The following is a 72,089-nucleotide window of genomic DNA, read 5'->3' on the forward strand; positions in this document are numbered from 1 at the left end:
GACTTATAACCCTTCCCAGATTGATGGGCAGCAACAATTGCTTCTCCAAGATCATTGCTGATGTCTTTCCTCCTTGACATTGTGTTAAGACACACCTGAATGCTCCAGACAAGCAAACTGCTAAAACTTCAGCTTTTATAGAGGTGGTTACACTTGCCGATGATCAATTAATCAAGGGCATTTGATTAGCAGCACCTGTTTGCTACTTAATTGCTATGGAAGCAGTAAGGGTGTACTTAGTTTTTCACACATGCTTCTCCATTTTGGCTTTATTTTTGTTAAATAAATCATGACACAGTGTAATATGTCATGTGTTGTTGTTCATCTGAGGTTGTATTTACCTAATTTTAAGACCTGCTAAGGAACAGATGATTGTTATTATGTCCTGATATGTAAAACCATAGAATTCAAAGAGGGTGTACTTTCTTTTTCACACAACTTTATATATATATATATATGTGTGTGTGTGTGTGTGTGTGTGTGTGTGTGTGTGTGTGTGTGTGTGTGTGTGTGTGTGTGTGTGTGTGTGTGTGTGTGTATATATATACACATATATATACATATATATATATATATACTGTTCTAAATAAATAAATAAATTATATATATATATATATATATATATATATATATATATATATATTGTATATTTTATTTTTAACTACCAAAGGTAATGTGATTGCAATGAACTCTTGTGAGAGGATGGTCACTTGTTCAAATTTCTTACACTTTTAGAGATGCTGTATCGGATACAAATGATGTTAAGCAATAATGACCTTTGTATTTTTCTTTGAATTAGCTGTAGTCCTTGTCCCTATAAGGTGGTGATGCAGGCCTTGTGCCTATAAGGTGGATGTTGGGTAACATTAGCCATTCTTGACTTCTCAATATAGATCTAATTTCCTAATTACTATTAGTACAGTATCTTGTCGTACCAAGATTTAAGTCAATCCCATTATTCCACAGTAGTCAAAGCTTGCCAGATTCATCAGTCTTTTGTTGAAGATCAAAAGGTCCTTGCAAGACATGTTACTGAAAAAGGTTGTTGTAGCTGGTTTTGATAATAAAGCATGTAAATAACTAGCCCATGCAGTGCTGGAAATGCCTGCAATGTATTGTGCTCTGGTCCCTTCCGATGGGTAAAACTTATAAATATAACAGGGAAGCAGACAATGAGAGAATGTCAAACTTGAATGGAGAGGCTTCCGTCTCCTGCAGCTGTACTCCGTTTGCCAAGACGTTTCCTTACCGTAGCTACAGATTACAATTCATCTGTTACAAACACATGAAAATATAGTCAGAAATCAAAAATGAAAATATTCCAAAAGCCTCCAGTCTCCCCAGGAAGTCAGAAAGAGAGAAAAGAGCGAGAGAGAGATAGAGAGAGATAGAGAGAGAGAGAGAGAGATAGAGATAGAGAGAGAGAGAGAGAGAGAGAGAGAGAGAGAGACAGAGAGACAGAGAGAGAGAGAGAGAGAGAGAGAGAGAGAGTACATTCAGTCTCTGCACTGCTTGTGTTGTTCTTGCCTTCCCTCTCCAACTTACATGTTTTATGTCTGCCTTGGTGCAGAGGCCTTGTCTGCTTTCGATGCTTGATTGACATTCCCTCTGCCAAGAGGAAGGAGCTGGCAGCTATTGGCAGCACTGTCACGTTCATTTGCACACTTTATGAAGCAGCAGTGTGGCTACTGATACAAAAAAGGAATCTTCTAAGCAGCATGACATCTCTTGGAATGGAATATTTGTCTTTACAAATGATTGCACTGCTGCCAGTACTTGACATGGTGCTCGCAAACATGTGTAATTGGTGGAAGTATAATGATAATTATTTGCATATTTAATGCTCAAACATTACTGGAGAAGGATGTTAAATGAAACATTTTTGTATGTAAAGATTTAAAGATGTTCAACATTATTCCAACAAGTTGCAGAATCTTATTATCATTTGATTGGGATCTATTGCTAAGCAGCCTGTGTAAAACAAGCACAGCGTCTCTTTTTACGCAATGTCTGTTGAAAGAATGAGTTAATAGCCAAGATTATTACACTGGCTATTTGTATGTGTGGCTCATTTCCAGGAGATTTGTAGGCTTCTTAATTTTATGCAAAGCCCAAATAAAAGCGAACCTCAGTCTGCCCCCCACATTATCTGCTTAAAAATGATGTGAACTTCATAAGAAGTTCACTTTTAAAATGTGTTAAAGAGATACGCAAACCATGTTCTTCAACAAGACTGGAGCTTTTCCTAAGTAAAATATTATGCCATTGTACTGTATGTGTTACTGATAAGAAGAGCCTGCTAATAACTATATATTGCTGCGAAGCGATCAGGGAATGTTGTACATCTGCTGCACAGAAAGGTTAGGAAATGTCTGCCTGTAATTTCCTAAACATCTCTATCTCTTACCCTGTTGTATCATCATAACCTTCCTGGCTCCATGTGATTGACAACCCTGCTAATAAGCATTGACTTACCTGCAATAAACTAGGTTTACCAAGACAACCCCTGCATACCTATTTATAAAAATATAAAATATTAATTATACATAGGAATAAACTCACTCACATATGACACAGAGTCATTTGTAATAATAGTTACTGTATGTTGAAAAAGAGAATGAAACCAATAATATGTTGTCTTGCAGTGCCCTTTGTAATGTAGTGGGGGAGGGGGCGGGGGGGGGGTAGTGTTTGGGACAGGTTTTTTAAGTTTGAGGGGGGAAAAAAGTGCTTGGAGTTAAAAAGTAAAACATTTTTTTACATTTAGAATTGACTTGATGTAGGGTGTATCCGAAAGCAAGACCCTGATATTCCTCTCAATTAAGGAGATATTCATCTCTGAAACTTTCAAAAATGAAGTGACCAAAGGAAAACTAATACAGCGAGCCAAAGATTAAGGCAATGTTACCAGGACACGTCTCATTTCCCTCATTTATTAGCTGTGGTGGCTGATGCCCAATTTGTGTTTGCTGGGACTTTGCAGTTAAACATCAGCTGAAAAGGACATATCCTACTGGCAAGAACAGTGTGGTCGTGGTCCGGTGAACCCTCTAATAAACGGGTAAATAATTAATTTGGGAGGATTGCCGCTTTAAAGATGTTGCATATCGGAAACCTGCCTTTGTTATGCTATTATATATATATAGAGACAGATTGCTCTTAGTTTGTTATTTACCATCCTTGTTCTGTTTTCTGTGTGCTTATTTTAGGTCAGTATATTTACCTGTGTGATTATACCCTCACTCTAGGTCTCTCTAGTTGGTACATTTTTTCCAGCTATTTGATTGCTACATTATTTATCCTCCTAGTGGTTTTTTTGTGGGGACCGGCAGGTCATGATTCTATGTGGGATCTTCTGATTCCCACTGAGAATGTTAGGATCCTCCTCCCCTAACCCTTTTTACATCTAGGTTTTCCACTCCTGTGAGGTTTTGTGCACACAGTATGATTGGGATCTGAGCGTTTGACTGTGTTTCTCCTGTCTGTTATTGTTTTTATACTTCATCAGGGAATGATTCAGCAAAGGTCGACGGCGACATTAAGTACACCCTCCACCTCCCGTATTGGTCGGTCAATGAAGCATAATCAGGTTAGCAGCGGCGGCAACCAGTGTGGGCTGAAAACCTTTGCTGATAATAACATAAACAATGTTTTATTAATACAATGCACATAGATAAAATTTAGGGAAAAAACAAGCCTAAAACAAAAAAGAAAACAGTATTAATGTTAGACCACTAGTAACATTTATATCAATCTAAAAATGTATATATAAAATACTATAGAATTATAAAATTAATTACTTAATTGATTAAACAGAGAGAACTGAGAAAGATATTTTAGTGTCAAATCAATATAAAGCCCAGACATCTATGTCCTCATTTAACCCCTTAGGGGACATAGTGTCTAACTTATGAATCCAAAAGGTTTCTTGAGCTGAGAGGGTTTTAATTCGATCTCCTCCCCTCCTATCACAGGGTACATGTTGAATACCCTTAAAGGTTAACAAAGAAGGGTCTTTATTATGGTGTAATAAAAAGTGCCGTGATACACTATGTTTTTCGAATCCACTCCTGATGTTTCTGATATGTTCCTGAATACGTGTCTTAAGGCAACGCTTGGTCCTGCCAACGTACTGTAAACCACAAGTACATTCAAGTATATAAACTATGAAAGTGGAAGTACATAATATATAAAATCTTTTACAGTAAACACTTCCTTAGAGCTTCTAGAAATTACCTGTTTCCTGTCTGGGTGAATAAATTTACAAATAGAACATTTGCCACAGGCAAAGTTGCCAATAGGTTTACCACCTAACCAACTATTTGAACTTTCATTACATACACCTTTTCCAATATCGCTTGGTACCAGTACATTTTTAAGATTCTTGGCTCTCCTGTAGATAAATCTGGGTAATTTCCCAAGACGTGTACCCAAGATAGCATCATTACACAGGATGCCCCAGTACTTATTGATAATACTCTCAATGTTTTTATGTGCCGAATTAAAGTTCGTAATAAAGGCAACATTAATATCCTCATTGTTTGTATTGTCCTTCTTTTTCTTAGGTATAAACATAGAGTCACGATTCATAAATCTAACTCATTTTTGAGGTTATCAGCTGAATAGCCTCTCTCAACAAACCTTGAAAGAAGTTTATCGGCCTGTTGGTCAAAAACTTCAATATCACTGCAATTTCTCCTCAATCTTGTAAACTGTCCCCCTGGAATATTGCGAATCCAGGAGGTTTTATTGTTACTTGTAGCCATTAGGAGGCTATTCATATTTACCTCTTTAAAGTGTGTTTCAGTATTGACACTGCCATTCGCAGAAACAGTGAGTTTTAAATCTAAAAACTCCACCGACGACATATCTGTTGTGTGTGTGAAGATCAGATTGTATTCATTCTGATTAATATGTGACATAAGTAATTCAGCAGACTCAAGGTCACCACCCCAGATGCAAGAATGTCATCAATGTAGCGACGCCATACTATACTATACTATATATGTTACAAAACATGAAAAAATTAGGATTGCGCCTAGGTCAGATCAATCTTAAAAAGCAATATGTTAATTGAATGTATTAATTATAGATGGTAACTAAATAGAAAATCTATTAACCATGTGAGAGATATACTAAGCTGGAAATAGAACTATGGGTAGCTATAATAATAAAAACTGTGCATAAACCATAATAAATCTACTGCTATATATATAATGATCATATTCAATCCTTGTCGATCCACTTACAAATACAAAAAATGTCCCCGGCGCAAAGTGTGGTGATGATAATTACAGTACCATATCGAAAGACAGTCCTGTTTGAAAAGTCAGTCCTGGTAGTAGAATGATTCATCAACAATGTGAGGTAGATTTTCCTCTAGGCGTGTTCCCTTATGTTGTCTGCAATGACAGATAAAGAAAACACACCATTGCGCAGTATACAGACTCAATTGCCCCAACCTGAAGAGGAAAATCCCTACTTACAGGATATTTTCTTGTTCATTCGGGGGAGAGAATCTGTTCTTTAGCTCTCTTCCTCCACCTTGATCTCCACGGGCCCCTCGTGGTTCCTAAGGTTGCTCTCTTCAACTCGGTCTGCGTCGTCCCAGTAGCAGCATACACCGCAACAACCGTGGTTGGAGAAAATTGAAAGACAGCCTAGTGTACTCCGCAAATTTTATTTAACAATGTTAAAAAGCAGCGATGTTACACTCACATTTTGCGAGGGCAAACATGCCGCTCAAGAATGCCGTCCCCAGCCTATGTCCACTCGATGGTGTGTTGTTCACGACGTCGCGCGCCAACCGATGACGTCAGCGGCGCAGCGCCCGAAGTTCTCCCCACACCACGAGATGCAACGCAGGTGACAGCTTACAACGTGCACTGTACTAGACTCCTCCTCTTGTCGATCCACTGCTGGATGAAAGCCTCCTCAATGATCTTCCAGTTGCTACGGTTGCTATTTTTGATCGGACAGACGCCACAGGGGGGTAAGGGGATAAGGTTCACCTGTCTGGGAGCATCACGTTGTTGTTGAGGAGAGGGGAACAGTGATCATTCATGAGTAAAAGAGGTACTGTACTCCACACCGGATATTTAAAAGGATATTGTTTTATTCATTGCAGCCTTATTAGGCTGGCCGTGGGAGATATAATTCCCCTTGGCGTTATAGGTCTAATTCACACAGATTGGTTTATTTCTCCACCCTTCCATTACCTCCTACACGAGCAGTGGGTCTTTCCATTTAACCCCAACTGGACCCTGTCTTTATTACCTACATATTTTGGCTTGATATAGCTATTGGGGCTGTTCCTGGAGCTTATAGACATTTTTTCTATCTATAGATACGGTTGCAAGGCTCCCTTGCTTCAACAAATGTTGGGAGCCAAAACGTTGAGAAATAAATGTCACCTTTGGATCTTGGGAGTGCCTGTCCTGATTTCCTTTATTAGATGTGCTGCCGTGCTTACACCTAGACGTTTGCACACTACTACTACCTGTATCTACGCAAATGTGAGTGTCTGGTTTTCTGGACTGTTTTATATCTATAGATATATATAGACAGGGTATTTGTCACAATAACACACACACACACACACACACAAACACACACACACACACACACACACACACACACACACACACACACACACACACACACACACACACACACACACACACATATATATATTAAGCAGATATTACCAGATGATGGATCCGGAAAGAAGAGACAGCCCACAGCCAAGTAGTAGAAACAACTGTATATATATATATATATATATATATATATATATATATATATATATATATATATATATATATATATATATATACACAGGGTAACCAGGGAAATCCAGGTAACAAAGAGACAGCATACCGCAATATAATGAAGTAAATAAAGTGTATTAACAACACAGGGCAGCCAACGTTTCGGTCCTCAGAGTGGGACCAGAGCCCTGAGGAAGGTCCCACTCTGAGGAAACGAAACGTTGGCTGCCCTGTGTTGTTAGCAAACAACAGTAGATGGCGCTCTAATACTTAAACTTAATGCGTAGGTGAATATAAATGTATAAATATACAAAAATATGTGCAAAGTCAATATTTAAGTAAAATTAAACAAGTGCAATATAGGTACAAACAAAATCACTCAAACCCTTAGATGGACTGTTTCAAGGTCCAGGAAATCAGTAAACACAGGAGAACCAGGGGAGCGGTGGTACCTTAAAAGTAAAACAAAATCTACATAGTGCAAATTTTTAAAACACAGTGAAGTGGTTTCCAAGTAGTACTTAGAAAGCTAAAGCAAGGCTATAGCAGGTATAACCAGCAAATAGGTATGGTACAAAACCAAAGGAGGAGCTTCGATCTCAAGCGGAGACAGACATAGACAGAGCCAAGGATAAAAACAAACAGTTTATCCACACACGAGTAAAATGGAGGCTTACAAGATCCAAATGGATAAACAGCATATGGAGTAGGTGATCTTACGATCACTTCACGTCGCTGCTGCTGCTGCACGCCACCCGACTGTGTCTCGATCAGCAGCCGTCACGTCACTTCCGGGATTCCGGCCGGTTGGAGATGACGTCACGGACTCAGTATTCTCTCTCCCTCTCAGTCGTAGGGTCACGCTCTAACGCGTTTCGACGTTCTAAATGACGTCTTCATCAGGAGTCTCTGTCTATGTCTGTCTCCGCTTGAGATCGCGACGAAACACGTAGGGAAGGAGCTAGCATTGGACATTATTATTATCTATATCCATTTCTGAACTTTATATCTATCTGCCCAGTTTGGAGCCAGTCCGGTTCTATTTTGTATGTAGCATCGGTGCAGGGAGCTTGACTGCCCTGTCAGCATCCTGTTGTGCCGGTGGTTACTAACTCTCGCAGGATCTCACTGCCAGGGGGAGACTGGGTGCGCGCACATCTTCCTGGTTTCTACGGCAGGAGTGTGTTAGATCTCGCCGACGACATCCATCTACGGAGGCTCCATCGGGTGATTGAAAAGACTTGATAACACTGTCTTATTTTATCTTGCTAAATGTAAGTGTCCGTGATCCATCTGCACGCACGTTCCCATAGTATAATACTGCATAAAATAGTTTAATAATAGTATACTGCTAGATTAAGGACACTTACAATAGATTTGAAAGGCCCAAACAACACATCTATATTATCGTGTGGTTATTTTATGTTTATTTCAGTTTTACAGCATACATGTATCATTTATTATATACATGCATATTGTATCATTTTTATTGTATGTTTTTAGCATTATCATTATTTCACCTGTTTTATGTGCACATGTTCTTTATTACTATATAGTTTTCTACAATTATATAGTATGTTTTAATATATATCCTCTATTAATTTCATGATTATCATTATGTAGAGGTTTTTTCCTTCATTATTCAATTATGTTTATGTATTTCCATGTTTTCTTTCTTTCAACCTTATGTTTTCTCCATGTTTTTTCTCCCACCCAGCCCCAAGAAGTTAATTAACTCATTATTCAATTATTACTCATGTGCTTTAAACATTTCATTAAGCATTTGGCTATATATGTGTAAAAGGGGATGATAGACAGCACTCTGATAGTGTTAAATTTATGTAATTGCAGGATGCACGGAACAAAAGGGGACCCTTATTCCCCTTTATAGTACTAACAAATCTACGTAAGTACCAGCACTCACTGTCTAATAGCTAAATGATGAAAACAGTTGTAATGCAGAATAAACATTTAATAATAAAATGAACCAGAAATAAATCAAATGTGTTTGCAGAAACCAGTATCACAAATGGGCATGTCACAAAGTGAGGGGTGGGGGGGGGGAGGAAAAGGGGAAAAACATGAAACACAAGGAATATACACAAAAAACGGAGAACGGAACGTATGCTATGGGGGCGACGTTTCGAGGGACTACCTCTTCATCTGGCCCATTCCCCCTGGTCCAAAAGTTCCCAGAGGTACTTCCCTAAGCCTCCCTTCCCCTATAACTGGTCAAATCAGACACCCCTGAAAATAGATAGCAAACATACAGTGTAGGCTAAATACAGCTAAACAGCTAATAGCAGGGCAGCAAGAATCCACTAAGGTCAATGCCAGTAGTTCAAGTACCACAAGAAACTGTGGGCAATTGTACAGTAAAGGCTGAACACAGCTTGCAAGAAAGCAGCTTGCAAAGAAGCACCAGGAGTCCACAACAGTCAATGAAAGGTAAATGGGAATATCAAATGAAGACAGTAATCAAACCCTCCGTGGCTCTGCTGCTTGTGCTCGTGTGGAGTGCTATCCCCTGAGGAAGTCGCATGTAGCGACGAAACGCATAGGGAAAGAGTCATCACTGGACTTTAAACATCAGTTTTATTCAAAGTACTTTTGCTATTAATTTGCCATCACTCTGGCACCCATCCATTCCATTTTTCAATTGGAGTAGTGCACGGAGCCTATTCTACTGTGACTGGATCTTGTGTACTACCCGGTCACCAATCATCGCGAGATTTGAATACCAGGAAGAGATTGAGTGCGCGCGCACTTTCTTGGCGTCCGCAATGGGAGTCTGATAGACATACTGCACGTGGATCGGCAAATGGATGGTCTTACGGGTGATGTGTCAAGAACCTTTTTAACCACTGCTATCTATTATTATATCTATTGTAAGTGTCCGTAATCTAGAAGCATACTATTATTAAACTATTTTATGCAGTATTATTCTATGGGAGCCGCACTGTCTTCTTTTTGTTTTATAGATTAAAGGGAAAGTGATTGATCCTGAAGACCGGCAGCGACACCCAGCAGCTGATTACAGACATCTATTTTTTTCATTTTTTCTTTTTGGGGCTTTTTTCCCTTTTTCCCTTTTTCCCTCCTTCCACTTTCCCCTTTCATTGTCTCCCCTGTTGTGTTTTTGTTGTCTTGTTTGTTCCATTGTGGCATACTGATAACCCACATTGAACTCACTGTTTTACTTGGTTCATTATCATTTGTTTATGTGCACTCACTTATTTAACCAGCCTTCCTAGCTAGGGGCGCAGTTTTCTTTTTCTTTATATAAATAGATGATACCGTCTTTTTAAATAAATAGACGATACCGTTCTGTGGCTAACTAAATGCTTTTATTTGTGCGAGCTTTCGAGATACACTGATCTCTTCTTCTGGCGATGTTACAATGAATGAAGCAAGCAAAGGGTATACTTAAAAACAGCGTCTCTTGGAATGTTATCTGTGCTTGTCCCTCCCCCGTGTGTGGATGTGATTTATGGCAAGAGATGTTAAATGGTTCCTGAAAGTTAATGATGTAAGAGTGTGTGTGTATCTGTGTGAATATAAATGAATGGAGAGCCCACAGTGTATACAGTGCTTTACAAAAGGTGTGTGTGGAGTGGGAGTTAATATAAATGATGTTGATAGGTGTGGAAATGTGAGAGATTGTAGCATAACTAAAAGTGTGTGTAGATTCTATGTGGTCCCTACTGGTGTATAGGGATGGAAAAACAAGGAGTATTAGTATGAGTAAGAGACAGCTATGTGTGCATACATATAGCACAGTATGTACAGACATGGACTTTAGAGCTCATGGGAAGAGAGTTCACTTGTGTCAGTATGACTCATAAAATTTCGATCTCTGTTTAGGCCACCGCTAAGTGTCCCGAACAGTTGCATACATTTTTATTCATGCAACCGTCTCTCTTTCGGTGTTTTAAGATTACCTTTGAGTATGGCAACCTTCAGATCGTTCATCTTATGGCCAGAGTCAGAAAAATGTTCGCCGACAGGACTGTCTCTTGTTCCGCGTGTGATGCTGTGGCGATGCAGGTTCATTCTCTTGTTTAGCCCCTGCCCCGTCTCACCTATGTAGTAGCAGCCCCCTGGGCATTTCATGCACATGATGAGGTACACGACATTGCTGGAGGAACAGGTGAACCTTCCTCTGATTTTGTATTCCCGATTCCTGTGTGGTATTTGTATAGTGTCCGCTGTGTAAGCATTGCGCAGGTTTTGCATCTTGCATCCTGGCATGGTTTCATCCCGCATTCAGTTGTGCTGCTGAATACTTTACTCCTCACCATAATATTCTTGAGATTATGAGGTTGTCTGTATAATAATAAGGGTGCTTCAGGGAAGACCTGTTGCAGTCTTGTATCTTCCTGGAGGATGGGTTGTAGTTCCCTGGCGATCTTGCGTAGGGCTCCTAGGTGTGGGTTATATATTACCACCAAAGGTACCCCGTCGCTTGTCTCTTTCTGTTTGTATTCAAGGAGATCACTTCTTGGTATTCTGGTGGCTTTGTGACTTTGCTGGTCTACAATTCTGTGGTTATATCCATGGTTTATAAAATCTGATCTCAAGGCTTTAATCCGCTGGTCTCTGTCTGCTGTGTCGGAGCATATCCAATTGTATCGTATGGCTTGACTGTAGATGGTTGCATTTTTGGTGTGTGTCGGGTGGAAGCTGTTGTCCCTCAAATAGCTGGCTCTATCTGTAGGTTTGCGGTATACAGAAGTCTGTAGTTGGTTGTTCTTTATGTGATGGTGGTGTCTAGGAAATGTACTTCTTCCGGGGAATGGGTGAGTTTGAGGTTGGTGGTCGGGTGGAACGTATTGAAGTTGTCATAGAGCTGTAGGAGGTCCTGTTCGCCAGAGGTCCAAATCAATAGGATGTCATCGATGTAGCGAAGGTATGTAAGGGGTTTCAAGTGACAGATGGAAAGAAAGTCACTTTCCAGTTTTACGCAGAACAGATTGGCATACTGTGGCGCCATCAGAGTACCCATAGCGGTCCCGGTTGTCTGGAGGTATGTGTCATTTCCAAATGTGAAGTAGTTATGGGTCAGAGTAAATTCGATGCATTTAGTCACTGTCTCTGTGAGTGGCTCCTGCGGTCCCAGAAAGTATATGCAGGCTGAAATCCCATCCTCGTGGGGGATGTTTGTATAAAGTGACTATATATCCATGGTTGCTAGTAGTGTTCCTGTTGGGAGGGGGCCAATGGCATTCAGTTTGTTTAGCAGGTCGGTGGTGTCCTGGAAATAGCTGGTTGTGTTCCTGATAAGTGGTTTTAGAATGCCCTCCACCCAGCCAGAAATATTCTCAGTAAGTATGCCAGATCCAGAGATAATAGGGCACCCAGGGTTACCCTCTTTGTTAATTTTAGGGAGCATGTAGAATGTGCCAGGTTTTGGGTTAGCTGGTATCAGGTCCAGGATTTGTTTACTTGTGCAGATCGGGAGTGTTTTAGTGATCCTGTTGAGTTCTCTCATGTATTTTTCAGTTGGATCCTCCTGCAGTTGGGTGTAATACTTTGAATCAGAGAGTTGCCTGTGCGCTTCCCGCAGGTAGTCTGTGGTGTTCATTTTGACCACTGCTCCTCCCTTGCACATGCAAGTTCAAGTGAAAAACACGCCACCCCAAAGTAAAAAGTTTGTTTGCAATAATTTACTATGGAAAGAAGCGTGAACCTATGGGCAGCAGCACCGGTTTTCTTATTCGTAAGAATGCGAACGCAAGGGCTCATAGTGGAACCTTCTAACTTTCAGTAATCCCTGTGTGTGTCTGTGGCAGTATAAATCTTCCGATTTTATGAGGTTTTTGTGGCTAAAGTTATGCATGGCATGACCGGCTGACTGAAGCGGCAGAAATCAGGTGTGAACGTATCAGCTTTTCCTTCCATTTTCCCCACAAGCAATAAGTGGTTATAAGTCATTTCCTGATATAAATTCAAGTTTTGGTGCCGGCAAGTAAAATTGTTGTGCCCTTAATGGAGAGTTGTCAGATGGATTTGATACCCTAATGAATTTTTCCTGAATGATTACCTGTGTGAAAGATAAACCATGCTAATTAACACGTGTACACAAATCACCATCCAAGAACTTGCAAGTACTTACAAAAACACAAATATTATTTGCTCACAATGAATTCTAAATTTTCAAAAGGTTTTGAAAGGTGTACATCAAGTATAGAAGGATTAAAGAATGGAAAAGAATGGGCATATATTCAGTTCTGTCACTGGTGAAAGTTTAAAAGGTTTATTCGTTTTGGCCAGGCGGATAAGGTTTTTAAAACCAGGAGATACAGTATTCTTTTTCCTTCTGCTCAAATGTCTGCAAGAAAGAGAATCAGAATAACAGCAGCACAGATCCTGCCCCCACTTTTTTCTCCAGCTAGAGGAATGTGCAAAAGATAAGAAAGTTAACTCAAAACTCCAGAGCATCAAAGTAGTTTTAAATTCAGGTTATTTATGAGAATAAAGAAAGAGAAGCAAACTTTTATTAATTTAGTTGCAGGATGACTTTGTTTTGTAATAGGTTACATAGTTACATAGTTACATAGTAGATGAGGTTGAAAAAAGATGTACATCCATCAAGTTCAACCTATGCTAAATTTAGACAACAGATACTTTATTCTATATCTATACTTACTTATTGATCCAGAGGAAGGCAAACAAAAAACCCCATTAAGGGGAAAAATTAATTCCTTCCTGACTCCAAGAATTGGCAATCAGATTAATCCCTGGATCAACATCCTTCCCATGTATACTTATTTGGTGAATAGTTGAGAAATGTTTTTCTTTTTCTTTTATTTGTTCGTTATTTTTGTGATGTTGTTTGGCTGTGTATGAGAGAAGTTTTTGCATTGTGTGTTCTGTATTGTGTGTAACCAGTAAAAACACATTTCAATTTTATTTCTACAGTATAGGATAAGGATATGTTTGGGAATATTTCATTGGTTTAAAAATGCTGGTAAAAGGGGTGTGTGGCCAAGACGCAGAGCGGAGCGGACACAGGCTCACTCAGCTCCTACATCGCCCACCCCGTCGCTCAAAACCCCCCAAAAAAGCCCCAAACCTGAGGCACAGCTCTGCGCACGGGTCCCTGGCTCTGCAGGCAGTGCCAGGAGCTCCTGACGCCCGATATCAGCCAGGCAGACACCGGGGATCTCTGTGAGGCCCCACGAGGCAGGGGAACCAAGATGGCCGCCGGACCGGAGGATTAAGCTGTACCGCGGCACAGACCAGCACAGGCGGCGGCGAACATCCGGTGATCGGGGAGGAGGCAATCCAGCAAATTACCAGCGTGGTGGACCGGAGGGGAGGCGAGCTGGACAGACAGAGAGCAAGGCAGACGATGTCGGAGCAGCGGTGAGGTAGGGAGGGGAGCAGACACCAGTGGGTCAACAGAGCCCTGCCACAAAGTAACCCACATCGAAACCCTGATACTAGAACACAGCAGTGTCTAGCAAAGACAAAGCAGAGGCAGTGGGCGTCCCTCCTGGTCAGATACATAGCTGTAGAGTGGACCCTCTCCCCACCCCCTCACCTCCAACCCCCACCTCCACCCAAGACCACAACTACCTAAAATGGCTGCCATAATTCTTTGAGAGACTAACAGTGAGAGACAGAGAAGCAACACTGCCACGCTTCCCAGCTCTCCTCCCCCAGCACAACATGTGAACACATGAATAAAACTATGTAACAAGGGGAACACTATGTGAAGGGGTGCAAATGTGGTCACGATAAAATTGAACGCCTGAGTCAAGGACCCCCCTCAGGGGTCTACGGATCAAAGCAACTAAATATATAACTCAGCAAGAGCGACCTGGGGCTAACAAGTTCTAGCTAATTGAACAAAATAAACCTGTGAAATGGCCCCGCCAAAAAAGCCACCAAAACCAGATGCTTCCCTGTTCTTCACGCAAAAGAGCGGCACACCGAAACCCCCGAGAAAAGACAAGACCTCGCAATCTCAGGACCACAAAGAATCCGAGTCAGGCTCGGACTCGGACCAAGGGACAAGCCTAAGAAATGATCTAAAGGCCTGGGTCAAAGAGATCAAGCAGTCATTCCATGAAAAACTGCAGAGCACATTGAAGGGACTACGCTCCGAAATCGCGGCGGTAGAGATGCGCACTACGGGCCTTGAAGAAGTTATGGAAGCCACCACCGAAAGACAGACCGAGACAGATGCATACATAGCCCAGCTGAAAGATCAGATATCTCGTCTCTAGGACGCGCAAGAGGATGCCGAGAATCGATCAAGAAGGAACAACATCAGGATTCGGAATGTCCCAGAGTCGGTCGAGGCAGAGGATATTAATCCTTATCTCCATAGGCTATTTCAAAGTATACTTCCAGAAGCCACCAATCCTAAATTAGAACTGGACAGAGCCCACAGAGTTTTCAGACCCAAGGAGTTTGAGAACAGAGGTCCCAGAGATATAATTACCAGGATGCAGTACTTCTCAACCAAAGAGGAAATTATCACCAAAATCAGAAAGCAGGATAAGTTCCACTTTGAAGAATCGGAACTACAAATCTTTTCCGATCTCGCGCCTGCCACACTGGCTAAAAGACGGGAGTTTAGAGAGATTACGAGCTTTGTACGAAGTAAGGACATCAAATACCGCTGGGGTTTCCCATTCCGTTTACAAGCGTTGCACGATGGGAAACAAGCATCACTCAGGAAGCCTGAGGAAGGCCCGGCATTCATGGCGGCCCTGGGTCTGGAGGCCCCGCCGGAAGTTGAAACCCAGGCGAAAGCCCCACTACATGGAAGACAGAGAGAATGGACTAGGTTCAGGCGTCCTAAAGGAGGACTTGAATGACTGTGATTTAGTCTAACTATCTTCAACACTGGAGAATAAAGTTTAGGTTAGGCAGAATTTTTAGATAAATAAGAATTAAATGAGCTAGAAGAACAAGCCCAGACGTTTCAGTATATAGGCTAACTATAACCATAAAATTTGTTGTGTATTCCACAGTACTATATACAGTAACTGGTTAACGTTTGATTGTTGTCTTTTTATATATATGTTTTAGCACTGACAAAAAAAAGGACAAGAAGATTGGAGACAACAGGGCCTCAGCCGAGTTCCCAAGTTGAGCGGATACCTGTAGGTGTCCAAAATTCATCTTAATGCAAGTACCACGATGCACCACACACACTTCCCCCCCTCACTTTAGACACTGCATGTCCCAAAAAAACCCAGAGCAGAGTCAAAGGCCGAGTTAATAGAGGGCCTGATCCCACACCAAGTTAACAACCCCCAAGCCAACTTTTGTTTTTACCCAATTACCTTTTCTCTGCATCCCAAATGGAATCCATACGAAAACACTGAGCTCTGTATAATTAGAAAACAGGGAAAGGTATACTCCCTGAAACAAAATCGTCAGGAAGTATGTAGACCCAATGAACTCAGTAACAAAGAAACTTTGTATAAGGCAATAAATGACTACGCATGGCTAGCCGCTTAAAAATAATCACACAGAACGGTAAAGGGTTAAATTCTCCTATGAAAAGGAGGCTTATGTTCAGAGATTTTAAGCTAAAAAAGGAGATATCTATATGATCCAAGAGACGCACTTGGTTAGAGACGATATAAGTAGACTGAGAGATAAAAATTTCCACCAAATCTACCATTCCCCAGCAATAAATAAAAAGGCAGCAGTAGCAATATTGATTAAAACAGGTGTCCCCTTTGCTATAGATAAGATAAAAAGCGACAAAGAAGGACGCATGCTAACTATATCTGGCAATTAGGACCCACAGACCTGACTTTAGTCTGTTCGTATGCTCCTAATAAGGACCAGGAACTGTTTATCTGTGAGGCATTCGACACAATTAATCAATACAGGAGAGGCCATTTAATAAATGGAGGCGATCTAAACACGATCATAGACAGCAACAAAGACAAAGCGAGAAAACCAGATAGAGAACAACACATAAATATAAAAAATTAAACGGCCCTCAAACAAAATTTAAGAACAAGCGGACTGGTAGATGCATGGCGGCTGATGAACCCTATAACGAGAGGGCACTCATTTTACTCAGCCCCACACAATCCGTATACACAAATAGATTATATTTTTAAATCTAGAGAATTGGCCAACCGTATAGTAAAAGCAGAATTAGACAATATTACATGGTCAGACCACGCCCCTGTGCTACTAACACTGAAGGATCTGCACCAGAGACCAGCCAGAGCAAGATGGCGTATGAACGACCCCTTGCTTAGAATACCCGAGACAAAAAACGCAATAAGGGCTGCTATAATAGACTATTTTTCAATAAACGACAAATGACAAGTAGAAGACAGTACTCTATGGGCTGCACACAAAGCGACCATCAGAGGTAAAATAATCAATATACAGTAGCTTCATACAGAAAAAGGGAAAAAAATAAGAATATAAACAGTCTAAACGAAAGCATTAGGGAGCACGAAGAGAACTTACAAAGCAACCCCTCAGATGAAATTAGAGCTAAAATAGATGAAGATAGAACAAAACTAAAAAATATACTGATATACAGAGAAAGCAATGAGCTGAACAAACCAAACGTATTATGAGATAGGAAACAAAGCAGATAGATATTTAGCAGCCAAACTCCGCTATAAAATGACTAATCTTAATATATTTAGTATAAAGGCCAACCAAGATAAAATATTATATAACCCTGCAGAAATAAATAAAGAATTTGTGGCTTACTATAACAATTTATATAATTTGACAAGCCACGACCAAAACGAATTAGACATGTCTACAAAAATACATGACTATATAGAAACAACCAGATTAACTAGGCTAGATGAATCAGAGACAAACTATCTAGGAATCCCTACTGTATAACAGAGGAGGAAGAAACCGACGCTATTAAATCCCTTAAAAATTCTAAAGCCCCAGGCCCGGATGGCTTTACGAATTTTTATTATAAAAAATATGAGAATATACTGAAACCCTATTTAATTAGATGTTTAATGGGATCTTAGATGGAAAAACTATGCCAACCGAGTCACTCAAAGCTTCAATCATAGTAATCCCAAAAGAAGGAAAGGGCCCCACCCTATGCTCTAGCTACAGACCTATCTCTCTGATAAATACTGATAAAACAAAACCATTCCGAAAAAAAAATCTATTTCTAACTAACATGATCATACACAATCTAACTTCAACAAATAAGACACAAAAAAAATTAAGGCAGGGTCCCTAAATAAATTCATGCTATCATCATCTGAAATGACATAACTAAATCAAAATAACATTTCACATAAACAATTTCTGATGCGGATGTTTTGTCTCCTCTGTCTATTTTCCTGGTCATCGAGGGCGTCCCTTAGCTCGTTCACGAGGTTACCAAGCCTGTTCACCTCGTCCTCTGTTGTCGATTGAGTGTGGCAGACCTCCTCTACCTTTGCTTCTAGTGTGTCAGCGCGTGCGGTGAGGCTATCTATGTCGGATCTGAGGCCTTCTATGGCTGAAGCCAAATCTTCCTGGAACCCCCGTCTGATTTTATTAAATAGGGCCTCAAAGAAGTCTTTGTGCAGTCCGTGTTCGGGCAGTTCAAATTGGATCTGCTCCGCACTTGTCCCGGCGTAGTCGGGGTCCGCGACGCCCTCTTGGGACTCGGCGGCCGGCTCCATCTGGCGTTGTGCGGGTGCAAAGAACTTAGTGACCGTATTTTGGGTCTGCTTGTTCTTTGGCAGCATTGCGCCTTCTTTGTGGGGCGTCTCCGAAAGTCTGATAGTCCCTCTTTATTATTTTTATTCCCTTTTATTTTAGGGGGGGAGGTGTGAGAGTGTTGTGGAACTTCTGGGGTGTTTCTGGAGCTGCTGAGTATTTATTTATTTATTTATTTGGCTCAATGCAGTGTTGCTGGGGAGGTAGGGGGTTGTGGCACACTGAGGCTCAGGCAGCAGTTGGAAGTTGGTGGTTGGGACAAGCAGCTGTATATTTCTTTAAGGGGAGCTGGTGCCTCAGAGGAGTGCTCCTTTAAGATGGCCGCTTCCTCCTCTGCTGCCACGTGGTGGGACACGCAGTTCCTTCAGTGAGAGGGCACTCTCCATGGCTATCCCCTGCCGGGATCATATGCTTGTTTTATTGTTTTACTGCTTGTTTTACTGATTATTTCTGTCTCGGGGGGGGCAAGCGGGGACCGCAGCGGAGTGATGCTGCTCAGGCTTCTTCACGGGGCCGCGGGAGGCGGCCGCTGGAGCGCTTCAGGCACAGCTCGCGGGGGGGGGGGTTCCCCGAACCCCACAGTCAGACCGGAGTCCGTGGGATACCCGGAGCTTAGTTCCACCACCTCTCCTACCTCTCGCTCCGTTCCTCCAGACGGCTCCTCCGATTGTGTGTGTGAGGCAGGGGGAGACTTCCACCGGGGGTCGGGGCTCACAGGAGGCCTCCCAGAGCGCCGGTAACCCCTCTCCAAATCGCCAGAAAAGGTCCCTCTTGTGCCCAGTTGGTCTTAGGGGTTCAGGACTGTAGGGTTTGGGGGGATTTGTTTATTTAAATGCTGTTTATATGGGTTATACGTTGGAGGGGCAATGGAGCAAGTCTCTCAGGCAGCCATTCCTCTTGACGTCACAGGAAGTCCATAATTTTTTTTTTAAGTAATATAAAACAAAACTGAGACAGAAGGTGAGAACTCCAGTCCTCTGTAACTATTTGAATACAAATTCCATACTGAGGATTGGGAAGAAGCCCAGCATTACCACAACTAGTAGTGTCCCTATAACTGAGAAGTATAACTAAACCTGGCTAAAGTATAATAAATTATAACTAAACATGTGGCGGTCATCTATCGCCCACCTTCCTCTACTCATCCCCCTTCTGCCTTTCTCTCTCACTTTGAATCCTGGCTCTCTTTCGTTCTCTCCTCAGACTCCCCTGTTCTTCTCCTTGGGGACTTCAACTGCCACATTGATGACCCCTCTCTCCCTTGGGCTTCCCGCTTTCTTTCTCTAACCTCTTCTTTTGGCCTTCAACAGTGGACTGCAGCCAGTACCCACAAGGATGGACACTACCTAGAACTGATTTTCACTAAAAACTTCTCTCCGACTTCTCCATCTCCCCTTTTCCTCTCTCTCACTATCACCCCATCTCATTTTCTCTCTCTCGCTTCTCTCCATCTCCATCTCCATCTCGCCCTCGTTTTTGCAGAAACCTGCGCTCTATTAACCTACCAGCTATTGATTCTACTTTATGCTCCTCCCTCTCCTCTCTCAGTTCTGCTTCAGACCCTGACAATCTGGTCAGGAACTACAACTCTGCCTTATCTTCCTCTCTTGATCTTCATCCCCCGCTTTCTCTCTGCCATCCTTGCCCTTCTAACCCCAGACCCTGGCTAAACTCCCACACACGCATGCTGCATTCCTCCACTCGTTCCTCTGAACGCCTCTGGAGGAAATCTCATACTCTCGCAGACTTCCTTCACTACAAATTTATGCTATCCTGTTTCAACTCTGCCGTCTCTTTTCTGTCTTTGACTCTCTACTCAGACCACCCTCAGCTGCCTCCTCTTCTTCCTCCATCTCACCTCAGGACTTTGCTGACTTTTTTAAGGAAAAGGTGGAGTCCATACGGCAGAACATCCCATCTGTTGCCTCCTCCCATCCCACAATGCTTCCCAACTCTCCTCCTGCTTTTCTTGACTCCTTTTCCGCTATCTCGGAGGAGGATGTGTCACTGCTGATCTCCTCTTCTCCCTCTACCACTTGCCCTCTTGATCCCATTCCCTCCCATCTCCTAAAACCTCTTGCTCCTTCTATAATCCCTATGCTCACACAGATCTTTAACTCTTCCCTCTACTCTGGTACCTTTCCATCATCCTTCAAGCATGCAACAGTCATACCATTACTCAAAAACAGCAAGCTTGACCCTACCTGTCCTTCTAACTATCGACCTGTCTCCCTCCTGCCTTTTGCCTCCAAACTCCTTGAACGTCTTGTATTCTCTCGATTGCTACACTTTCTCAACACCTATTCTCTCCTAGACCCTCTACAATCTAGCTTCCGCACTGCTCACTCTACTGAAACAGCCCTCACTAAAATAACTGACGACCTCCACGCTGCCAAAGACAGGGGTCATTACACTCTGCTCATATTACTCGACCTCTCTGCAGCATTCGACACCGTGGACCACCCTCTTCTCCTTCACATTCTCCATACTCTTGGTATTCGGAACAAAGCTTTATCCTGGATCTCCTCTTACCTTTCCCATCGTACCTTCAGTGTCTCTTTTGCTAAAACCTCCTCCTCCTCTATTGATCTCTCTGTGGGGGTACCCCAGGGCTCTGTCCTGGGACCCCTTCTCTTTTCTCTCTACACATTCTCTCTAGGTGACCTAATCACATCTTTTGGGTTTAAATATCACCTCTATGCTGACAACACACAAATTTACCTTTCAACCCCTGACCTTACACCTGCTATACAGACCAAAGTTTCTGAATGCCTCTCTGGAATATCATCCTGGATGGCCATCCGCCGACTGCAACTTAACATGGCAAAAACAGAGCTCCTTATACTTCCTCCCAAACCTGGCCCTACTACCTCCTTCCACATTGCTATTGGAAATACGATCATTCACCCAGTAGCCCACGCACGCTGCCTAGGGGTTACACTTGATTCCTCACTCTCATTCTCCTCTCATATTCAAAACGTTTCTAAAATTTGTTGCTTTTTCTTCCGCAATATCACAAAGATACGCCCTTTCCTCTGTTACTCAACTGCTAAAACTCTGACTCAGGCCCTCATTCTCTCACGTCTCGATTACTGCAACCTCCTGCTGTCCGGCCTTCCTACTTCTCACCTGTCTCCCCTACAATCTATCCTAAACACTGCTGCCAGAATCACTCTACTCTTTCCTAAATCTGTCTCCGCATCTCCCCTCCTGAAATCCCTCTCCTGGCTTCCGATTAAATCGCGTATCTCACACTCAATTCTCCTGCTCACTTTTAAAGCTTTACATTCTTCTGCCCCTCCTTACATCTCAGCCCTAATTTCTCGCTATGCACCATCCCGACTCTTGCGTTCTTCTCAAGGATGTCTTCTTTCTACCCCCTTTGTATCTAAAGCTCTCTCCCGACTTAAACCTTTCTCACTTTCTGCCCCTCACCTCTGGAATGCCCTTCCCCTCAATACCCGACTAGCCCCCTCGCTATCCACCTTTATGACTCACCTTAAGACACATCTGCTTAAAGAAGCATTTGAGTAGCACTGGATAATCATGGACACATGACACATAAAGCTTGGCCACCTGCAGATGCACTTACTAGTATTCTCTCCTACTGTCTCTGTACGTTCTCCCTACCTACCAATTAGATTGTAAGCTCCTCGGAGCAGGGACTCCTTCCTTAATGTTACTTTTACAGTATGTCTGAAGCACTTATTCCCATGATCTGTTATTTATATTATTTGTTATTTATATGATATGTATTACTACTGTGAAGCGCTATGTACATTTATGGCGCTATATAAATAAAGACATACAATACAATATAAACGTATGCCCCTCACAAACATCAAGGCAGCATCCTGCTGAACACCTAACGACTTCAGTGAAATGTCTACTATTCAGCCAAATATTAGTGAAACAGAACTTTCAGCAGCATTTGATGAATACCTGTCACAGTCTGCATCTACTATAGTAATCAAATGATATTTTTGATGTAAAAACTGTTGTTATTGGGTTTATTTCAAGGTTGCAGTATGCGTATCCCATCCAAACATGTTTAAACTATTTTTTAAAGAGGCAATATTGAGAGAACCAGTTATGCAAATACACTTGACCATGGAATAAGGAGTATCATTAGTTTCAAGGCATGAGTGCCACCATTATATCAATATATACGAAATATATGATAAATACTGACTCATGGAACATTGATATGCAATGTATATGCATATTAGAATCAGGGCCGCCGACAGGGGGGAAGACAAGTGTCTTGGGCCCAATGGCTGCAGGGGCCCCAGCTGCCATCCCTCTTGTTGCCACCGGGCCCTGGCACTCCCCAGCTGGGGGCCTTCCTAACTGACACTGTCCCACTCCAAGCCTCTGAGGTGCCAGGTCTCTCTGATGTTGGCGCACCCTGGAAGCAAGCTGTGCTCAGTGCGCATGAGTGAGGCCCAGCATGTGCCAGCATCATAGCCTTGGGACATTGTTAGTGAGGGAGAGAGCTAGGGAGAACTGGGGCTCTGCAGTAATGAGAGGACTGGCAGCTATGCAGAGAAGTTGGGGTAGGTCAGCAGCAGCTGGTGGACAGCCTGGGAAGCAGAGGCCGCAGACCATTTCCAAGATAGTGTAGCGGGTGTACCCCTGATGCTGTGTTTACCTGTGAGGCTAACTTGAGTCCTGAGCTTCCGCCACTGGGAGCCTGGGGTGTACTTACACTCGATGCAGCGTCTCCACTGATAAGGGAGCACTACCACCACAGTGGGATCCCTCATCAGAACCCACATGTACAATACCACACGTGATTGGATAAACAGCATTTTCTGATCAGAATAATAGCAACCCTTAGTATATAACCAACATAACATCACTATGCAGACACAGCATGTATATAATCACCATATGTATCACTGAGTGTGACTTGGTATCAGTCCCGTATCACCTTAGTCCCTGGTGTACCACTGTGCTAGGGCACTTAACCTCTTAGTGTCCACCAGCTAGAAAGTCAGTCTGAGTGTGAGGGACAGCGCTTCCCTGTATGGGGCCCATTGGTGCATTTAATATACCACCTCCCTGTTTATGGTCCTAACCAGGAGAATGCTTGATGACTCTGCAACACCGCCACGTGATCCCATGCCGTACATTGCTGCTCTCTGCAGAAATGTATACACACACTGGCTCCACAGGGGAGGGACCCCAGCCGGATGATCCTCTGCACACTGTCTCTGCTATGGAGCCAGATACTCTTACAGCTCTCAGGCTACACTGGTAATCAGGCAATGTCCTGCAGCATAATCTCTCTCAGGCTATAGGAAAGGGTCCCTGCATTAAGGCCTTCCCTATAGCAAGCACTCTCAGCATCTTTACAGTGACTCAGGGGAGTAACTGGGCCCTGGGGGTTTTACCTCTGGCCTAGTCCCTGGAGCACTGCTCCGTGGACAACCTGCAACTTCAGGCTCCTAGTCTTCACTGCCCTCTTCCCCTCCCAGTAGGCAATAGTCCTTCCTGCTCCTTCGGCAGAATCCTGTAGCTTTACTGGCTCCCTGATATCAGGTGGTGTCACTGCCCCTGAGCATCATGGGGATTGTAGTCCCGCCTGCAGATTTTAACATAGGGAGCCTCGTGCTCTCCCTCTAATGGCCGCCGCTCCGCATCTCGCGCTATTGCAACTCCTGTAATGGCCGCTGCGGGTCTGCCCTGTTCAGGCGCAACCTCTCAGGCACTCTGCCGCTCCTCGCTGCTTCTGCACATGCGCGACTCAGCATTAGTGCACGCGCCCGCTCAACATAGCAGCGCCCTGCTGCAGAGGACACCGGCAACTCTAGCGCCCTGTCTGCACTCTGAAGGTAGGGGGGGGGAAACCGGTACACGGGGAGCCCGATGGGGTACCTGGCTACATCCTCCCCCTGGTGGAAAACTCAACATTCCCCCTTGAACCAACAATGCACATCAACATTATATAATAAAAATACAGTGTTAAAATACAACTTAACGATTACTCTAAATGAGATAGCACATTTCAACAAACATATTTATAACTGAGGCTAGCTTGGCTTTAGCTTGCTGCTGAGACTCATAGTGAGGTGCCCCTAATGAATCATCAGTCACTCTAGTGAGAGGGCGTCTCACTTGCTGTCTTCTGCGAGTCTCAGTCTCCAACTCTTCATCTTGAGAGATACCATCGTAGGCTTGAGGCCTAGACTCTCTGTCAGAGGGTGATCCAATTTGGGAAAAGTCTCTTTGTAACTAAACATTGTCTCTTTGGGGCCCACCAATCTCTGTTGGATGTTCTCTCCAAAGGATCTTGAATCGTTTCATCTGTGGACCCTGAATATATTTATTTATTTATAAAATATTTTACCAGGAAGTAATACATTGAGAGTTACCTCTCGTTTTCAAGTATGTCCTGGGCCCAGAGTTAAGACAAATGGTTACAAATACAGTTACATAAATGAACAGGGTATACATTATATACAAGACATTGCATGCACAGTTAAAGAAAATATATGTTATGGGCGTATGAAACAGTTACAGACAAGATTAAAATGTGAGACAGCCTTAGATTTGAAAGAACTTAAACTTGTGGTGGATGTGAGAGTCTCTGGTAGGCTGTTCCAGTTTTGAGGTGCACGGTAAGAGAAGGCGGAATGGCCGGATACTTTGTTGAGCCTTGGGACCATAAACAGTCTTTTGGAGTCAGATCTCAGGTGATAGATGCTGCATGTGGTATTCTCAGTAGACTCTTCAGGCTCACTGTCGTTTACTACTGTTTCTGTTTCTGGTTCACTTTCTCCCAGTTGTGGGATAGGTAACAAGTGGTTTTGGTGCCAGACCTTTACCCTGCCATTCGCGTCACGTATGCGATAGACAGGGAGACCAGCATTTGGGACTCTACTTGAAAGGGTCCCTCTCTCCAGCGATCGGCTAATTTGTGCTTGCCGGGGATCCCTAAGTTGCGTAGGAGAACTGCGTCTCCCGGTTGGAGTTCTCGGTACCATACTTTGTGATCGTACCTCCTTTTGTTTTTGGCGTTCAGTCTAGCGGTAGCTCTTTCTGCTAACTGATAGGCATGGTGCAGACTGTCCTGGAGTCTTTTTACATAGCGATAGTGAGCCATATTGGTACCCCATCGGTAGATACCCGCATGCGTATGTCAATCGGCAATTTGGCTTCTCTTCCAAACATCATAACGTATGGTGTGTACCCTGTGGACTTATGTCTGGTGCAATTGTAGGCATGCACCAAAGCCTCTTCATGCTTGCTCCATTCTCCTTTTTGGCAGTCTTTCAGAGTACCTAACATGTCTAGCAGTGTCCTATTAAATCTTTCAGGGTGTGCATCTCCCTCTGGATGATAGGGAGTAGTCCTTGATTTCTGAATATTTAGCAGGGTCAACAGCTCTTTGATTAGTTCCCACTCGAAATCTTGTCCCTGGTCGGAGTACATCCTATTGGGCAGACCATAATGCACAAAATACTTCTCCCACAGCACTTTCGCCACTGTGGTAGCTTTCTGATCTTTCGTGGGAAAGGCTTGAGAGTATTGAGTGTAGTGATCTGTAACTACTAGCACATTTCCTATACCCTTTGAGTCCGGCTCTATGCACAAAAAGTCCATACATACTAAATCCATAGGCCCGGAGCTTTTGAGATGGCCCATTGGGGCAGCGCGGGTGGGAAGTGTCTTCCTTTGAATGCACCGAAGACATTTCCTGCAGACTCCCTCATTCTCGGCCAGAAAATCAGTCTCTCACTAAACCCAGTCTTATCCACCCCCAAATGTCCATGATCATCATGTAGTGATCGTAAAACTAGGCCTTGCAAACGCTGGGGTAGAAATAGTTGTCGACGGTCAGGATGATTATGAAACTGAACAACCCAATAGTGTAAGCCGTTATCCATCTCAAACTTATCCCATTCTCTCATGAGGAGACTCACATCATCAGGTAACGCCTGTTTCACTAGTGCCGAATCATTTTTGTGTAGAGCTTCTCGACAGCCTTGGCCGCAGGATCATGTATCTGTGCTAGTACCAGTTCCTTCCAAGTGAAGATAACGTTTTGGGTTACCCCAATGCCATCGTGGTGGCAGTAAGCTTGTGGAAGGGCTTGCGGCCGACACCCCAAGTAATCCGCAACTCGCAGCTAAGAGAATGCCACTCGATCGTTCACAATGGCAGCAGTGGAAAACATAGCTCTCATCCCTGGCCCGGGAATCTCTTCCCAAGGACCATTGTCAGCGGTCTCACCCTGTCCTGATCTCCTAGATAGAGCATCAGCTCCGATATTGAGGGGTCCAGGCTTATATTTCAAAGAAAACTGGTAGTTGGCGAGGGTGGCCTACCATCTATGACCTGTCGCATCTAACTTGGCCGTGGTTTGTACATAGGTCAGCGGATTGTTGTCTGTTTGAATTTCGAAGGTGACCCCATATAGATAATCATGTAGTTTTTCTGATATGGCCCATTTGAGGGAAAGAAACTCCAATTTGTGAACGGGATAGTTCTTTTCACTTGGAGTCAAACTTCTACTTGCATAGGCCACAGGCCGAAGTCCAGTTGGGTACTTCTGGTGTAGTACTGCTCCCAATCCGTTAAGGCTGGCATCCACGTGCAGGATGTAAGGCTTCTCTGGATCACCATAGGCTAAGACGGGAGCCTCTGTCAGACTCTTTTTAAGCCCTTTAAACGCTTCTTCACGTCCACCGATCCCCAAAGGGTGTTTTTGGCGTTGTCTTCTTCTGCTTGGTATCCTCTGGATAGATTTTCAGCAGATGGTTCAGCACCGCCGCCTTCTTGGAGTACCCATCCACAAATCGCCTGTAGTATCCACAGAACCCGAGAAAGGACCTCAACGCCATCACATTCTCCGGTCTTGGCCAATTCACCACCGCCTCTACCTTAGCCGGGTCGCTGGCCACTCCATCTGCAGATACTATATGGCCCACATAAGCGACCGGTGTTCGACAGAAGCGGCACTTATCCAGGGATAGCTTTAGGCCTTCTTTCCCTAAGCGATCCAACACTTTCATCAGCCTAGTCTCGTTCTTCGAGTGCGGTTCTGAATACAATTATGTCGTCTAGGTAGACCAGACACTCGCAAGGACACATATCTCCAATCGTCTTCTCCATAAGCCTTTGGAAAGTAGTCAGGGCACCGCAGATACCTTGGGGCATCCGGGTAAATTAATAAAATCCCAGAGGACAGACAAACGCGTCTTGTCTTGATCAGCTGGGCTCATAGGAAACTGATAATACCCAGATCGAAGGTCCAGCACGCTAAACCACTGGCTTCCGGCAGTGCGCTGAGGATCTCCTCTCTTCGGGGTAGCGTGTATTGATCAGGCACAGTACGTCTGTTCAAAGTTCTGTAGTCCACGCGTAATCACACGGACCCATTCTTCTTGCGAACCACCACAATCGGTGAGGCATAAGGACTTTGAGATTCGGTCACTATACCGGCCGTTTCCATCTCGTTCAAGACACCTCGCACATCTTCCACATCTCTGGGGCTATATGCCGAGACCTTTCTCAAAAGGAGTCTCATCATTCAGACGAATGGTGTGCTGGTCGCTTCTACTGCATCCCACATCCATCTCACTAGTGGAGAACACTTTCTGTCGCTCTCTCAACTGAGCACGTAGCCTCTCCTTCCATTCTTCCTTCAGGGGAGACTCTCCAAAGTCAAATTGTAGGTCCTCTGGCTCTCCTCCCACATGGGCGGCTTGGACGGTCACTGGGTCGCCTAAAGAATTCACCGGTAAACTCTACCCAGCTGTTGTCCTCGTTCAAGCGACACTGTATGGAGTGACATGTTCTGGATAGACACCATAACCTTCCTGGGGACTTTAGATGTCCACTCTCGTACTTCAGGTATCATCCGATATCCCCAATGGTGCTCAGACTCGGGAAGGGTCTCTAGTGGAAAGTATCTGTCCTGTTCACATCGCTTGGGGTACGCGATCAGTGCCGTCACACATTGCACTCCCCCTGGCGGAATCTCCAATAACCCTTGCTCTAGATTAAAGATATTGCCATACTCTTCTTCATACGCCACTCTATAGCATTCCCCCCGTAGGCCAGGGGCTATATTCAGGGATGCCAACGGTAGCTCACCGGCTTCTTGCAGGAATGAGCGAATCACCGACCTTACTAAATCTGCATTCGTGCCCAATATGATAGGGGCACTGGGATGTTCTCGAGCCTCCGGACAGACCAGGGCTTCCACCAACATGGGTGTGACTTGCTTGTGTTCAACTGCAGGATGTCTAGCTTGACCGCCACAATTCCGTCTATGGGGTAATCATCCTTACTCTGCCCCCACAACGTCATCTTTTCGGCTGACTGCAAAGGAAGATGGCTGAGGTGCTGGTCATAGACTGGAGGGTAGATGATGGTACCCTGTGACCCAGTATCCATCAGTGCTGAAGAATAGATCCCCTCCACTACGATTCTTATTATGGCAGTGGGCCCTACTCGGAAATAGGCATCTGGTTGCGGATTCTATCTGGAAGCAGAATCCTTTGATTCTTCTTCTACCTCCTCGGGTAGTGCCGGGAAAGAAGTGAGTGCTTGCTATACTCGCGCCGTGTAAGACTTGGCCACTTTAGGAGGGTTCTTGGGGTTAGAGCAGGCCCTTGCAAAGTGTCCTAATTCACCACAATTGTAACAGCGTGGGTCTGGACGGGATCGAGACCTGCCAGGCGATCGGGGAGGGGACCTAGGCACCTCAGTGGGGTATGTGTCTTTCTCTATTTTGCTCTCTTTCTCTCGGGGCAATCCCTTGTGGGAGTCCTTGTTCTTTGGAGACGTAGGTACTCGGGGATGGGCAGCTGGGCCTGGGGTCTTCCCGGGCGAGTGCAGCAAAGTATGGGCTTCATGTACCTTCACCTGTTGCAGCAATCCGGTGAAGGTGGGAGGGGTCCCTTGCATAAGGTTGCTGCGTATCATGTTGGCGATAGGATGGGTGGGACTTGAGCCCCGCAGATACTGCTTGTGAAGTGCTTCATCCATTTTGGCAACAGACACCAACTTGTGATTGAGTAAGATCCCTAGGACCAGTTGTATGCGGTGGATAAACCCCGACAACTCTTCTCCTTCCTTCTGATATAGAGTATAGTACTTTGTCCAAAGGGTTCCAGCATCTTCCTGCAATCCATAAGCTTCCTGCAAGAAGTCCACTAGTAGCCTAGGGGTTAGGTCGGGGTAGTTCCCTATGAATACCTACAATAGTGGAAGCTGGGGGTCGAAAGCATTCCATAATGCGCTGTCTTTTCACTACGTCTGTACATGGCCACTCCTCCAATACCTTCAGAGTATGTTCCTTCCAAGAGTTTAGCCCTTCTTCTCCCACAGAAACTGGTAGTATTCCGGAAAAAGGCCTTCAGCTTCCTATAATTTTGGGATTGAGATGACCTGGCTATGGTTTCCATTAGCTGAGGAAAAGTCAGATTCAACGAAGGTCCTTCATTGACTATTCATTGGCTATTATCAAGCCCAAGCTTAACACTGGGAATGGACGGGAGATTCGTAGATAGTCTATCAGGAGCGGGAGATGCTGGTAAGCTCTCGGCCCAGTTGGTGGCTCCTTCTAAAGCACTTGGAGTAAAAGTCACTCTTGGGGGACGGGGGTTACTGGCAGGGGTACTTGAGAGGGGGGCCGCCACCCGCCAACCACTGGCAAAGACCCAGTCAGAACCCAATTCAGCTGTCGTAGAGTTTATGGAGGTAAACATCTCTCTGATTACAGGTAATTCAGCAAATATTAAGGGGTAACCCTCAGGTGGGGCGTCCGGGGCTTGTAAAACTCTAGGAGCAGTTTCCCTACATATTTCCTTGCCTGCAGTAAATAGCATTGTACTCCATTGGTAAGTGGTACTGTATCATATTCCCTTCCTCTTGGCCATATGGGTTTTAGGCCCAAGAGTTTCTCTAAGGAGACCCGTATGTCACTCATGGAATCTAGTGCAGGGACATTCACTATGGCTACCACATGACTGGGCGGTTCTCCGACATTCAAGGCCCAGGCCTGGACTTCCTGACTTGACGGGGTTAACATAATGGACAATTTGGATATTTTGTGATACAGAAAATATGATGTGATACCTGGCACCCCAGGTCTGAATCTCAGCAGTGCCTCCAAATGTAGCGGGTGTACCCCTTGGGTACAGTACTACTGATGCTGCGTTTACCTGGGAGCCTGGGGTGTACTTACACTCGGTGCAGCGCCTCCACTGATGAGGGATCCCACTGTGGTGGGAGTGCTCCCTTATCAGAACCCACATAAACAATACCACACGTGATTGGATAAACAGCATTTACTGATCAGAATAATAGCAACCCTTTGTACATAACCAACATAACATCACTATGCAGACACAGCATGTATATAATCACCATATGTATCACTGAGTGTGACTTGGTATCAGTCCTGTATCACCTTAGTCCCTGGTGTACCACTGTGCTAGGGCTCTTAACCTCTTAGTGTCCACCAGCTAGAAAGTCAGTCTGAGTGTGAGGGACAGCGCTTCCCTGTATGGGGCCCATTGGTGCATTTAATATACCACCTCCCTGTTTATGGTCCTAACCAGGAGAATCCTTGATGACTCTGCAACACCGCCACGTGATCCCATGCCGCACATTGCTGCTCTCTGCAGAAATGTATACACACACTGGCTCCACAGGGGAGGGACCCCAGCCGGATGATCCTCTGCACACTGTCTCTGCTATGGAGCCAGATACTCTTACAGCTCTCAGGCTACACTGGTAATCAGGCAATGTCCTGCAGCATAATCTCTCTCAGGCTATAGGAAAGGGTCCCTGCATTAAGGCCTTCCCTATAGCAAGCACTCTCAGCATCTTTACAGTGACTCAGGGGAGTAACTGGGCCCTGGGGGTTTTACCTCTGGCCTAGTCCCTGGAGCACTGCTCTGTGGACAACCTGCAACTTCAGGCTCCTAGTCTTCACTGCCCTCTTCCTCTCCCAGCAGGCAATAGTCCTTCCTGCTCCTTCGGCAGAATCCTGTAGCTTTACTAGCTCCCTCATATCAGGTGGTGTCACTGCCCCCTGAGCATCATGAGGATTGTAGTCCCGCCTGCAGCCTTTAACATAGGGAGCCTCGCGCTCTCCCTCTAATGGCCGCCGCTCCGCATCTCGCGCTATTGCAACTCCTGTAATGGCCGCTGCGGGTCTGCCCTGTTCAGGCGCAACCTCTCAGGCACTCTGCCGCTCCTCGCTGCTTCTGCACATGCGCGACTCAGCATTAGTGCACGCGCCCGCTCAACATAGCAGCGCCCTGCTGCAGAGGACACCGGCAACTCTATCGCCCTGCCTGCACTCTGAAGGTAGGGGGGGGGGACCGGTACACGGGGAGCCTGATGGGGTACCTGGCTACATCAGGTATGTTTGTTTTTTGTATTTATTTGGGGGGGGGGGTTAAATGTACTTGGGGGGTGTTTTTGTTTGTTTGCATGTATTTGGGAAGTGGGGGTGGTTGTATGTATTTGGGGGGTGGAGGGGTGGTTTTATGTATTTGGGGGTGAGAGTGGGTGGTTGTATGTAATTGGGGGTGGGTTTTTGGGTATGTATTTTGAGTGGGGATTGTGTGTGTGGGCCAGGATGAGGGGAGGGAGGGAATGAGTGAGAGTAGGGTAATTGAGGATGGGGGAGTGGGTGAGGAAGAGATGGTGGTAAGAGTGAGATGGAGGGGAGATAAATATGGGAAGAGGGGGGGAAATAGAGGGGTCTCGCGAGGTGTGAAATGGGTTGGCCATGTCATAATTCTAGTCCTGGGCCCCTGCTGCCCTGATTAGAATCATCCAAAACTCACTATCTACACTGATCAAAAGGACAATTCCTACAATAAGCAATAGATATGTAACAGACGAAACCCACATCAGAAGGAATCCTTCTCTGCATATGAAGCTCAGGTCCCTATATATCTGTGAAAAGAGTTTATCATTACCATTAAGGTCTAATTGATATGTGAATATATCCACTGTAAATTAAAACTGACTGGTGACAGCGCCAAACTAATAGAGGCTTTTCACTGTGAGTCACTGTTATATGATGTTATTTTTATTTATTGTTGCTATTTTCCTTTAAGTGACAGCATTGGTGAGGCATTGGAAAGTAACGGTTCATGATGTTGATAAGCATTAGAAAATTACAGTCGGGTTTATGCCACCTTATACCAAACAGAGATTTATATGATATGAAAATTAAAAACATGGTGGGCAAGAATCTAATTACATGCATATATATTCCTTCAATCCTACTTATTAGAGTCTCCAACATATAAGATGATAGCTTAATATATAGAAACTATGGAAATTTCACTTTTATAGTCAATTTAATGCCAGTGTTGCCTTGATGCATAAAAGTCAATGCACTGAAATTGGTGAGAAAAGGCAAAATAGAATATGAACTCACCAGATTAGGAGAAAATAGACAAAAAGACCTCTCCTGGGTCTGGATGGTGCTACGTTCCTATGAAACCACTGGTAGGCATAAATAATCAGTGCAATAGTAAAGCAACAATGGATCAGCACTCAATCATAAATCAGGAATAATCAATAAAATTCCATGTAGACAAAGTTAATTTTGCAAAGCAGCATATAATCTGCAAATATTAATGTGTGGCCCTCAAGGGGTATGAAGTAAAAAAAAAAGTATACAATAACTCAAAAGAGTCCCATAGGAGAACACAGTTTGGACACAATTAGTGAGGACACTAGTACATTACAGTGTATTATTATGCTGATATATTTTGTTTTAGTGAAATGTATCTAAAAGTCAAGAGCATGCTGATAATTACTTGTGATTCATTTGGGTTTGTTTGCTTCACCTTGACCTTTAAATCTGACAACATACTGTATGCTAATAATATTTTGGACAACAGAAAAGGATGCTGACTCATAGAAAATACTTAAAGATCAGTGATGAATTATTTCAGATTTCTTAGCCAGAGATACAGTCAACTCTTTTTAATGCTGGAATGGAGAGCAAAGCTTAAGCAACTAAAACAAGAAGGAATGAAATAACTGCTCGCACAATTGCAGTACAGATTACATTCATTTTACAAGTCATTTTGTTGAAAAATATATCAACTTCACTCATTACTGTAATGGAATGTACTGTTTAAACACATACTATTGGTTTGTATGTTTGGGACTAGAAAGGTAGTGCCTGCCCCCTCCACCAGTTCGCGGGTAGCCTAAGGGTGAAGTTCTACTGAATTGAGGGAGTGACATCAGGCAAGATCTTATAAGGCGGCAGAAGGTTTCAGTTCCCTATGACCCATAAACATGAAGTCCAGCTAAGAACCAATCCCAGCCTGTTGCTAATTAGTACAGCAGCAACTATACACAACATCAATGCAACAGTGTGTTAGAAGCCATTACCCATAAACGCAAACTTGACTTACCCATGCCTCGAGCCGGCGCCCTCCCCCGAGATCCCAATAATCACACAGACAAGTTATTGGGTGGACAAATTTGTCACAGCTTTATTATAATACAACTTTTTAAACAAAACATGATAAACATAACAATTAACCATATTAGGGACCTGGCCAGATTGCTCTGTTACCATTATCCAAAAGCTTAATGGACACCCTTGGCTTTTGCCCACATTGCCACTTGCCGCCCAGGCTACATGGCACAAAAAACACCATATGGAAGGATACCACCATTCTGGCCGCATGTGCCAGGAATTGTACCACCATATAACATCCCCAAGCAGCATTTCAACTGAATAATGCCCCAACCTAAGGTTGGGCAATATCAAAAGTTTCCCCATGATAACAATATCTATAAGTTTGGTGGAAGAAAAAAAAATGCTCAAAAAAACTATTGAAAGCATTTATTAGTGTTTCAGTTTTTTTATTGTAAACTGACATTGATTTTAAAACAATTTGTAATAAATGGACAGATATTTGTAATTGTTTCATTTAAAAAATGAACTTACACGTACCATAATACTGTACTTAAACAGTTACAGTCACTCCAACTTCCTGTGAGACAGATGATGCATGACTGAGTTACATAATTTAACTGCCTCGCTAGCATTCCTACTGTTCACGTCTTTACTGAGACAATCATTAAGTCTCTTATGACAACTCACAGGGATTTTCATATAGACGCAAAAGAAGTAGAGCAATCTGGGGGAAACCATCTGCACCATATAATGCACCAAAGGAAAATCCTGTTGATTACAATAGGATATTTTGGGGTGCTTTGTGCATATAGAAAAGACAAAAAAAAAAAAGAATAGATAGTCGCACTAGGGGTTGTCCAAAGGCTCCTCAGTTACTCAATCAGACCATTTATTTGTATACACAAGACAAGTAATAGCCCAATGTTTCTGGCAATTCGGGGTAAAAAAGTTAAACCTTCATGTTACGTTTTTTATATTGTGCTTGTTTGTTTATAAAATAAATGATTAGAGGTTCTGAACTGAGTCTGAGGCAGGGCCGCTTTATAAATTAGGCCAACTAGGCACAGTGCCTAGGGCCTACAAACCTTTTAGGGCCTACAATATTTCACTTGAAAAAATACCTAAACAAAAAAAATCACAAAATAAGAGAAAACAGCATATTTTAATTTAAAATGCCTTCGAAGTATCGATACCTTTAAATATCGAAACAAAAGTATCGATGCAAAATATCGCTAGCATCGAAAGAAAAAAGCAAACGATGAAATTAGCATAAAAATGAGTAAAAATATCGGACACACAGGCCTCTAGAAATAGAAGGACCTAGGGCCTACGAAGGTCTTAAAACGGCCCTGGTCTGAGGACCCTTTGGACATCATGAGTGCGTGCGACTATCTCTCCTTTACTTTTTGCTATTGAAAGTGTGACGCTTTGAGGGGATCCTCATCCTCCTACCATGGAGATGCAATGAACGCACCAACAATGTAAGCTACTTTTAAGCTCTGGTGAAAATATAGGTGCAAAAAGCGCTCATGCAAACAATGATATTTTAAAAACCTGTGATACAAAGTCCAATGGGTAGTCCTGGAGCTGCCCAAAGAGGTTATTCTGGTATCTCCCAACCAGACTTGGAATTGTGGAAGAAAAAACCTCCTGTGGCGCTGAGGCAAGCATAAGGATAGGATTGTAGACAGAGTTCTTCTCTTGAATTATTACCTCAAGAAAGAATGACAAAACATGCAGACAACACTTTTGGTGCATTACCCTGGGACAACAATGGATTATAAATAAAGAGAGCAGTTTAATATGAGACAATTGAACCATACATTATAAAAACACAATAACTACAATAAAAACTTTCATGTGCCTCTGCACTTGAACAATGAATCTTGAAACTTGCTCCGCCTTGATAAAACTTAGAATCCTACTCACCAAAAGTGACTAGGACATGCGCATTTGTTTAAGGGTCTTTGCGCCAGGTAAACCGATTGCCGTGGGGTGAATTACGCCAGTCACTGAAGGAGGATCACCTTCTATGCTCGGAGTCTGCTTGCTGCCAGAGTCTGGTCGATCAACTCCTCCGCTGACGTCACCACTCAGATTTCACTGCTACGGTGTCCCTGCGATGCCAAAAAACCTCCAACGTGTTTCGAAACTCCAAATAGTGGGTTTCTTCGTCAGGGATAGATGCTGCATGAGTCTATACTTCTATATATACCCCATTTCCTTCAATTATGGTAATTATCGATTGGATGACTCCCAGTTGAACAAAGAGTCCTCTGATAGAACTTAAATGTAGATATTTCTCTACTGTATCAAGGTAACAATAGGTGGATGAATAAACAGATATAAATGTACAAACATAAATGCAATATAAGCAATATAAGCTATATAAGCAAAAAGCAATTGTTGCATTGAATCACAGAAGCCCAGATTGCGATTCCTGATTGGTGTGGGGAAAATTAGCCCTCCTCCATAATACTCATTGAGTGGAATATAAAATCACAATACCTGAGCTAATGTGTCAGAGCTAATATGTCAATTACAGCGACACACATCAAAATACTTTGAAATCAAACGATTCCATGCCAGAATAAGGTTTGTAAATACAAAGAACAATATTAGTTTTAACAAGTGTTGTTAACAAACATAGTTAACAAAATATACTTCAACAACGTTATATCCTGATTCATATGGGAGAGACAAAACATCAGGAAGGAACCTAGAGCAATGACTTTAATAACCAATGTACTATTTATCACTATGTTGTGTTATTGGTGAACTAATTAATTAAATAATATAGTGAATATGGTGAAATTATCAAAAGTCAATTATTATTAATTATTAATTATAAGTGCAATTTATAGAATATTATTAATATTAAATAAATTTGAATAAATGTGATATATTTATATATGAAAAATAATAATTAGTGCTATTTATTATATTAATGACATTTAATATTTTATTTAATAATTTTTTAATATTTATTTTTTATTTTTTTAATAATATTATAATGATGTGATAAAAAAAAATAATATTAATATTTCATGAGATTTGACAGGCAACCACATATAGTGAACAGCTAGATCAGAAATGCAATACTTTTGACACTTGTCGGCAGACAATTCACTGTGCAATTTATGTGATTTTATTTAAGAAAAGCTGATAAGTCAAATTTGATATTTAACTCCTGAGGACTGAGCGTTTTTAATTCAAAAATCCAAAATGACTCTCTTTTGGAGATGAAATTCAACTTATCTCCTCCTCGCTTGCAAAATGTGGGACACTCAATGGCATGACATTTCAATCCTTCTGGACTTTGTGCATGTTTTGTTTTAAAGTGGAGAGATACATTGTGGGACTCGAAGCCCCTTTTGATATTGTATATGTGCTCTCCTAATCTTCTTTGCAATGTTCTACCCGTGCGGCCCACATACTGTAGACCGCACGGGCATTCTAAAAGGTATATAACAAACTGACTATGACAATTTATTAATGTCTTGATGGAATATTCTTTCTGTGTAATATTTGATGCAAATTTTTTAGTCTTAATACTATGCTGACAAGCTATACACTTAGAACATGGGAACTATCCCTTGATACTATCCCTAGTTATTAATGAATTCCTACTGAATGGGCAAGTTGGTGACAATTTTGATTTGAGATTGTTTGCTTTCCTGAAATATATTTCTGTTTTTTCTTTCAGATATGTCTTCAAAATGTCATCTTGCCTTAAAAGACTCCAGTATTTACCAAAGGTTTTAATTATCTGCGGAGCCAGAGAGTTGTATTGTGTAATAAAAGCCACTGTATCGGTCATATTGTCCCGTCTCTCTTTTGGTTTATATTCCAATAAATCAGATCTTGTCATATCTCTTACAGTCTCAATGGCTCTATCTAACTGGTGTCTATTGTAATCACGATCAATAAACCTTTGTTTTAAATCCTGTGCCTGTACATCAAACATTGAAGAGTCAGAACAATTGCGTTTAATCGTAACCAGCTGTCCTTTAGGAATATTCCTAATCCAATTTGGATTATGGTTACTGCTGGCTAGGAGGTAATTGTTGGCTTGAACCGGTTTATAGTATGTTTTTGTTTGCAAAACATTATTTTCAATGTATAGCTGGAGGTCCAAAAATTACATGCAATTCTTACTTTCCTTAAATGTAAATTTTAAATTTCTATCATTGCCATTTAGATGTAATTTGAACCTCTCCAACTCACACGGAGTCCCTCTCCATATGAATATGACGTCATCTATGTAGCGCCGCCATAGGACCAAATTCACCCCCAGCTCTATATCGGACCAGATGACATTGTCCTCCCACTTACCCATATATAGGTTCGCGTAGCTGGGAGCAAATTTGGTACCCATGGCGGTGCCACATATCTGTAGATAAAACTGTTCCATGAAGAGGAAATAATTGTGCCTTAGAATGAAATTGATGGATTCCTTTATGAATTCTACCAGTTCAGCAGACATAGATTTATCTTGCTCAAGAAAGGATGCTGTTGCTTCACAACCCTTCTCATGTGATATTACAGTGTAAAGTGATGTAACATCAGCTGTTACTATGATAAAATCATGATGCCATTGAATGTCCCTCAAAACCTGCAAAATATGAGTGGTATCTCTTAAATATGAACGTAATTTAATCACATATTGTTGCAAGTGATAATCAATGAACTGTGATAGTGATGAGGTTAATGATCCTATGCCGGATATAATTGGACGGCCGGGAGGTCTTAAAAGGTCCTTGTTTATTTTTGGGATCATATAAAATATGGGAATCCTTGGATGTGTATTATAAAGAAAATCTTGTTCTTTATCTTTTATAACACCATCTTTTACGGCCCTCTCTAATATAGATTTCAGTTTTTCTTGATATTGTATTGTGGGGTTGCTATCTAATAAAAGATATGTGTCTTTATCCCCAAGTATACGTTTTGACTCCTCAATGTAGTAGGGGGCATCCATTACCATGATGCCCCCCCCCTCCTTTGTCTGCCGACTTTATTACAATCTGATCATTGTTCTCTAATTATGTTATTACCTGCTTCTCATTTTTGCTTAAATTGTCTTTCCTGGTTCCTTCCCTCAACATATGTCTCTCCAGATCTGCTGTGACCATCTCAGCAAATGATTCTACCAAGTTACCTCTAGCAAATTTAGGGTAAAAAGTTGAACTTGGTTTGAATTTCGTAAACTGTCTTCCTCCCCCTTCTTTGTCTGATGTGTTATTTTTTGCAAAGAATCTTTTTAATGCTAATTTTCTAATAAATTTTTGGACATCTATATATATCCCAAAATTATTTGGGCCACATGTTGGGGCGAAGGTTAAGCCTTTACTCAAAACCTGTTTTTCAAATTCTGACAGTTTATATTTACTGATGTTAAATATATTTAATTGCTGTTTAAATCTCTTAGCTACTTTTATTCGCTTATTGTTCTGGCTGTTTTTTTCTTTCCCTCCTCTTCTGCCTCTTTTTCTATTTTTCTTTTTCGTGAATTCAGTGACTCCCATTTTTTGTCTGGCTTTCTTCTCTGGAATTCCTGGTCCCTTTCTCTCTTCCAATCTAAAAAAGAAAACGTCGGTTTCCTTTCTAGATTAGAATTTTGTGTTCCTCCCAATTTTTTTGTCACCATTATTTATTTTGGGGGCTTTGGTGGGACTTTCAATATTTTTGGTTTTAGAGGGGCTTATTTTCTGTTGCTGTGTGTCATTTTCCTGAATGCCTCTTAGTTGATGGAAAGGAGAATTCATATGATACTTGGGTTGAATATTTAGATCTTCCTTACTAGTTGAATTCTCCCTTCCATGATTACTTTTATCAACATTTTCTTTTTTATTGCTACTACCTCGATGTCTAGATGGTGTCCTATCATGAGACCCATCGTGTTTGTCTTTAGATGGTACCCATTTTTTATTTTCATATCTTTTACGACCTTTGTGGAAAATTTGGGTTTTATCTTGGTTAGATGATTTCTTCCAATTTCTATATTTGCCTTGGGCATAATCTATCTTGTCCCTGTGGTGTTTGATTCTTTTATTTTCTTTAATTTCTGCTTCTATTTGTTTTGTCTTTTTTTCAATTTTATCTTCATAAATTATTTTCTCTTGACTAGTAATTTTTTCGAGGTATTCTTGAATTTCAGTTATTTCATTATCTAATCTACAAAGTAATTGTCTTATATTTGTGATGAGAAATCTCATCAATTCAAATGAACAATTATCTAACAATCTATTCCATTCAATAACAAATTGATTGTTCTCAAAATCAGTTGTTGGTGATTTAAAGATTCTAAGACCCCGTGGGATCATTTTTTGTTCTAAATATTTTTCCAAAGCTACCGCATCCCATAATTGTCGAGATTCGTTTATTAATAATTTTTCTAGTCTTTCATATGTAGCTTCTAAACCTTCTACCTTATCATCTTCTTGTATCATAGGTATATCATTAGTGTCTTGTGTAGAAAATACTGAATCTATATCTAGACCTCTACTACTACGATTGTGAAATAAAGTACTCGTTAATTGATTGTGTAGTGTTATGTTACACAGCTGCTAACACCCAAGATAAACACAACATGGTGAAAATATAGGTGCAAAATAGCGCTCATGCAAACAATGATATTTTAAAAACCTGTGATACAAAGTCCAATAGGTAGTCCTGGAACTGCTCAAATAGGTTATTCTGGTATCTCCCAACCAGACTTGGAATTGTGGAAGAAAAAACCTCCTGTGGCGCTGAGGCAAGGATAAGGATAGGATTGTAGACTCTAGCCTCTAGAAATAGAAGGACCTAGGGCCTACGAAGGTCTTAAAACGGCCCTGGTCTGAGGACCCTTCGGACATCATGAGTGCGTGCGACTATCTCTCCTTTACTTTTTGCTATTGAAAGTGTGACGCTTTGAGGGGATCCTCATCCTCCTACCATGGAGATGCAATGCACGCACCAACAATGTAAGCTACTTTTAAGTTCTGTTGTTCTACTTGTCTTTTACCTGACAACATGAGTGCAGGGCAAGTATACCTTTTGTATATTCATATAGAATAAGCCCCTTATTATGACTACTGATAAAGGGCTTCTGCGCTGCATTGGTATGGGACAGGCAAATGTGACAGTGTGATTCTTACACAGACATAATAATGAAATAAAAAGCTTAATTTGGGTGTACTTTATTCCATTTATTTTTAGGCTTGCACCACCTCAGATATTTTTACTAAGAGAAATTAAATTGGAGACAGTAGTAGGTTTCAGTTTTCCATGTAGGCCACCTGTTATTAGGCCACCTTTAGACCATATTCGTTCACTTGCAACAGCAATTGACTAAATAGCTAAATACTTTTTGGCAATCAAACATAACAATGGAAGCCCTTTTAATTCACCTTTATTCTCCCCCACAGCAGTGGCTTGGTGTCAAGAGGTTCAACGGCGAGAGAAATATAATGCCCCATTTCAGCTTAGAGACAACTGAGATATTGAGCAAATAATCTAATATTTTGGGACAGGAAGGAAGCAAGATTACAAGTTCTCACAGAATCATTTTTATTAACAGTAGCACCACTGTCATGATTAGATCAAATTTGTAACTCTAATTGCATTTTTGTGAAGGTATGGGGTAGCTAGCCTTCATTAATAAAGGTGGAGCCCGGCTGGCTGCCCCTGAAACCGTATGGCAAGGTTTTAGAGTGTCAGCTCTTGGGTCTAATATTGTACCTTGCCGTGTTTCCCTGTAATTCTGTTCATCTTATTCTGTCCCCCATATGGTTATAAGCTAGGAACCGTGTGTGTGTGGGGTTAACTCTGTAAGCGCAGTGGGATACATTCCCCTTGGACTCCTGGTCCCGTAGCTGCCTGTGCAAGCTTGTAAGTGGGTTGCCTTGTACGGGTGTCCCTTTATGAGAAATAGCTGCAGGGCAGAGACTTCTGGAACATGAGGGGGATATTTGGGGCAAATAGGGTTAATCTGTATTGCCTGCCAGCAAGGTATTAGAGCTAGTGTCTTAGAGCAGGATTTAGAGCCCAGTTCAAAGACCCCACATTTTAGGTCCAAATTGTAGAGTGCAAGCTCTGGGGATCAAATGTTAGTTTTGCTGTGTTTTTAAACTACAATGCATTTTGTGTTTTTCCTGTGAGGAAAAAAACAGTTTGGTGACAAAAGGGAGTCAGAGGTAGATTAGCATAGCAAAAGAAATGCAAGTTGTTGCACATGGTGAGGGGAAGGGTTGTGAACAGGATATCTTGAGTATAAAGCCTTTGTTTCACCTAGACACAGCAGTGACAGGGAAAACTGTTGTTGGATTTCAAACTCATAGGCACAATTTCTATTGGCAAGTCTTGAGTTCTCCTCTCCTATCATTGAATGCACAACCACAATCCATGCTCTAATTGGCTGCCAGCCCCCACAATGTATTAGATATGCACCAAGCCATATATAAGGAAGAGCAGTGTATCAGCTCTTTCTCTTTTTCTGTTGGAGATTTGAAGAAGACAAACAGCTGCTGCCGGTCTTCTCAAATGTGCTTCTGGGTGAAAGGGCTATTCACACAGGGAAACATTGAGAGGCCCTGCCAGCAGGCTGGAACCAACCGGAGCAGACATGGTAACACCTTTTTGTTGAAGCAGGAGCCCTGCAACTAAGAAAGGGCTAGATCCCAACCCCCAGACCCCAGTAAGTGTGTATGTTCTCTGTATTTTGTATTTCTGTATGTTTCTATGGTCTTATCCAAATAAACCTCAATTTATTTCACTGCCTTGTTTTGCCTTGTGATTGATCCCTTCAATATAAATGTGTTAAAAGATCTGGTCTACCGTGACAATTTTGGATTATTTTTCTTAAATGTGCTGCTTAGTGAGACTAGTATCCATCTCAACACTGAAGTTTAACTTGTATCGAGGATCCAGAGCTGTGCATAATTCAAGTACCGATTTTACTTCTGTACAACTGTACTTATCTACAAGTTGTTTTTTTTTTAGCTCGTCTTCTCATTCCTGCCAACATCTCAGAATCTGTATCATTATCATTTAGCACACTGCTGTAAAGAGTATCCAGTACTGGCAAAAGTGAGCTACTGGTTTCCTTTTCCTCGCCACCCAGCAAGTCAGCCAGAGAACTTATATATTTTAGGACAGACTAACACTCACACAAAACACTTCTATCTGACCAGTTCAACTCAAGATGTCCTGTTTGATAATTTTCTGTTAGGACAACAACGACAATTAATACAGTCTTTTTGATCATAAATCCTAGACATCATATTATAGGTTAAACCCCATCTGGTTTTGCAGTCTCCTGTTTTTTTTCTTGTGGGAATATTTGCCTCCATTTGTTTTTCTGAAAGTCTAAGCTGTCACTTCCAGAAGGTACTAAATGCGGAAACTATTAGGCGACATTCTCTGATCACTGTCTGACAATGATCATCATTTAATGCAGCAATCACACAAATGTAAAAAGTGACAAAAATATGGTTGGTGTACAAAATAAAGAAAATTGGACTCAGTAATAATATATGCACCTGGATTGAAAACTGGTTAAAGGACAGACAACAGAGGGTTGTTATAAATGGAACTATTTCAGGTTGGGCTAAAGTCGTGAGTGGAGTACCTCAGGGATCGGTACTGGGACCCCTGCTTTTTAACTTGTTTATTAATGACCTTGAGGTTGGCATTGAGAGCAAAGTCTCCATCTTTGCAGATGATACTAAATTGTGTAAGGTAATAGAATCAGAGCAGGATGTAATTTCTCTTCAGAAGTACTTGGAGAGACTGGAAACGTGGGCAGACAAATGGCAGATGAGGTTTAATACAGGTAAATGTAAGGTTATGCATTTGGGATGCAAGAATAAAAAGGCGACTTACAAATTAAATGGAGACATATTGGGGGAATCCTTGATGGAGAAGGATTTAGGAGTGCTTGTAGACAGCAGGCTTAGCAATAGTGCCCAAAGTCATGCAGTAGCTGCAAAGGCAAACAAGATCTTATCTTGCATCAAACGGGCAATGGATGGAAGGGAAGTAAAGATAATTATGCCCCTTTATCAAGCATTAGTAAGACCACACCTTGAATATGGAGTACAATTTTGGGCACCAATCCTAAGAAAATACATTATGGAACTAGAGAGAGTGCAGAGAAGAGCTACCAAATTAATAAAGGGGATGGACAATCTAACTTAGGAGAGGCTAGCTAAATTAGATTTATTTACATTAGAAAAGAGGCGTCTAAGAGGGGATATGATAACTATATACAAATATATTCGGGGACAGTACAAGGAGCTTTCAAAAGAACTATTCATCCCACGGGCAGTACAAAGGCCTCGGGGCTATCCCTTAAGGTTGGAGGAAAGGAGATTTCACCAGCAACAAAGGAAAGGGTTATTTACAGTCAGGGCAGTTAAAATGTGGAATTCATTACCCATGGAGACTGTGATGGCAGATACAATAGATTTATTCAAAAAAATGTTGGACATCTTTTTAGATGGCAAAGGTATACAGGCATACCCCACATTAACGTACGCAATGGGACCGGAGCATGTATGTAAAGTGAAAATGTACTTAAAGTGAAGCCCTACCTTTTTTCCACTTATTGATCCATGTACTGTACTGCAATCATCCTATACATGCATAACTGATGCAAAAAACGCATTTGTAAAATGTTCTATAGTTTCCCCGTTAGTGCACAGCTTCGGTACAGGTAAGGAGCCGGTATTGCTGTTCAGGACGTGCTGACAGGCGCATGCGTGAGCTGCCGTTTGCCTATTGGGCAATATGTCCTTACTCGCGAGTGTACTTAAAGTGAGTGTCCTTAAACTGGGGTATGCCTGTACAGGGATATACCAAATAAGTATACATGGGAAGGATGTTGATCCAGGGATTAATCCGATTGCCAATTCTTGGAGTCAGGAAGGAATTTATTTTTCCCCTTATGAGATATGATTGGATGATATGTCACTGGGTTTTTTGTTTGCCTTCCTCTGGATCAATGAGTAAGTATAGATATAGGATAAAGTATCTGTTGTCTAAATTTAGCATAGGTTGAACTTGATGAACGTACGGCTTTTTTCAACCTCATCTACTATGTAACTATGGGATTCTTTTCCAATTCATATCGCTAATGACCATCACAATATTTGAATCATTGTTAGTTGTAAATGCGGTTAACTTGTCTTAAGGGATTTCCCATTGCGATAACATATTATTTATATCAAAAGACAGGTTCAACGCATAATGTGTTTCAGGTACATAGAAAGTATCAAAGGAACGACATACACGCTTAAATCTTTTTTTACCCAATGCCCCGTTATAGTCCAGTAAGGAGCAAATGATCCTTCAAAAGTCTACCCATCGAATGTAAATGAAATGCTGCTCATTGCATCATTAATTTCAGATTTTACTTTTGCAAGAACATCTTTTGTATTGCCACTGATGAGAAATATTTCCTATCTGCCAAATCATAGCATGGGTTGAATCATTTTATCATGTATTATATTGTATACAGAACAATGGCATCATATTTTTACCAGCTATTTAGTGATGGCATGTGTACGAGTTTTCCATTCTGTGGGAAGAACGGTCATAAGGCCTTATTTTTTTCCACATTCTTTCCCACTAAAAGTTTTATGGAAAGGATACAGGAAAGAAAAATGAGTTGGGAGGGGGGGGGGGGGGTACACATCATATACATTTTACAATTCAATGATATGCACAGACACATCTTCTCAACAGTGCACATCTTTATAGTAACTTACTTAGACAGACCTGTGTATTGAACTCTGCATAAAGAAAACAGAGGGCAAAACTCCCCAGTGAATACAGGTTATTGCAAGTTGTGAAACCTCCCACGGATGCCACACATTACATAATGTATCAAAGGTTCCATTTAGTAGGATAGTGAGCTGCTCCATCATGTTAAATTCTTGCAGTTTATGAAGAATTATATGAAAGATTCTTCCAGTTTCCAAAATTTTGCAATGAAACATCTAGTAGTGGACAGAATATGAGAGATTAAAGCTGCACTTCAAGCTGCCGTTTAAAAAAAATAATATATATATATATATATATAATATATATATATATATATATATATATATATATATATATATATATATATAGTATACAGAGTCAGATGGCACTCGCAGAAACATTGAAGATAGGTGCTAGTCCCATAAAGCAATGAATAAAAATAGAAATTCCTTACCAGGCAGACCGGCGAATCCAAGACCACGCAGCAAGAAAAAATACAGCACTCAGTATAAATATCAAAAGATGTATTGAAGAAAGGCACATACAACTGACGTTTCGGTCCTTAAACAGGACCTTTCTCAAGGGAGTGCTCACCCCTAAGTGACAAAACCCACCATTAAATACCCACACCCACACCAAACACAATACGTGATTGGCTAATAGCCTGCCCCACCTCTCTGTCTCAGCTGAATGCAACTACATAAAAAATGGCAAGATGATATCATCGCTGTGTGTTCCTGGCAGGCAGGCAGCGTCTCCTGTAGTCAGGGAAACCACCTGAGCCGACACGCAGCAATAGCATAGGAGTAGCGCCCAACACCAAGACACGGAGCGTATGGAGTTGTCAGGGGAAACCCTCAAAGGAGAGTCTATTGCGCATGCGTGCGCTGTAAGTAACACCAGACGCTCCTGTGTCTTGGTGTTTGGCGTTACTCTTACGCCATAGCTGCTCTCTATAGCTGCTTTCTGCTCTATAAACATGCTCTTTCTCTCGCGCGACTCGCCTGTTACTTACAGCGCACGCATGCGGAATAGACTCTCCTTTGAGGGTTTCCCCTGACAACTCCAGACGCTCCGTGTCTTGGTGTTTGGTGCTACGCCTATGCTATTACTGCGTGTTGGCTCAGGTGGTTTCCCTGACTATAGGAGATGCTGCCTTCCTGCCAGGAACACACAGCGATGATATCATCTTGCCATTTTTTATGTAGTTGCATTCAGCTGAGACAGAGAGGTGGGGCAGGCTATTAGCCTATCACGTATTGTGTTTGGTGTGGGTGTGGGTATTTAATGGTGGGTTTTGTCACTTAGGGGTGAGCACTCCCTTGAGAAAGGTCCTGTTTAAGGACCGAAACGTCGGTTGTATGTGCCTTTCTTCAATACATCTTTTGATATTTATACTGAGTGCTGTCTTTTCTCTTGCTGTGTGGTCTTGGATTCGCCGGTCTGCCTGGTAAGGAATTTCTATTTTTATATATATATATATACATATATTTTTCCCATTCAATATGTGCATCAATTCAATCTGCACACTGACAAGTGATTAGCTAAGCTGCAGGTCGATCCGTTCTCCTGTATTCAATCACTTTGCTCAGGGTTATTTAATTCAGTTCTTGCACAGCATTATGGGAAATGTAGTTCTGGAATATGATTGACTGGGCAGTTACTAGATACAATTGGTGCACTGCTAGAGAGAGGGCGGGGCTCAAGAGCCAGAGTGTATCAGAAGGGGAAGGGGGCTGTCACTTTGGAAATGCTTCCTACATTAGAAACATTAAAAAAATATCTTTAAAACATCTATTTTTTATTTTTTAAATGCTACAAGTATTTTCTCATAGTACAGAACTGATTTATTTAAAAAACACACACACATGTAGCATATTGCTTGAACTGCTGCTTTATGACTGGGATGTTTTGGGGATTCCCTAAACTTTTTTTTTTTGGCTCGCAATTAACGGGTTGTTTGGTATCTCAAATCTGGTTAGAGATTTAATACTGTCAAAAGTTCGAAACCATGTGGAGGTGAATTTGGGATACAACCACTAGATGTGGGACATTGTCCCAATCTCCTCACAGCCCCTCCAGCTTCTATTGGAAGAATTTGGGAATATTTTGTGTAGTCTCGTATGCACCATATACCAACTGAAAAATAAATTGTATCCATTTTCTTTTATGTATGTACAAATTGAGCTCCTAGACATAATTTCCCATTCCTCAAGTGAAAGTGCCCAAATCCTTCTCCCATTTTAACATATATGAAAGTTTAGTGTTGGGATACATGTCTTGGAGAAGGTTATACACGATGAAAACTCAAACTTTTATACAAGAGGAACACAGACATAAGTGTTCAAACATGTAGGTTTACTTAGTTTCCCCCCTGGAAGACCTAGAGAAAGCACAACATGTCTTGGCTGGAGAAACCTATTTAGTTCCGAGTTAGGGAGACCCTATTTTGTTTGTATGTTTGCAAAAGATTGTAATGTTCCTGACTCAAATTAATGGGTTATTCTAACTATACCTATATCTCACATTTAGAGAAACTCAGTATCGTTTCCAGTCGGAAAGTTTGGGTTAAAAAATAATGGTTGAAGAGAGGAGGGAGACCGTGTTAGCCCCACATTAATGGCCCATTTATCCCAATAGAAAAGGGATCATTGGATGGAAGGACCTTGTGGTGTACAGATTTGGGTACCCAAAGTAAGTTGGCGAGAAGAAGGGAAGGTAATCATTTACATTCAATTTTTACCCAGCGTTTAGGGTCGGTAGTTGTATGCAATTCAATGAAGGCAGCGAATTGAGCTGCTACTAGATATAGTGTAAAGTTGGGAGGGGCTAGGCCTCTTCTAATTGTAGGCCTTTGCAAAATAAATGTGTCTGTTCTTGTTTTTTTCCCGAGCCAAATGAAATTATTTATTTTTTACTGAAGGGTGTTCAGATACTTTTGGGGAATTGTAATTGGAAGGGCCTTGAACATATATAGCAACCTTGGTAATATATTAATTTTAACTGTAGAAATTCTGCCCAATCAAGATATCGCTGTGCTATCCCAAGAGTTTAAATCTCTTCCAAGCATTTTAAACAAATGGGGGTATTTTTAAAAAAAAGGCCAGATGGTTTTATGGAATACCCAGATATTTTATGGAATGTATTTTTCAGTGGAAGGAAAATGAAGAATCCAAGGCCTTCCTCCACCAGTTTTTGCTACACCCCTACAGTGAGGGCCTCACACTTATTTACATTAATTTTATAATCTGATTTAAATGAAGTTATGCAATACTCTATTTAAGAACATTGAGGATCTCTTCCTTAGACGTGAAATAGAGCATTTGCACCATTGAATCCTTTGGTGTATCCCGAGGGGCACCGCTGGGTTTAGAAACATGATGAGCCAGTATATCTAAAGTTCTTCTTCAGTCATAGATGGAAGCTAGACTAAGAACAAATTGGAGAGATAGATTTTCAGGTAATCTATGTCTTCTGGGACAAATTTAATCTGCAGATTATTGCAGCAGGACCTGTGTTCAAGGTTTTCTTGTTGACTTTGTAGTGATTCATAAGAGGCTTCCTGGTGAAGTACCTTCTGCTCCAGATCTGTGTGAGCAGTAGCAAGCTTATCAGTTCTGTGTTCCAGAATCTCCGCCCGTTCTTTTGTAGCTGTTTTATCCTGCCTCAGTTCTTGAAGTACTTTATTTAACTCTGCTTGGATAGTAAGTGTGAATTCTTTAAATACAATTTGGAACTCTTTTCTGGATTCTGGTACCAAGATCTCTGATTCAGGTTCAACTGAAGAGGATCATTCCTCGATGGGACTTCCTGACGAAGCCCATGAGGTTGAAGTTTTTGGAGCCCCCATCAGCATATTGAGGAGAGGGAGACAGACGTAGTTCCATACAGACGTTCCAGCACCAGCCGATCGAAATCTTGCGAGCTGCGAGACCTCGTGATGTCACGAACAAGGAACTGAGCACTGGGTGAGTTTGCCGGTGTTCCTCAGCATTCCCCCAACTCACGAGGAGGCAGCAAGGCACACAAACATCACGGACTGGAACTCAGGACCTATGGAATCCCCAAAGACCACTGTAGATCGAATTTAGGATTTATACAAAATGTGAGTGTAATTGCTGTATATCCACCACAGTATAAATTCTGAATACCTGCCTACCGCACAAGAAAGAGAAAAAAAGAGTCACACAGTGTTCATGGTTTCATTATTCTTATTGTAATATCACCATTCACAGTAATATTCGTTATCACATACATATCCTGGCTCCCGTTTATTTTTCACTTATCCATGTACTGTATATAATGGCCAACTATATGGGGCAACCCACGACTAACTGACTGCCAAGTTCTTTAAAGGGTTTGATACCTTCATAACTAACCTACCCCTCTTGCTCACCTAAGAGACTAGTAACATACTGCATGGCAAAGTCTTAATAACAGCTAAGGCACGCTAAGAAGTCAGCCCTCACCCCCTTCCCCCTGGGTGCGTATCCACTCTCCCCAGAGCCAATAGATTGACATAAGGTGGGTGGGCTGAGTGCCAGTGAGGCTACCTATACCTTCTCAACAAGAGCCTAGGTACTCTCACTGGCACCAAAGGAGTTGAAATAAATATCACATAGCCCATAAATGGGCCACCATCCTATCTATGGTCTTTTGGACTCGGAAAATTGCTAATTCAAGGGCCCTTGCCAAAACCATTATATTTTAAACAATGGTTTATTATATATATTTCTATAGGGGGCATAAGTGAGGTGGGTGGCAGGGTAGGTGTCCTGGGGGAGGGTGGTTAGGCCCACTGGGAGGAGGGTATATGAGTTGACTCCTTCCTTACCATTGCTATTCAATGCCTTACTAGTCTCCTAGGTAGGCAAGGAGGTAGGAGTTAGGAATGTATCATGTGCTCTGCTTTGGTTGTTTCAGGCATCAGAGGTTGACATATTTTTTTATCATAGTGTTTGTACTAACTTTAATTATATAACCCTATGGTAGAAGTAAAAATCTAGCAGAAGTTATTGCTCCCAGTAATGTGATGTGTCAAAAAGAAAGTTGAATATTTTGTGTGTAAGTTTCAATAGTGCTGCATTCAATTTTGATTCAATACCATCTGCTACACCTGTATATCGGATTCTCTTCCCCCATTGTATTGCTACAGTAGCAGTAATTAACTCCGATTTATTGATGGGACCACGCAGCTATCATCATTGTCATATCGCACCTGGTACATTTGAACAGCAATGTTAATGACAGGCCATATAATTGTGGTAAAAAAATGCATTCTTTTTGTTTTTTACCGGTTGCAGTATTACCTCCATTTGACAGGATCTGGTGACTAAGGGCTCTATGCAGTAAGCGGCGAAAAAGTGCAATGGCCAAGCTTACCGATTTGCCATGATGTTGGCGATTTTCCCTCTCCGTATGCAGTAAGTGCTGAATCCCTTAAAAATCAAGTCGAAAACATTTCCGCCCACTCTCACGATGATTTGCCGATCACACACAGGTGTATCGGCCTGCATGGCGGGGTGCTGTTAGGTTCGCCAATCAAACTTCTTGCTGAATCAGGCGAAGCAAGCATGTATTGGATTGCGCAGCATATTTAAAGGCAACGTGTACTGTTAATCATTCTCTGTGTTGTTGGGAGTGAGAGAGAGAGAGACGCACAGAGCTGGGCGATTTAATATTTGCATATTGACTGAGAGACTTGTTGTGTATTGTGAGAGCTTTGTCCTTTGTTGTTTTGTTTACATCTTTGTCTTGTTTTGTATGTGTAAGTGTTTAGTGTGATTGGCTTTACATTTGTTTTCTGTTCTTTGTGAGTGCTAGAGGTATGGCCACAAGGCGTGGGAAGAGTGATGCTGGTGTGAGTGGTACGGCTAGACGTGCTAGTACGCGTCGGAGTGAACTTACTGTTCAGGGGAGTGATGTTGCTGGGAGTGCGAGTGCTGTTGCTGGGAGTGCGAGTGCTGTTGCTGGGAGTGCGAGTGCTGTTGCTGGGAGTGCGAGTGCCGTTGATGTGAGTGTGAGTGCTGCTGGTGGCTCAGTTGCTGGTGGGGTGTCTGGTGGTGGCGTGCTTGCTGGTGGGCAGCTTTTGGAGTCTCTTCCATTGGAAGAAGGAGAGTCCAGTAAGCACCAGCCAAGCTCTGAGCCTAAACATGCTCGGAAGAAACGTGTGGAGCAGCCACGTAATCCTCGCTTCAATGACAACGAAAACACAGCTCTTGTCACTGGGATTCTGGAGCACTACGACAGTCTGTTTGGCCATTTAGTATGTAAGTCTACCTTTGCATTCATTATTCAAATATGTTATCGTAGGTCATGTGAGGTGTCATAATATGCAAATATGGGTCCATAATGCAATTTAACTTTTGTTGTAAACACATATTTTAATCATGCTTTACAACGACAAGAACACTCAATTGTTCAATTTGTGCAAACTTCATACAATATTCATGCAACCTTCATTACATGTCTATGTTTACAAGTGAATGCTCATGGGCTACACATATTACACCTAAACAAGCATGTTTGGTATCTCTTGGAACAGCTAGCATTGTAGGAAATGGTTAGTTGTATTAGTAAGAATTAACGTCATATATTTTTTATGTATTTCAAGCGCGGACAAGTTCAGCATCCAAAACAGAAAAGTGGAGACAAATACTACTTGGTGTGAATGCGTGTGGGAATCGTGTCAGGGACCGGAATAATTGTCGCAAGAGATTTGACGATATTAGGGAAAAATTTTTTAAAAAAATACAACAACAACGCTTGCATGCTTCTGGCACTGGAGTTGGCCCGCTAGCACACCGTCTCATCTTAACTCCATTGGAGGAGCAGCTTCGAGAAAAATTACTTCCCGTCGTCGTTGAGGGTTTGGCCGGTGACAGAGATATTGGAATTTATTCATCAGAATTTCCACCAGGTGAGAAATGTTACTGTACTAGGCGTGTCGTAGGTTACAGTTATTTTCTATATTTCCGCTGCTATTTATACTTTCTTCCCAATAGAACCATATCTACATCTATATATGTATATATGTCTCTCTCTATATATATATCTATCTATCAATATATATTTGTATTTCGTTGTCCTACTAAAATCACTAAATAATATATAACGTGGCACTGCGTGCTCATTTGCATGTCATCTCAAACAATCCTTTGCTGCAGTGGAAGCAATTTATGCTGGCAGAATATGGGGAACACCAGGGTTGCACACATGTCTAAGACATGCAAATGAGCAAACATTAATATGTACTGTTGCAGTACATACATATATATAATAGTAATTTATATTTAATTTATTTAATACCTACAAACATGACATTACTGCCTCTTCAAATCATGCATCGAAGATATTGCATGCAACGGCCAACAAACATTACTTGCACTAACACATTTGCTTTTGTTTAGAAAAAGGTCCTTCTTTGCTTCATCTCATATACAGAGAGCATAATGAGGCACACGTTGCATATGTTATGTTATTGTGTTCATAGGTAGCACACTTCAGACTACTATTTAGCTCATCTACCATTGTGTTCAAGCATCTGCAATTAATATGTCATCACAGCATACACGTGAACTCAGGGGGTGGGGTTGTGCACACAGCCAAATAACAGGGTCATGTTACGGTGAACTTTGTTGACACCATTTTCTGCTGCTTGAATTAATTGAAAGGTCAGGGTGATTTAAATTTTTGGGGGAGGGACTAGTTCTTAAAACCTGACAAGCTAAACAGAAGTTAAAACACTCATTTGAAATGGTAACTCTATGTACAAATTCACCCACCAAACCATTATGTATCAAACCATACGTTACACATTCGTTCACTCAGATCTATTGTTCAACTTATATCAACACCACATTATGACACCAGTAGCATCTGTGAGCGACACACTGCATGTTTTCTGTTGTTGAGTGGCAGCCACATTCACGCCTGCAACAGCTTCTATTAATGTAGCACACATATCCTGTAACAAAAACAATAACTTTTCCAATATTACCTACTTCATGATAAGCATTGTCAACGTTGATCTCATGATAGTGATGTACATTATTATTGTGATATTACTGCACAACATATGCAGGGTATGTCCAATATTCATAATAATTTGCTAACGCATTACTGCATAAACATTGTATGTTGTACTGTATGTTAGTGAACTAAAAAGTCCAAAGTACACTGGCATGTACATTGTTATTACAACGAATAATGTTCAGTTTGCCACACACATTTTCAAATCATGAAGTGATGCTGTTAGTTAGCCATAAATACTCAAGATACACTAACTCAATGTTCATTATGTACACATGTCCATTAACAACTGATGTTATTGTTGTATATAGTTGCTCTTGGAGGACATGTGTCACCTGAGACTGAACAAGTGTCTTCACCGGGGTCATGCAGCTCATCGCACCTGCAAGGGAGTGTATGAGGTGCAGGACATATAATATGTTCATTTATATATGTTATGTTGTCATGTTAATTAATTGTTTTTGACATGTTATTTAAATTGGATCAGTTAGTGTAATTGAAAATGAAGTGTTTTAAGAGAACATGTATTGTGTTTGTAATGTAAAGTATCATGTAGGAGTTGTGAGGTTTGGACAACCTTTCATTCATTCTTATTTCACACTGAGTCCAAACATAATTCTTAAGTCAAGGTACATTTTAATGTGACGTCATAAAACGTATGGAAACATGTTAGGTGTTACTTGTTATCACAGTGTATAATTACATAGTAAAACAGCAGACATTAGCATGCCATTTCATCATGTGTTCATTTATTTTTAGAACATGATGATGCCAAAGACACAGAAATGCAATCAAGTGACCATGAAGAGGTTCCTATTCAAAGAGTAACACAGGCCATTCCTCCAGCAAGTAACACATACGCAGCAATAGCAGCTTCTGAAGAAAAAATTGTTGAAGCAGAAAATCGTCGCCATTCAGATCTGATGTCAGTGCACGAAAGGATGATATCACTGCAGGAAGAAACGATATCACAATTGTCACATCTCCACAGAGTCTTCATTGAAGTTCCTAAACAGATACAAAAATTAAACACGACATTAGAAGTAGTAGTTGTTCAGCTAACCCAAGCTAATCACTTGAGAATGACTACAACAGCACATCATTTCAACTTTAACCCATCAGAGGAAGAATCTTTAGATGCTGCTACTTTTTCACTCCATGCATCTGATCTTCATTCCCCAGGTCGGGATGTTACCGGTACAGTAGCTGAAAGTTCTGTGCATGTTCCTCTCAACATCCAACCGCTGCCATCTGTAGAAAGTCTGGAGCTGACACCTACAAAGGAGGCACCAAAAAGACAAATTCACAAGCAGTTACTACTGACCAGTTTTTGGAAACAAACTAAAAAACACAAACATGAAACGGAGCAAGCATCAGTTGTGCACTGTGTACCAACTTGTTTACAAGTGTCACAGGCCACAAGTCCTGCCCGTGAAGTGTCACAGGCCATAAGTCCTGCCCGTGAAGTGTCACAGGCCACAAGCCCTGCCCGTGAAGTGTCATTGGCCACAAGCCCTGCCCGTGAAGTGTAACAGGCCACAAGCCCTGCCCGTGAAGTGTCACAGGCCACAAGCCCTGCCCATGAAGTGTTACAGGCCACAAGTCCTGCCCGTGAAGTGTCACAGGCCACAAGTCCTGCCCGTGAAGTGCCACAGGCCAGTCAAACTTGCTCTGTTTTGCTTAAAGTTGTAGCCAAACGGAAAAAAAACCCATCAGACAACAAGCAGGCCTGTGACTCGGTCTCAAAAGGAAAAAAAAGAATAAATGTTATAATTAATTAAATCTGTATTTGGCCTTGTTTTGTTGACTTGAGATTATCTAATGAATATTGTATGTATGATCAAGACCTGTTGTTTCCAAACATTCAAGTATGTCCTGGTTCAAGTGACGGTTTGGAATTGTTCACAGTCCGAATGAATGCATAATGTAATTAATATTTATGTATTAATTATCTGTTCAGTAATGGTCCAACATTACACACTTGCAATGTTTTGAGAATCTGACATTCACTTAGCTGCAAAAGATTGTATTTGGGTGTGTTTGGTAGGTAATTTAGGTAATCATTGCATGTTAATAGTATTCACATGCAAGTTAAAATAAATATATATTTAACTGCTAACATTCTACATTTCAGTTTTGTGCAGGATGAACTGTCAAATATTACTTACCTTCACCTTCCTTGAAGCTTCTTAATGTTGGCCTTTCATCATGTATGAGTACTGGTTTCAATAACATATCTGTTAATGTGTAGTAATATATATGTAGTATCTATGAATATATGTACACACACAGTGTATAACTAAAAAATATATATATATATATATATTTATATATATATATATATATATATATATATATATATATATATATATATATATATATATATATATATATATATATTAATGTTTTAAACATGTAAATTTGTCTAGAGGTTTTTTATCAAAACATATATATGATGCTTCCTTGTGAAAACACAGTATTGAAATAAAACAGCCCTTATGTTAGTGAAATATACATGATCTGACCCTTTAACAATATGGGCCTATTATTATGAAGCACTTAATTAACTCACCTTGATCAGCATTTAATTAGGTTTAATACAAGGCCTACTTACTGCCATCAATATGTTCAGTGTAGAAGTGGATTAAATAGATATATTATAGGTTGTAACACTACAGGCCTTGTAAACTCACAAAAGGCCTTGTTTGATGTTAACTCCAAATTGGACACACCTGACTCTAATAGGCCCTCAAACATACTTACCCTGTAATGTTTAAACCTTTAAATAAGTCTGACCAATATAACAATCCCTGTTTACATATAAGGCCTTAAATACCTTAACATACACACACACACACACACACACACACACACACACACATATATATATATATATATATATATATATATATATATATATATATATATATATATACATATATATATATATATATATATATATATCACAACAAAACAAAAATATTAAGGAGCGCCTACTATTACAACCTGCCTAAGTGTGAGTGAGTTAGCTACTGGGTTGAGACAACCTATGGGGTGGCCAGAGGGGGTATTAATTATAAAATAGATCCTATGTTGTTAAGATAACACATATATTATATAAATGACTTTAATAAAAACTACTATAAAAAATGGAAAAAATATTTAAATATAAAAAATTCATAAAAAATATTGAGAAAACACCAAAACCTTAAAAAACATAGAGTCCAGTTCCAATAAAGTGCATCCAGGTAATGGCAGCCCGTTTGAAAGGGATCACAACTCCCTTGTAGATACCTATGAAAGAAAAAGAGAAAAAAACAGGCGCACACCTAGTGCATTAAAGTAAAACAAACAGTTTATGGAACATTAAAAAAGACAAATGCCCACTCACAAGTCAAACGGTAAAATAAAGCAGTTATGAGATTGGCTCTCATATGCCAGTAGTAGCGTCCGGATCAGCAATGGAGACCTGTCCTACACACGCGTGGCGCAGTCTCATTCACCGGAAATGACGTCCTCCCGGTCGTGTGCCCCGCAAAAGGAAATCCCTCCGGGAACCACAGCCTTAGCCTTAGCTTGCTTACTTCTGGCTGCTGCACTACCAGGAATGGTAAAGATGTGTCCGCTTTTCTTGTCTGGCTCGCCGCTCTCAAACTGCAAACTGCAATCGTAGTAGTCCGTGATAACTGTATTCAGTGGGAAAGTGCCTCCTCCGTCTTAGCCACGCCCAACGCGTTTCGTTTCGTTCAGGGTTCCCCTGATGAAGTCATCTTTGATGATGTGCAAATGTAATGTGCAGATGTGCAGAATGTGCAGATGTAACCGTCCTTACTGTTTTGGACTACAGATTGCAGTCTGGGAATATTAACGCTGCAGTTCAGTCTTTTTTTTAAATTTTTTTTTTATTTTTTTACTTCAATAGTTTCATGTGTGGAATCTCTAATTATCTAAAGAACTGTATAGCTGCCAGTCAATTCGTTCTCCATGTATTGATAGGCGAAATTTGGTGACATATTTGACATAATTAGAGCTGGCACATGTTTTTATTTGCTTCTGTCAGTCAGTGGAAGCTCATGAATATTCATGAGCACTCCTGCACTGCCATGTGCCTGAGGGAGGGCAGGGCTGACAAAGGGGTGTGCCAGAGCTTGTGCAAAGGAATGGAAGCAGGCACACGGTCTTTCTAAAGGTGCAGTTTATTGTGCCACCAAAGGTCCAACGTTTCGGCAAATAGATTGCCTTTATCAATGAGAGGGCTACAGAACATGCTAAACATACCACAATTTATACACAAATGGGTAATCACCCCTCCACGATCACTGCTGCCTTGCTCCTGGATGTCGACGCCCCCATCGTGACATCAGAGCGCCAGCGCGACGCGGCATGATGACGTCATGCACCACCATGGGAGGATCCCAGGGCTCCATGAGGAGACAGCCTCCCCAATGCCTGTAACAGGCTAAGATGGCTGTCCTGCAGGAAGCTGGAAACTCAGGGAGCCGCCCCCTCACTGGCAGCAGAGGCTCCCCTGGTGACATCATCACGCCCTCATGGGGGAGGAGGGGCGGGCCCCAGGCATCAGACCGGCCCTGGAGTGGAAGAAAGACAGCCTGATGACCAAGGAGGACTGAATGATCGTGCAGGGGTGAGAGCCCTTACATAAACAATCAAGTGTAATGTGACTACAATTTTATTAAATAAAAAATAATTAAATAAAATGTACAAATAAATTATATAACTACAGTGTCACCTAATGCAGTGTATAAAAAATGGTAGAGAACTGTATTTATGCTAGCAGCATTACATATAGAATTAGAACCTGAAAGGATACATGATACATATAGATAAATGCATATACAGCAATCCTTAGAGGAGCATAATGTACATAATGGGTCGCAGGGGTCCACGGCGAGACGCACAGAGCCTTACAGAGTCCTTCCGCTACCTCCTGTTGAGAAAGCATTTGAAATTTTGTTGTTCATTAAGACCCCTGCCTGCAGTGTGTGGATCCAATAAGCCTCATGCCTCAGTAAAAAGGTTTCTCTATCAGGGTATCCTTGTCTTGGTGCTATGTGTCCAATCCCCATCACTCTGAGGGATGACACATTGTGTCTGTGTTCAACACAGTGCTGTACCAGTACAGTAGGGTCCGTACCCTTACGTATCACACTTTGTGTTCAATGTATCTCACTTTAAGCATGCGTGTAGTCTTGCCTACATAGACAAGACCACATGGGCACCTGATAATATACACCACAAATGTAGATCAACATGTAATACGATTATGAATAGTGATTTTTTACCACTATGTGGATGACAAAATATGTCCCCGGTAGTAAGGCTGTTACACACCGAACAATTCATACACCGGAAGTTACCCTGTTTACCACCTTCTAGGAAGTGGGGTATATGGTAGTGGTCCTTGTTGTCAGCATGTATCAAGTTGTCTGACAAGTTTCTCTCTCTCCTATAAGCGATCAAGGGGGGTGTCTGACAACTAGCTGCTAACACCTCATCATTCTGCAGCAGGTGCCAATGTTTCTTGATAGTAAATCTGACAAAATTACTGGCCCTATTGTATGTGGTGGAAAATACAATGCGCTTCTCATCCTTAGTCGCCCTATTAGTAATCACCTCTCTGTTAAGGGCTGCATCAAGCACTGCCGGGGTATATCCCCTTTTAGTGAACCTTTCACAAAGGTCATCCATGGCCGGTGCTAGTTTGTCCTGTCGACTAGTGATCCTAGAAACCCTCACTTTTTGTGAGAAAGGCAGGGCATTGATGAGGGATGGGGGATGGTGACTGTCAGCACGTAACAGGGCATTTCTGTCAGTATCTTTCCTGTAAAGGTCTGTGTGGAACTCACCATTTTCTTGGGAAATCAGGACGTCTAGAAAGGATAATTGCTTAGAGCTCCAGACATTAGTAAGCTGTACAGGAGAAGGGAGATTGTGTAAATAATCAAAAAATGACAGTAACTCGTCCTCAGTACCTGTCCACACAAAGAACAGATCGTCAATATATCTATAATACCCAATTATGTATTTAAAGTATATTGATGCATATATGTACTTCTCCTCAAAATCTACCATATATAGGTTGGCATATGCGGGCGCCATGTTGCTGCCCATCGCAGTTCCCTTAATTTGCAAAAAATGCTCCTTTTCAAATTTCAAATAGTTTTTATGAAGGAGCAAAATATATTCAGTGGGGACTGTCGCCTGGTAGTGGGCAGATAAAGCAGTTTTTACTATATTTAAGCCATCCTCATGAGGTATAATAGTATACAAGCTGGAAATGTCCCCACTGACCAATGGTCAGTACCATTGCGTGGAATATCTTTGAGTTTGGTTAAAAAGTCAAAGGTATCCTTTACGTATGAGCGTGCTTTTTGTGCTATACGGTTGAGGAATGTGTCAACATATATGGCTAATGGCTGATTAAGTGAATGTATAGCTGCTATTATTGGTCGCCCTGGAGGTAATTGAACATTTTTATGTATTTTCAGGAGGGTGTAAAACAGTGGGCATTTGGGATGTTCTATTGTAAGAAATTCTGCTTCAGTCTCAGATATTCAGCGGTTATTAAGGCCAAGCTGGATAATGTCCTTTATCTCCCTCGCATAAGTCGGAGTGGGGTCTCTATCCAATTTGATGTAATAATCAGTTGAGCTCAGTTGTCTTGTAATTTCTGTTTTATATGCTATGTAGTCTTGTATGACAAGGGCGCCACCTTTATCTGCCCTTTTAATGATAATATCACTATTACTGGGCAGTTTTTTAAGGGCATTCTTTTCCCTAAGTGTCATATTGTGCGTGATTTTATGCCTATTGGTAGCATATTTAGCAATGTCTGCCTTAACTAATCGCATATAGGTACTCACTGATTGGTTTTTGAAAGGAGGTATGAATGTGGATTTTAATTTACATACTTTGGAACCTTTCTTATCGGCTGAATTAACTGTCCCTGATGGTTCGATAGGCAGTGCCAAATTATCTGTCCCTGGTGGCTCTGTAGGCGGCATCGTGTCTGTTGTCCTGCGGGAAAAAAAGGATTTCAGGTTAAGTAAACGTTCAAACTTAAATAAGTCAACTTCTAGCCCAAAATCATCAAAGTTCAAGGTGGGTACATAGGAGGGGCCACGTGCCAGTACAGACATTTCATCTGCACTTAGTATATGCTGTGAAAGATTAATGACCAGGATATCCATACTCATTGGCGCATTTGTGATCGGAGGTAGGGAGATTTTTCTTTTCTTCCCCCGTCTGGTTTTCTTGCCCCCTTTTCCGCAGACTGTCCTAAAAAAGGAGTCATCTGGTCATTAATCTTTCACAGCATATACTAAGTGCAGGTGAAATGTCTGTACTGGCACGTGGCCCCTCCTATGTACAGGGACAGTTGGATATATTCTGAATAGTCCTTCAATGGTTCTATATGGACAACATGTAGGCCATTTACACATGCTACATACCAATTTTGATTTCTATAAATGTTTAATTTTTACAATCTATGGTATTCTACATTAACTGAACATAAGGGAATAGTGTGTGTATCAAAATAATATTCATTGTCTGTGATATATAATATATTTATTTATTTATAAAATATTTTACCAGGAAGTAATACATTGAGAGTTACCTCTCGTTTTCAAGTATGTCCTGTGCACAGAGTTAAGACAAATAATACATGGTTACAAATACAGTTACATAAATGAACAGGGTATACATTATATACAAGACTTTGCATGCAAAGTTAAAGAAAATATATATTATGGGCGTATGAAACAGTTACAGACCAGATTAAAATGTGAGACAGCCTTAGATTTGAAAGAACTTAAACTGGTGGTGGATGTGAGAGTCTCTGGTAGGTTGTTCCAGTTTTGGGGTGGACGGTAAGAGAAGGAATAACGGCCGGATACTTTTTTTGAGCCTTGGGACCATGAACAGTATTTTTGACTCTGATCTCAGATGATAAGTGCTGCATGTGGTAGGGGTGAGGAGCTTGTTCAGGTAGCTGGGTAGCTTGCCCAGAAAGTATTTAAAGGCAAGACAGGAAAGGTGAACATTGCGCTTAGACTCTAGTGATGACCAATCTAGTTCTTTGAGCATTTCGCAGTGATGTGTGTTGTAGTTGCATTGGAGAACTAAACGACAAATTGAATTGTAGAGGGTGTCAAGTTTGCTAAGGTGGGTTTGAGGTGCCGAGCCATATACTATGTCTCTATAGTCAATAACTGGCATTAGCATCTGCTGTGCGATACGCTTTCTGACCAGGCAACTTAGGGAGGATTTGTTCCTGTAAAATACCCCTAGTTTGGCATACGTCTTGGTTGTCAGGGTATCAATGTTTATACCAAATGTTAAGTTGGAGTCAAACCATATGCCCAGGTATTTAAAACTAGTGACAGGGGTTAGGGTGGTGTTAGCGTTGGTTCTAATCTGGAGCTCAGTCACTGGCAGCTTTAAAAATTTAGTATTGGTCCCAAATACAATTGTTACAGTCTTGTCAGTGTTTAAAAACAGTTTGTTTTGGGAAATCCAGTTTTCGAGTCTCAAAAAGTCAGACTGAAGTATGTGTTGAAGGTCAGAGAGGCTATGGCTGTGTGCATATAGGATTGTGTCATCTGCATACATGTGTATTGAGGCTTCCTTACAAGTTGTGGGAAGATCATTAATGAACACTGAGAAGAGTAGGGGCCCCAGAACAGAGCCTTGCGGGACACCACATGGGATATCCAGGGGGTTGGAGTCAGAGCCTGAGATGGACACATGTTGGGATCTACCTGATAGGTAGGACTGAAACCAGTTTAAAGCATGCTTCCCTATTCAAGAGCTCTGGATTTAGTTAAGCAGGATAACATGATCAACTGTATCAAAAGCCTTTGCAAAATCTAGGAATACTGCACCAGTGAGTTGTCCCCGTTCCATTCCACACTGGATTTCATTGCAAATTTTTAGCAGGGTAGTTATGGTGGAGTGTTTGGCGCGAAAGCCAGATTGGAATTGGCTAGGGAAATTTGTCTTGGTATAGTAATCGCTTAATTGGGAGTGGACACATTTTTCCATGACTTTGGATAGAATTGGGAGAAGGGAGATTGGCCTGTAGTTTGAGACAGTGTTTTTGTCCCCACTTTTGAAGATTGGGACAACTCTGGCAGTTTTCCAGGTCTTAGGAATATGGCCTGCAGACAGGATAGTTGACTATGGAAGAAATTGGTTTGGCAATGGCTGGGGCACCAAGTCGTAGGAACCTAGATTGTAGTAAGTCAGGTCCACATTGGCTGCTTAGTTTTAATTTGAGGAGCGCTTGTATAATCTCCTCTTCAGATACTGGGCCAAATTGAAAATTGTGGGCAGTGTTGGGAGGGGGTGGGGCTATGTGGGTACTCCCAGGATGAGATTCAGGTTTGTGGTTTGGGCTGCGTTTCGCTAATAAGTTAGTGGCACACCCCACAAAGTAATCATTGAATGCATTTGCAATGTCAGTGGGGTTTGTCAGAGTAATATCCCCCTTAGTGATATTACTTGGTTGTTGATGGTTAGAAGGCTGGAATATATTGTTTATAACCTTCCAGAAGTTAGCTGGGTTTGATGTATTCTGCTGGAGATTGTCAGAGTAATATTGTGCTTTTGCGTGCCTTGTTTGCCTTGTGCACATGTTCCGCAGGCATCTGTAGTGATTGATATCCTTGGTAGTGCCAGTTACTTTGTAGCTTTTCCACAAGATATCCCTGAACTGGTAGAGTGCTATAAGGTCAGTTGTAACCCATGGAAGGTGGCCCCCCCGTACCCTTATTTTGCATAGTGGAGCATGGGTATCTATATATACTATATATTGCTATATACGATATATGCTATAAATTACTGTTATATTATATAAATGCATTGATCCTCTTGGTCAATCTGTGGGAAATAATGTTTTTGTTCAATGCAAATCTCAATGCAAAACCCTAAAACAATACAGGAGAGTCCTTATGTAGATTTCAATTCTTTTTATCTCATAAAGCTCCCACCAAATATAATGCAATTATATTATGGTTCTTACTATACGCTATGTTTTCATTCAACAGTAAAAAAAAAATGTTGAAAAATAATTTCTTGACCATTGCATATGTGGGGTTGGTGTGTAGTTCAGAGTTCCTAAGTGACCCTACTTTTTGCATAAAACACTGTTACTGTTTTTCAGCCCATACTATTTTTTCTTGTCCACTTCATTTTCTTAACATACTTCTCTAGGGGTCTAGAAAAAACAGGGAATTGTGACACCCTGATGGAAAATAGCTGGTGTAGAGAGAGAGAGGTACCGTAGGACAAGAAAGCCAGTGATACTGAAATAACTGAAGTTTTGGGATCTTTGCATAAAAGAAACACTCAGCTAACAAAACACTGCACCACAGAAGAAGCTTCATCTGCTCTGGCCAAATCCTTCCTTTCTTTGCATCTTTTCTCTTCTAATAACAGCTGCCCTTTCATTCCCTGTTTCTCTACAGAGAGGAACAAAACCTTGCTCTGACTATCTGTTTTTCTATTCTTCCCCAGAGTAGGTCTCATTACTGGTGATTAGCAGATGATTAAAACCAATTCAACTTCCCCCAGTAGATATTTTCTCCCTGTTTGTGACTAACGCGTCAGTCTTCAATAAACGTGCTCCTAAGCTTATTAACAGGCTCAGAGGATTAGCTGCCACAAAGCTTCATGGCTTCGATATTGTTGTGATGCAGCAAGTGACATGGAACCATTCGCTGAGCCGAGATGGGACCACTGGGAATAGAGATCCAAATCATAAGATTATTTATTTTACTGTAGTGCCCAATTATAGGAACAATAATCTAAATAATTACAACATGATGTCTGAGCAATTTAGAAACATTTTTAAATATTGAAGTTGTTATTACACATTGCAAATGAAAATATCACTTGTGAGCACATTTGCATGTCTCAGACAGGTCTGCAACCCTGCTTTCCTCCCTTATCTCCTAGCTTCCACTGCAGCACGGGATTCTGGGAAATGATATGCAAATGAGCACACAGTGCCACCTTTTGCTTCAAATCCATTTTGACATGGATCCTTATAAGCTTCTGCTTGCTGCATTACACAGCTTTTCAGCACAGCCTTGGTTAAAGTGCATAGCCAGTAAGCCTACACATTATAATATTGAGAATGATCTCTCTCTATATATTTGTATAGAAATTGCACCAGATATGCTCATTTGATTTCTATTTTTATGAGATTTCTAATTGCATGTAAATATAGACAGAAATTAGGATTCTTTGCAAATAATGGGCAAAAGCAATGCAAAATATGTCTTCATTATACACGAATACTTGAGAATTTTCAAATAACATTCCTAGTAAAGAAGTACCCCATATTATGCAAAAACTGTAGACTAGATCATACTTCCGAAAATTAGAATGATTCTTGTTCATTAGCCTGTATTAGTTGTATGCAATAAAATTGTGTTACTGGATGCTAAAAACTTGCTGTCCTTGTGCTGAGTCAAATTTGCAAGATAATTGATTTTTATTGATTGTTTTCATTTGGCACTTGCGATTTAATAATTTACTGCAGAGTTTTTGAAATGAACAATAACATTAAAGTTTCTTGGAAGTCATTTCACTATATTTATTTGAGTTGATGTACAGAGAAGCATATGACACAAGTCATTATCATTTCCATAAGCACACACCTTCCTTAAAAACGCTCCTTACACCACTTTGGATTAAGTAGTATGAAGATCTCCAGACCATGTGCTTGGCTTCTGAAGTACCTGAGTGGCCATAGATATGGTAAACACAGATCTGTAGAGCTTTCTCTTGTACTTGTTTTTTCTTTTTAACAAACAAATGGGCACACATATTTTCAAACATATTGTGTATAATTTGAAGAATAGGTATAGTGTGACTCTGCAGGGCAACCAACTGGACTTGCTTCTCCTGGATCCTTGCAGAACACGACTGCTGACAGTGGATTCAGATGTTTCCGAAGCACCATGCGGAGAGTGTTCAAGAGAAGACTCGGATGACTAGGAATGCGCCCCTAGACTTTCCTGGAAACACAGGCCTCACATCTGGCACACAAAATTAAAAAAAAAAAAATATTTTCACTGCAATTTTTTGGAATACAGTATGTGTAGCTTTTCCTCATTTAACGACAGTGGAAGATTCTCCATTCAACAGGAATAGTGCCAACATATTTGTCTCCACAGGTGTTAGTGGTAGAAGCAGAGAACAAACCTCTGTAGTGCCACTGTTGTGCCTCCTGAGCTCTGCCCTTACTTATTTAATCTTCTTCTACAATTACATGAGTAGATATTTTTATTAGAAATAATCTATATTATGTTTGCAGGTTTTTTTTCTTTTCAATATTTCTAAAAAAAAAAATTTGAAAACTTGCAAATGATTCTAACAAATTGTCAAAGCAAAATTTCTAGCGAAATAACACATTTCACAGTAGAATTTTTTTGCGGCAACATTGTCGCCCGTGAATTTTTTTTATATTTCAAAAAATCTTCTAAAAATAAAAATGCTTAAATATTTTCAAAAAAAAGTTTAAAAACTTGCGTATACATCAGCCCAGCAGCACCTCCCCCTTTTGGCAGTGTTTGGGAGAGGAAGCAAGAAGGTGGGTAGCTGGAGTTGACAGGCAAAAAAAAACAGGATTGAGATGTTTAAAAAAAAATAAAAAAATGGAGAGAGGCTCAAGCAGTGGCAGATGTTCCGCTGCCTCTCTATGAGGCTTCGACACTGTCAGCGCCCACACTGAAGCTCAGATGAACATATTGTTTCCTGGCATCCTATCCTCACTTCCGCTCACACTGAAGCTTGGTTAATGCCTTCCTCCAGGAAGTTGCCAGAGCATGGTTTCATTATTTTTCTTGTTAGACTCCAGCGTTTCTGTTCGTAGCCAAATGTGGCTAATATGGCTTTGAACATTTCAAAATAATATACATTACAAAGATAGTTTAAAAATGACATTGAAAAAACCACATGTAAAACATAAATCCATTGATTGTCGCTGTGACAACTTAGGCCTTCTCAATGGGAGTCTAGATAACAACATTGGCTATCAATGGGGACCTGTAATACAAATTGGCTTACTTACCCCAGCCAGGATGAAGGTCGTCCTCATCTTCATGGATAAAGCCACCCAGAACCAATGCAATAAAGGGCTGATGCCCAACAAAATAAAAAATAAAAAAACCACAAAAAATAAATTCAAAGCCCAATGATTACCACAAAAAAAACACCAAAATAACATGGAAACGAATCTGAAGCCTGACGGCTACCATAACCCTCTCCACCCGCCCACCAAAACCAGAAAACAATCCATGACCAATAGGCAAAAAAAAAAGTTACAAATAAATCAAGTCTGATGGCATATTTGTAACCAAGGTCCATCCTGGTGTGCAATTTTGGATCATCAATGTCACAAAGCTCGATCATCTGTTGATTGAAGAGTTTCATCTGTAAGTATTTCTGTTTTTTTATCTTCTTTTCTTCTATTCTTTACAAATGTGTTCTTTCTTATTCTTTAGTGTTCAGCCATCTGATATGACCTCTTCAGTAACTGCTGGTCTTCTGAGAGGGACCAAACCTTATATAGGAAGGCCTGGGCTGTCTCAGAAAGCCTGTTATAGGTCACATGGTACAAATTGATATACCATGGGTTTCTTGCACTTTTAGATGCCATCAGTGATTTTGTGGTTATCTAAAAGTGTGGACCGTCTCAGAAGGCAGGAAGTTACGGAAGAGGCCATATCCAGTGGCTGAAGTAAAAAGGAGGAAGAAAAGACAATAAATTAACAGAAATACTTACAAAAGAAGACTCTTCAATCAACAGAGATTGAGGGCTTTCTGGAAACTTAAGGATTCAACATTGTAGCCCCAGAATGGCACTGGATTACAAATAGGCCATCGGATCTGGATTTATTAAAAAAAAAAAATTCTGCTATCAGGCCTGGATTATTGTTTCATGTTTAGTATTTTTTGTATATGTGTTACCAGGTTTTGGATTGTTTTTCATGGTTTGGGGTGGTTTTTTTTATGGTAACCACCAGGCTTTGAATTGATTTTATAGTTTTGGGTAGGTTTTTTTCTGGATTTATTTTTTATTATTTTTTGTAATGGTTGGGCCTTTTATTGGATTGGTTCCGGGTGACTTCAACCATGAAGATGAGGGTGGCCTTCATCCCTGCTGGGTTAAGTATAAGTCAATTGTATTACAGGTTTTATTTGTTTGTTAATTTGGAATGGCTAAGTGTCCTATCAGCCACATTTGACTAATTGGGCTATTGGTCATTAATCAAGATGGTTGGGGTAGAATTGTTGAGGGGGTAAGGGTAGAGGGTGGGTGAAGGGATAGTTGCCCTGGGGAGGGTGGTTAGGCCCCCAAGAGAGGGTGGTGGCATGGGTTAATACCTTGTTTACCTAAGCTATTAATAAAGCATTGCACGGCAATGCTATACTAGCCACTAAGTTAGCCAAGGAGGGTAGGTAGTGTAGTATAATGTTGCTATTGACCCTTTTGTAGCTTTTTGTGGTCAACTAGCCTAGGAAACCCATGACTAGTTGAACACATGAGCCACAAGGGTAAATATGTATTGTAATGTATTTAAATCAATATTTTATCACCTATTTCAGGTTGTTTTAGGTTATCTTGCCTATGTATTTTATACATAGGCAAGATAGGGCTAACGCCAGCCTGTAGTAGGTGATAAAATGGTGGTATTTCTGCTGTTAATTAGGTTTTGATAAATCTTGGAACATGATGTATGGTATGACAATGCAAAAATTGCGGTATTGTGTTTTTTTTTAAATATTTGACATTTTTAACTGACCCTATAAAAATAGTGTTATTTTTAGTGGTGCAATGTTGATGTATTACACTAAAAAATAATGCCTTTATTTGATGATAATACCACATTCTTGGCTTATCGGAGATAGATTTTTAAATTCCCTCCTTTTCTATAGGGCACGTTCGAGAAATATATATTGAAAACCTTTAGTTGACTGCAGGGAACATTTCCATGTGGGATATGATAATGTTTCATATGCCATATAACATTAAGGCATTTTGTACATCATTACAGTTGGATTTCAATAAATGAATAATATCCAAAGGTAACTAAACTCCTTCAGCATTGTATAATCATGACTGACAAGGCAAAATTGCAATGCAAAAGCATTAACTGCATTATAAATAATTACATAATAAATAAATGAGCTCTTCCTGAGTAACGTAAAGTGGTGTTATGTAGAACTAGGAAAGGTGACATAACTCAAGTTAATCACACTAAGTATTTATGAGCCACATTCGGATAGAGTGTGGAAATTATCTTTGTTTACATGATATTTGTGGGCAAAATGTTTTCCTTGTAGCTCTCCTGCTGGCGCTTAAAATATATGGTGATGATAATACACAACTCTAGTTGCATATGTGTATGTAGAGCTCACACATTTGCTGTATTTTTGGAATTGTGTTCGCTTGGGAGGTTTGGGACACTTTTTGTGGTTTTGAGCTCCCTGCTAATTATTCTATTTAGTAAGGTATAAAATAACTAATTTGGAGTATTCAAGTTCAGGGTGTTCTTGTGTTGCTGACGAACTATAACAGATATAATTGTTGCAATACTATTTAATACAAAAGGCACATGTACTCATTCCACTCTATGGTGGATTATGCACAATACCACTAATACATTTATTAAAGAAATTTTGTATAGATTTTTTTTCCAACTTGATGATGAGTGATGATGGGGTCAAATTAACCGCTACTAATAACAACACATTTAAATAATAAATAGACAAGACAAATACATAGGGGGGATGGGGGAGGAGGGAGCACCTTCTTTATCAGCTTTTTAGGTTTTTAAGCTGTCTATTTTCCTGTATCTATTATCTATAACAAATATTCCTTGTTCCAGGCCTTGTCTGAACAACCTCGTGGGGAACAATTTTTCTATTCTATATAAAGGCCAGTTCTCTGTTGTCTCTCTGCCCCTCTTCTCTGGCGAACCTAGGATCCCAGATCTGGGAAAACATTTGGCAGTTCTCTCTCAGGAATGCAGTGAGCTTTTCCATAACAGAGATATGCCATATTCTACGTTTAACCATAGCTAGAGAGGGAGCTTCCTGTTTTTTCCAGGGTGCCGGGATACAGCATCTTGTGGCTGACATGATATGGGCAATCAGCTTGGCTTAGATTTGCGGCATATCTTGAATAGGTCTTCCCAGGAGGGCAACCCATGGGTCGGATCTCAATTTATCATTTAAGGACCTATTAATAAGTTGGAAGACAAGCTTCCATAGGGGTGCCAGTTTTGGACATCTCCACCAAATATGTGACATTGAACCGTTTTGTCCACAGCCTCTAAAACAGGAGCCTAACCGGAGTCATATACCAGCGAAATAGTAATTTGTAGTAGTTCTCTTTTACCACAGTGCATATTGAGCTTTTTGCTGCAGCTTCCTATATATCAGCCCAGTCCTCGAGGACCTCTCCTAGTTCTTCCTCCCATTTCAGCATATAGAGATATTTGCCATCTGCATCAGAGCTAATAGAATATAGCACAGAGCAGATATACCTTTCTCCAGAGCTCAGTTTCTATAAAGCGTTTAAAAATAAGTGGAGGCAGGGGACACATGACCCTAAAATATTGCGTGACAAAATGTTTTACCTGCAGGTAGTGAAATATCTCAGAGGGGGGCAGGTCTCTATTTTTTTATAATTCTGAGAATGGGATAAACCTACAGAAAGAGAACAGATCCCCTACTTTGACAATGCCGGACACCCTCCAGGTTTGGAATGCACGTCGCTCTTCCTTGGTCAAAGGCTGGGTTGTCGAAGAACGGGATCATAGGGGAACACTCTGTTGTGAGTTTACATTTTAATTTAAGGCAGTCCCAGAGTCAGTGAGTGTCTAATCACTGGGTGGGATAGAGTATTTGGTGGTCTGTTGGATTTGGTTAGCCATAAAATGGTTTTGAAGTTAGCTGGTTTGAACTCAGCATTCTCTATATCTACCCATCCTCTAGAGTGAGGATCTGAGTTCCATAGCAGAAGCTGACTCAGCTGGGATGTCTGATAGTATTTCAGTAGATTAGGGAGGGCTACCCCATCCCCCATCCCCGTAGGCCTATATAGTACCTCTCTCTTGACTCTTGGGTGTTTCCTGTTCCATGCCAAATTGGTAATACTGGATTGGAGGTCCTCTAGATCTTTAAGTGGGGTCTAAATGTGGAGAGTACGGAAAAAATACATTATACGTGGAAGGAGATTCATTTTAATAGATATTCTTTTGCCGATCCATGAGATATTGTATTTGCTCAAGGATTCCAAATCTTTCTTTAGGTTTTGAATTATTTTCGGGTAATTACATTTGTATATGGTTTCATATGATTTTATAACATTAATTCCGAGATCGGGAATGTAGTGAGTTTGCCACGAGAAATCGAAGTTAAGTTTGAGAAGCTTGACGTGTCGCTGGGCACGTTCACCACCAGAGCAAGGGATTTGGTTTAATTGATTTTAAAGCCCGACCTACTTCCAAAGTCCTCAAGAGATTGGTAGAGGTTCCGGAGGGATATTAAGGGGCGTGTGAGGTTCAAGAACACATCGTCGGCGAATAAGGACATTTTGTAATTAACTTTACCTATACTTATCCCTGCGATGTTGGAATTCAGTCAAATAGTAGCTGTTAAAGGCTCTATTGAAAGCTCAAACAACAGAGGGGATAAGTGGCAACCCTGTCTAGTGCCATTAGTTATTTAGATTTATCAGAGACAAGGCCGGCACATCTAACTCTAGCTAAAGGGTGTTGATAGAGATCTCTGACCAACTGACCTGTAAAAATGTTTTAATACAGAGAACAAGAAATCCCAGTCGAGTCTATCAAAGGCCTATTCAGCGTCTAGAGATAGGCAGAGAAGAGGGGTACCTCCTGCATTTGCTGAGGTCAGGTCTACTATACGATGTACATTGTCTGTGCCTTGTCTGGAGGGGACAAATCCCACCTGGTCATGGTGCCCTAAATGTGGCATGTACTCATTTAATCGGTTGGCCAGTTCATGGCACATAACTTTGTCAGTACAGTATTTATAAGGGAGATAGGGCGGTAGCTCGAACAGTTAGTAGGCTCCTTTAATTTTTTAGGTATCACCACTATATTGGCTGAAGACATAGTGTTAGGAATGGGCTTGCCCTCCATAAATTTATTAAATAGGGTGGTAAGATGAGGGCTATAATTTTGGAGAATTAATATTATTGGATAGTATTTTAAGGGTACCCATCGTTGTGGTGTGGATAGCTAATAGCTTATTCCTTTCTGGTACCCTGAGTCTAACTGAATTAGGAACTGGAAAATACATGTTATTGAGAACATTGTGTTGAAACCATAAAGCCTTACAGTTATTGAAGGTGATGTGAGACACATAGGGGA

This window comes from Ascaphus truei, chromosome 3, assembly GCF_040206685.1.
Source record: "Ascaphus truei isolate aAscTru1 chromosome 3, aAscTru1.hap1, whole genome shotgun sequence".
NCBI classification, from domain to species: Eukaryota; Metazoa; Chordata; class Amphibia; order Anura; family Ascaphidae; genus Ascaphus; species Ascaphus truei.